This window comes from Lissotriton vulgaris, chromosome 8 (genome assembly GCF_964263255.1).
Source record: "Lissotriton vulgaris chromosome 8, aLisVul1.2, whole genome shotgun sequence".
NCBI lineage: Eukaryota > Metazoa > Chordata > Amphibia > Caudata > Salamandridae > Lissotriton > Lissotriton vulgaris.
This window is the reverse complement of record NC_141696.1, coordinates 18,916,121-18,988,209: the sequence shown is the minus strand read 5'-3', so window position 1 is coordinate 18,988,209 and position 72,089 is coordinate 18,916,121. Positions and strand designations below refer to the sequence as shown.

At 47.2% G+C, this 72,089-nt stretch overlaps 1 long non-coding RNA gene across 2 annotated transcripts; it reads left to right on the top strand.

Annotated features, from left to right (window-relative positions):
* The first annotated feature begins 23,589 nt into the window (after window positions 1-23,589).
* LOC147693251 (uncharacterized) lies at window positions 23,590-41,687 on the top strand. 2 transcript variants are annotated; one of them, XR_015299099.1, is made up of 3 exons: window positions 23,590-23,743; window positions 33,382-33,501; window positions 41,476-41,687. It is a non-coding gene; the product is annotated as an uncharacterized LOC147693251 (long non-coding RNA). The 2 variants fall into 2 exon arrangements; XR_015299098.1 differs by lacking the exon at window positions 41,476-41,687 and adding an exon at window positions 37,686-37,784.
* The last annotated feature ends 30,402 nt before the right edge of the window (window positions 41,688-72,089 follow it).

Below are 72,089 nucleotides of genomic sequence, written 5' to 3'. Positions count from 1 at the left end.
CTCCTCTTATACACAACAAATTATATAGGGTTATTACCACAAAAAACGTGTTTGTATCACAAAAACATATGACTTTACACAAAACATATATACATTCACAGTACGGTCAAATAAGTTAAACTGTACATTTCATTTGGTTAGTTCATTCAAATTATTTCTAATCATCCTACTGTATACTTTAACAAATGCTACATCTGGGGTAGAGATATATGTCCCTCGGATTTTGGATTGAATCAGTAGTCCTAAATAGTGTAGGAGAAAAATACTATCCACAATTATGCTCTTCCGGAAGTAAGTCTTTTTTTCTTATATATATATAAGTAGTTCTAGAGCATAAAGGTCTCCAATCCACTAAGTAATGCCAACGCGTTTCGACCGTCTTATCGTTAGGACAAGATCAACTTTTGTTGTGCGGTCTTCATCAGGGCTGTAATTTGGTTGTAGGGTATCACCTGTAAGAGGTAATGGTACTAATTCAGTATCAGTGTACAGATAGCTTGTGATTAAACATGTGTGTTTTAAGGTGAAGAGTTATGTTCACGTACCATTGTTTTTTTTTCAATCCATTTTGTGGAGTACTGTTGTCTCTTTTCTGGGTTCTTGGTGTATCTTGGGTCGATATCTTGGCTTTATCTGTGGGGGGGAACATTGCGCCATGAGTAATATTGCGTGTGCTCTGCTCTGTGTTCATTGAAAATTTGCATTGTTGCTATCTTTCTGTTGTGGTCCAGTTAGATTATTTTTAGTTTTTGTTTTCTTTAATTAATTATACTGCGTGGTTAAGGGCGGGACGCTCCTTTATCTGTTCCTAGTTGTCTGTTGGCTGGTCGTTTTACCTCGAGTTTTTGCTCTGCGAGGCTTACCGCTTTTGGAGCTTAATTTCTCGCGCTTCGAATTCGGCAGGTATTGGCGTTTGGGACACGCTTATCTTATTTTGTTCGCTTATTCGTAGCGGAGCTTAAAGCTTAAAGCGTTCACTTATCTAGAAGCGCGGGTTGGCAGGTTTTGTCTCCCTTTTATTATTGTGCTCGCTGTTTATTTTGACAAAGCATCGGGTTACAGGCGTTCACTTTTCTAAAAGCGCGGGTTGGCACATGTTGTCTCACTTTGAGCGTTCACTTATCTGAAAGCGCAGGTCAGCGCAGGTTATCTCCTTCCGTACCTTGTTTTCTTTTTCTCGGTTCCGTGGATTATTTCTGTCTTCCCGGCTTTCGCATACAGGGTTTGGATCTGCAGTGACTGTTCCAAACGTAGGCCGCCGGTGATTGGTTTAACTTAGCTTTATTGTTATTGGGTGAAGTCCGCCAGTGTTGTCACGTGGGGTTTGCTTGCAAGGGGTTGCTAGGCAACTTTTGTGCGCTTCGTTTTTTTGGGTTGGAAACCTTGCCGGGGGAAAATGTTCAATGTGGATTGATTCGAGCAGGTTGCTTAATATCCTCATTTTATTTATGAAGCGTCCAGGACTTTTACCAGTAGTTGGTCACTTCCGACATCTCATTTAGTCCATTGTTCGTGGTTCCCAGGTACAAGATTGTTTTTGCTTCCAATTTTGACAGGATATTTTCCCTGTTTTTGCCTTTTACATGTCTTAGGACTGTCCAGTGCATGTCTTCCGGTCTGTGTCCGTTTTCTTCACAGTGTGTTACCATGGGTGCATTAGGGGTTTTGCACCGGATCCTTGAGCGATGTTGCGAGATTCTGGTTTTAACTAGTTGGCTCGTTTTGCCTATGTATGCCATATCACATGGGCATATTATACAGTAGATGACGTAGTTTGTGTTACAATTGGTAAATTCATCATGCTGTATGTATTTGTTTCCGCATGAGACACAGTTTCCACATTTTCTATGGCCTTTAATTGGTGGTAAATTCAGCATGGATCTTAGGGACGTCTCTCCTCTTGGAATGTGAGTGTCAGCTCTAACCAGCATGTTTTTTATGTTGCCATTCCTTTTGAGGGCGAAGGTTGGTAGATGTTCCAGTAGTTTTAGGCCTTTAACTGTGGTCCAGTTCTTGCGGACAATTTTCTGAATGTCGTTTGTGGCCCCTGAGAAGGTCGTGACGCAAACCAGTGGTGTATCTGTATCTCTTTCTTTTGGGGTGAGGAGAGCCTCACGGGGGTAAAACCAGGCTCTTTTCATTGCTCTTTTCAGTAATTTTCTTGGGTACATCCTTTCTTCCAATTTTCTAGAGAGTTCTTTTGCATTGGTGAAATAGTCTTCCTTTTTTGAACAGTTTCTTCTAAGTCTGAAAAACTGGCTTAAAGGCAGATTTTCTCTCAGGTTTCGTTGGTGGAAGCTATTGAAGTGCAGGAAGGTGTTCCTGTCTGTTTCCTTGGTGTACAGAGATGTATGGATTTTTCCTTCTTCATGTTTTATCGTCAGATCTAGGAAATTAATTTCTTTTTTATTGTGGGACAGTGTGAACTTGATGTTCGGGTTCCTGTTGTTGAGCCATATTGTAAATTCCTGCAGTTGTTCCTCACTTCCTCTCCATAACATAAAAACATCGTCTATATACCGACGCCATATTTTAATATGGCCGTCGTAAGGGTTATTGTTGTAGATCCATTTATCTTCATAGAGCGCCATGTACATAATGGCCATCTCCGGCGCGAAAGGACACCCCATCGCAGTCCCCATTATTTGCAGGTACTGTACATCATTGAAATAGAAGAAATTGTACTTTAGGCAAATTTCAGCTAGTTGGAGCAGAAAGTTGGATGGGACGTTGTGTGGTCTTTCTCTGGTCTCTAGAAAAAATTCTAAAGCCTCCAGGCCTTCTTCTTGAGGGATATTTGAGTAGAGGCTGACTATGTCCATGGTTACCAATATTTCATGGTCTTCATCAAATGTTTGCTGTTCTAGGAAGTTTATGGCTTGCATGGTGTCTTTGATGTAGCTTAGAGTGGAGCTGACCAAGGGTTTTAGAAAAGTGTCTACATATTTTGCCGGTCTCTCTAATATTGAGTTTACTCCCGAAATGATGGGGCGTCCTGGCGGGTTTCTTGGGTCTTTGTGGACTTTGGGGAGGATATATAAAAGCGGTGTTCTTGGTGCTTGGTTAATTAGGTATTCCCCTTCTTTTTTGGATAGCCATCCTTCTTTTTGTCCATGGTTTTTAAGTGTAGTCAATTTGAGTTGTATATTTTTGTTCCAATCTTCTTCTGTTTTTCGGTAGTATCTTTCATCAGCTAGTTGTCTTAGGACCTCGGTTTCATACATCTCTCGTGGTAATATCACGATTCCTCCGCCCTTATCCGCTGGTTTGATTATAAGGTTTTTATTTTCCTTTAGATTGTCCAGGGCTTGCTTTTCTTCCTTGTATAGGTTCCATTTCGTGAAATACTTCTTTTTGTTGTCTAGGTTATCCATATCCCGTAGTACATTTTTTTCAAAGGTAAGAAGTTCTATGGGCATCAAACTTGTTTGTGGGAAAAATGTCGAGGTGTTTTTTAGCCCAGAGTAGTTCCGTGGACTCGTCGTCTCCTGATTTTGAAAGAATATTTTGAGACGGACGAATATGGCGTCGGTATATAGACGATGTTTTTATGTTATGGAGAGGAAGTGAGGAACAACTGCAGGAATTTACAATATGGCTCAACAACAGGAACCCGAACATCAAGTTCACACTGTCCCACAATAAAAAAGAAATTAATTTCCTAGATCTGACGATAAAACATGAAGAAGGAAAAATCCATACATCTCTGTACACCAAGGAAACAGACAGGAACACCTTCCTGCACTTCAATAGCTTCCACCAACGAAACCTGAGAGAAAATCTGCCTTTAAGCCAGTTTTTCAGACTTAGAAGAAACTGTTCAAAAAAGGAAGACTATTTCACCAATGCAAAAGAACTCTCTAGAAAATTGGAAGAAAGGATGTACCCAAGAAAATTACTGAAAAGAGCAATGAAAAGAGCCTGGTTTTACCCCCGTGAGGCTCTCCTCACCCCAAAAGAAAGAGACACAGATACACCACTGGTTTGCGTCACGACCTTCTCAGGGGCCACAAACGACATTCAGAAAATTGTCCGCAAGAACTGGACCACAGTTAAAGGCCTAAAACCACTGGAACATCTACCAACCTTCGCCCTCAAAAGGAATGGCAACATAAAAAACATGCTGGTTAGAGCTGACACTCACATTCCAAGAGGAGAGACGTCCCTAAGATCCATGCTGAATTTACCACCAATTAAAGGCCATAGAAAATGTGGAAACTGTGTCTCATGCGAAAGTACCCTAGAAGGCACCAAGTTTACTTACGGAAACAAATACATACAGCATGATGAATTTACCAATTGTAACACAAACTACGTCATCTACTGTATAATATGCCCATGTGATATGGCATACATAGGCAAAACGAGCCCACCAGTTAAAACCAGAATCTCGCAACATCGCTCAAGGATCCGGTGCAAAACCCCTAATGCACCCATGGTAACACACTGTGAAGAAAACGGACACAGACCGGAAGACATGCACTGGACAGTCCTAAGACATGTAAAAGGCAAAAACAGGGAAAATATCCTGTCAAAATTGGAAGCAAAAACAATCTTGTACCTGGGAACCACGAACAATGGACTAAATGAGATGTCGGAAGTGACCAACTACTGATAAAAGTCCTGGACGCTTCATAAATAAAATGAGGATATTAAGCAACCTGCTCGAATCAATCCACATTGAACATTTTCCCCCAGCAAGGTTTCCAACCCAAAAAAACGAAGCGCACAAAAGTTGCCTAGCAACCCCTTGCAAGCAAACCCCACGTGACAACACTGGCGGACTTCACCCAATAACAATAAAGCTAAGGTAAACCAATCACCGGCGGCCTACGTTTGGAACAGTCACTGCAGATCCAAACCCTGTATGCGAAAGCCGGGAAGACAGAAATAATCCACGGAACCGAGAAAAAGAAAAGAAGGTACGGAAGGAGATAACCTGCGCTGACCTGCGCTTTCAGATAAGTGAACGCTCAAAGTGAGACAACATGTGCCAACCCGCGCTTTTAGAAAAGTGAACGCCTGTAACCCGATGCTTTGTCAAAATAAACAGCGAGCACAATAATAAAAGGGAGACAAAACCTGCCAACCCGCGCTTCTAGATAAGTGAACGCTTTAAGCTTTAAGCTCCGCTACGAATAAGCGAACAAAATAAGATAAGCGTGTCCCAAACGCCAATACCTGCCGAATTCGAAGCGCGAGAAATTAAGCTCCAAAAGCGGTAAGCCTCGCAGAGCAAAAACTTGAGGTAAAACGACCAGCCAACAGACAACTAGGAACAGATAAAGGAGCGTCCCGCCCTTAACCACGCAGTATAATTAATTAAAGAAAACAAAAACTAAAAATAATCTAACTGGACCACAACAGAAAGATAGCAACAATGCAAATTTTCAATGAAAACAGAGCAGAGCACACGCAATATAACTCATGGCGCAATGTTCCCCCCCACAGATAAAGCCAAGATATCGACCCAAGATACACCAAGAACCCAGAAAAGAGACAACAGTACTCCACAAAATGGATTGAAAAAAAACCAATGGTACGTGAACATAACTCTTCACCTTAAAACACACATGTTTAATCACAAGCTATCTGTACACTGATACTGAATTAGTACCATTACCTCTTACAGGTGATGCCCTACAACCAAATTACAGCCCTGATGAAGACCGCACAACAAAAGTTGATCTTGTCCTAACGATAAGACGGTCGAAACGCGTTGGCATTACTTAGTGGATTGGAGACCTTTATGCTCTAGAACTACTTATATATATATAAGAAAAAAAGACTTACTTCCGGAAGAGCATAATTGTGGATAGTATTTTTCTCCTACACTATTTAGGACTACTGATTCAATCCAAAATCCGAGGGACATATATCTCTACCCCAGATGTAGCATTTGTTAAAGTATACAGTAGGATGATTAGAAATAATTTGAATGAACTAACCAAATGAAATGTACAGTTTAACTTATTTGACCGTACTGTGAATGTATATATGTTTTGTGTAAAGTCATATGTTTTTGTGATACAAACACGTTTTTTGTGGTAATAACCCTATATAATTTGTTGTGTATAAGAGGAGAGCCTTTGAAAAAAATGTGGATACCAATATATATAAAAAATATAAAGCAAAACTAAATGAGTGACAACGCAGAGTCAATAAAAGGGACTTCTGTGACACGATTGACTTTTCATTCATGGTGTCAGAGGTACTATTGTTGTTAAATATCTTCCAGCCGTGCAGCACAGTGCAGCAAGGTGACTTTCTGCGCTGCAATGGGAAACCATTTTTATAAAATGAACCATAATGAATTTGTGATGTAGGATTCTTTGAACAGATGAGTCTTCAACTCTTTCCTAGATTAGGAGCCAGCGTTGAGGCACTCCTGGTGTATATGGGGATGTTGTTCCAGATCCTGGGTGCATAAATAGAAGAGGCCTGCTGCCTCTTTTTAATATTTCTTTTTACAATTCCTACTCTGCAGTCTGATGGTGCCTTGGCTGCAGGTTTGCCAAGAACCACCAGAGATGGGGAGCTTTTCTGCAGGATAATCAGGGGGTGCTGGTCATGATAGGTTTCTAAATGATGAGGCTGGATGCTGAGTCAACCGTGTTCCATTTGGTAACGGTAATAGGATTGTATTTCTTCAGGCCCTGGATAAGACGTCTTGTGGTGTTTAAGATGTCCATAAGGGGTGCCAAGTGAGGGATGTGGGAGAGCTTTGAGTAGGGCATTACCAACATCCAGATGCAAGAGCACAAGGGCTTCAAGAGAAGTTCTGAAGTCTGTTTCTCAAAGAAACTGTTTGACTTTCCTTAGCAGAGAGTTGGTACTGTGCCATCTTTATGATTTTGACAATGTGTTCCTTAAGAATTGGGAGCCAGATTTATTGTTGTTTTGTGTTGCCCCGCGTCACACCTGGTATCACAAGAGCAATGCGATACTTGTACCAGGTTCACCAAGTAAGTCAAGTTGCTTGGTGCATCTGGGGTAAAGCAAGGCAGCCCAAGTTGCTCCCCTGATTTACTCTGCCCCGGGAAGGTGGTCGATGTGTGCCGCATCGGTGTTCCCACACATCCACCCTTGGATTCTGGTCTATTTCCAGATTTAACAACACTGGTGCACCTGGGACTGCATCAGAATTATCGTCATTCCCAGGGAAGGCACAAAAAGGAGAAATATCTTCATGTTTCCTCGTTGTTTCCTCTTTCCAAGGGGCATATTCACAATATTTTGGCGTAGGGCAGTGCTGCCAGCCTTTTAGCTGTGCAGCCCTATGTCAAAAGAAAAGGGCAGGAATGCGCTGTGTCTACAAAATACGGTGCAATCCTGACCGTTCTGCTAGCGCCGAGACACAAACTGGCCGAGCTCCAATGCAGGCAGCCTTGCACCTTGGTGCAAAGGTGTCTGTGTTGTTCGCATGATTGTTTTTGTGCTGGAACGGACACCTTTCTGCACAAAAACAATCAAAGGACCCATTTTGCTTGTTCAGAATGCAGCACATGTGGAAAGAGAAAGAAAGAGGAGACGTTTAAACACTTACGCCTGATTTGGGGAGGCGTTAGTTTTACTGCTGCCCCAGACTCGTGCTCTGTTGTAATTCTGGGGCAGTGTCAAAAAGCAAGGGTGTTGCACGTGAACACACAGAGCAGCACCCATGGAATGCCCTTTCCATGCAGAATAAGGCATTGCCTTGATGCATATTTACTATGGCATGAAAGCCACGCAGGGTGGCTTTGCGTGGCCTTGTAAATATGGGCCGGCAAACTGCGTCTCCGGAGCGTCACAAAAGTGACAGTCCGGCAGCGTACAAGTGCTGCAGGGCCATCGTTAATATGCCCCCCAGTAGGCTGTATTCTGTGGCACACCTAAAAAGAGGGAAAAGCCTCTTTGGGTTGGCATTGAACATCCAGGTTTGGATGGTTTGCTGGCAGTGTTTGAGGGCTGGATGCCAGAAGAAGAGGCGACTTCGGGCAGCGTTGTCTATCACTGGCATGTTGGTGAATATTAATGATATTATCTGTGAGAAGAGCAGCACGCAGCTTCATGTGGAGGTTGAAGATGACAGGAAACAGTATGGAACCCTGTGGGACTTTGTGAGAGAAACATATCTTTTGGGACCTCCAGCTGCCCTAAAGCGTCAACTGGTGCTGGTTGGAAAGATAAGAGCAGTTCATGTGCTGTCTCCAGTGGGATAGTAGACTTTTGATTTCTTTTAGAAAGCTTTACTTGCCGTAGCACTGCTCTTCTCAAATCCACAACTGGTTTCCTGTTACCCCTATTTCACACCAGACCAAATTTTGGGCAAACCATATTCCCAATACAGAGTAGCTAGATTAACACTGTCAAGGAATATTGCGGGATTCATTTTCTGTGTGGGGTTTGAAATGTTGGATTCCCATCTAGTTGATTTTGCTAATGCCTGTTCTTGCATAAGATAATGTACAAAGGACAGGGTATATATACATTTTTTTTTTGCAGAGTTTTATATAGCGCGAACTTGACCCGCAACCGAATCGGGTATCAGAGCGCTTTGCATAGCACCAGTTACGTTACATGAGGACACACATTCATTTTTGTTAGGCAAGGGGAGATTGAGTCGTTTGCCCAGAATCACAGGATGTTTTTAGCATCATTACTGAGACTCTAACCCAGTTCCCCAGGTCCGAGGTCGAACGCCCTAGCAGTTAGGCCAACTCCTCTCCCAGGATGCGTGTGAGTATTGCTCAATTGGGTCTAAGAGTCATGATGGAAATTTCCACCAGCTGGGATTTCCTAATGTCCTTCTTTCCCAACTTAAAGTGATTCAGGATGTTGCTGCTATTCTGATCCTGGGTGTGCACACCTTTCTTACCAGCCCTGGAGTGATCTACTGATTGCATCACTATTATGCAATGAGAGTCCTGTGGGAAAACCCATGTGGTTTCTTAAGCGCTTTCCACATCGTGAAGTGTTAACTCGCTCCACTCACAGAACAGGGAGTGCTGTGAGCATCAGGTGAAAACGGGAGTGGGGTTCCAGCTTTACTGTCCAGCCTCATCCGGGTATAGATGACGAGGAGATTGTAACTTTAGAAGGTGTACAGACAAGGGTCAAGTAGATGCGATTCTGTGGTTTCAGAAATATGTATTTGTGGAATACCAGTACTAATGTTCACGAAGCAAGAAGTTCCATAGGTGCTCCTGCAGCAATCACAGACTGTTATAGGTTCTGCACGTGTTTCACAGGATTCTCCGCTATCAATTCTCTTCGTGTTTTTATGCTTGGTTCTTCAGTTTTTAGAATATTTTATCGCATTTTCATCACATCTTGGGGCATGTTCTCAAGACTTATTGAGAGTTAAGGGAACTTTATCACAGCCAAAGTTGCAATAAATGTATCTCCGCATTCACAAGCTAGTGCTAACAGCCCATATCACCAGTTTACCTGCGACAGCAGCCGCAAAAAACATTGCCACAGATGACCCCCGCAACTATCGCTAATGAGATGCAGAGTAGGCGTTCCTGGGCAAAAAGCTGCAACATCACAACTCCGCAACATTCTCAATGACTAGCCAGATTGGCGATAACATCCCCAAAAATCTGATAAGGCACATTAGCAGTAGGAAATGAAAACCTGCTGTGACCTGGTGTAAAGTTGGATGACAGCCTGCACCACAAAAGGGGGCCCTGCCCAGAGCCACACCTGAAGGGCAACAAATGTCATGAAGCCAACGATCATGCAGTGCGGAGCCCCAACAGGGCCACAACACCCACCGCCACCACACCCAGGACCTCCCCCAGGACTAACACTGAGGCAGCGCAGACAAAGGCAGCAACCCTCAGAAAATGCACCAACCTCACAGACCCAACACCAGAGAATGTCATTGCCCACTACATGATCAAAGGGACAACCCTCCCTCGCATCCTGACAACTATTGTCCACAGGCTGACAGTACCAACACAGTGGACAACCAACATTTCACCTCAGACAAAGCTGCTGGCCGTACTGCACGTGTTGGCCTCTGGTACCTTCCAACCAACAACAACCGCCTGAGTTGGAGGAGTCACACAGCCAGCCCAGTCCAAGTCCCTCACAACAGTCATGGATGACACCATTGGATTGGTACCCCATCACCTTAACTTCCCCCACACTGCGCAGGAACAGCTGGAGACCAAGCAAGGCGTCCATGCCATAGCTGGCTTCCCGCACATGTCAGGGGTCAATTGACTGCACACATGTACTACTTGTGCCCCCTGGCAACACTTCACACAATAACCACAACAGAAAGTGCACGTATTCCACCAATGTCCAGGCAATATCGGACCACTGGGGAATCTCCACCAACATCGTCGCCAATCACCTAGGCAGTGTCAATGATCCCTACATCTTCCGACAGTCCACCATCAACCAGCGCTACCAGGATGGCACCCACGGAAATGCACTGCTCGTTGGCAAATACCAAAAGAACACACCACACACCTCAACTCCACAACCATGCAACTTACAACACTGGAAATGCACACGTCACAAGCTCACATACAATATGCCAAACAACATGCACACCCACCAGACACAACAGCACAACTTACTGTGGGAACCTGGGCAAGCCATGTACATTAGCAACCAACGGCATGGTACCTCAGCCACACAATAGCAGAATGTGGGTAGCGGTGGGGATCAGGCATGTGTGAAGGAGGCAAATGGCCCATGAATGAGAATGTACACAATGCCAAGTGTGGCGTGGATGTGTTGGACAGACTGCAATATGCAGACCACACACATATCCACGTTGACACAGACCAATGATGTTTGGAGTGTAGGGGACAGTGGACGTAAGCATGTCACCCCAGCCAATGGGGAAGATTGCAGAAATGTAGCTTGTTACATCCCCCCCTGTAAGCGTGAGCAGAGTGGGCTGGCCCGGCGTATGCCAAGCTAGCGCAGGGCTGTGAATAAAAGACAAGTAACTCTGGGAGTGGGTCTCTTCCGGAATGCCCAACATCTCTACCAAGGCATCGCCTCTCACCCTGCCACGAGGCTGACACCGTCGCCGTGAGCGGTGCTGCCTGCGATCCTGTGCACCTGCTGCACCCTGGGACCTTGGTCCACGAACCAGTCTTGCCCGCCCCTGCACACCCAGGCCTCAATGCCCACCTGCTCACACCGGCATGTGTCAAAGAGAGCCCATCTCCAAGCCTGAGCCCCCCGACCTTGGCAGCCTCCTCAGACTATTGCGGCCTCCGTGACACAGGCCCGCAGTACTCCTTTCTCGTTGACGTACTCCACCGGCATGCACAGCGGACAAGTAGGTCACACATTTGGAACTGAGTCTTGATTACTCTATGGCAGAGAACATGATTTATGGCAGAGTTTATGTCACTATACTACCTTCGATGTGGTGACACTAAGTCTGTGCATAGCATCACAACCACAGGTGTCTGTGGGCCCACGCGGACTACTGCCCTTGGCCTACGCTGTGCTCAAGTAGTTCACACAATTGGCATCAATTTTCAAAGGCAGAGTACATATCATTGCACGCAGAGAGAGGTGTAAGAGGATGACGCGTCGCAGTCGGGAGGAAAAAAAGGATCATTGTTACGGGGCTGAACAAACACTACCCACAACTGCCCTGGTGTTACTAACTCTGTGCATCGCGAGCCAACAACACATGGCTGGGGGCCACTGCTGTCCATTGCCTCCGGCCTACACTGCAGTCCAGTAGGTCACAGAGCCTTGATTTTAGCAATGGTGGAGTTCATATCAGTGTACCTGCATCATTACAGACTACATCCCCTCTCGCACCGTTGCCACTAAGTCAGTTCCCCGACATTCATGGACGCTCTCTGTCAAACTTTGGTGGAGTCTGAGTCTATGGACTAGCATGTAATTTCATCCTCATGTAGCTGATACCGAATTGGTGGTGGAAACGAGACTGTAACATTCCACTCCTCCAGCTACTGCCCTCTGCATCATGCCCTGGAGGACACCTTCCACTATCCCCCGTGACCCTCCACCACAGTCCCCTTGGACACCGTCGAGGACACACTCAGTCTGTGTGGCCCTACCTCAGTGGACCGCAAGTCACCATCCTGTGGTGTGGGCCTGTGCCGGCTGCTGTGTATTTGGGGCCACTAACTCTGTGCAGTTTAAGTCAGGGACCCTGTTTGATTGAATATTTGATGGCCTCTGAGACGATGGCCTTGGTGTTGTCAACACCAGGTGTCTGTGGCCCTGCGCTGTCGGCTGCCTCCAGCCTCAACTGCAGTCTTCCAGGGCTCACAAATCCAATCGAGTCCTGTCCGGCCCGGATGTCGCATCACCGCAGGAGGCACACACCAGCATTGCCAGGACCCCTCCAACAGCCTTCTGCCAGAGTCAAAATGGTGGTACTGGCAGACTAATGGAGTTGCTCACAAATGTCGTGGATGCCGCCATCTGCCTGATACCCTGCTCAGCACTCCAGGTGTCACTGACTCAGTGCACCGCAACCCATGAACCATTACTGATTGAGTTTTGTGCTGTGGAGAGGTTGCGCAGCAATGTCACCTCAGGCAGTGTGGGAGACCTGGGACGATAATGGGGAAGATGATGCAAGTGTAACACACCCCACTGCATCTTCATCAGGGATATCCCAAAGGGACACAATCCTAGAAGTTTTCTTCACATGAGTGTACTCAGCACTAGTGCCCCAACCTCAGTGCACTGCAAATCACGGACACTCCTGTTTGCATGTTGGGTGACCTCTGTACTTGTTGCGGCTCCCTCCATGTTGCTCAGCAGTTGACTCAGTTATGCTGGTGTTTTAAGTTTCCATTTCAATGGTGTTCACTGTTCAAGTGGTTGCCAACACAACCACTCCGTGTGGGCTGGCTTACACTCACCCCACACCTATCCAGCACAGACGTCACTGTACAGGTGGCCCTGCCAATTAAGGGGCCGGGCGCACATGCCCGTAGCCAGTTCCACATCCTATCTGCGTGTGACCCTGTGGTCATGTTGTATGCATAAGGGCCCTGGGCCCTGCGACATTACATTGTGCTTTGTGTAGGAGAGTAGGGTCTGCTTTCTATGGTCACCCCCACTTTTTGCTATGATTCTCTGGTTTTTCGACTTTGGTGTGGCTCTGGGCCTGCTAATCAGACCCACAGCCCAGCTGTTCTCTCTGTACATTGATACCATGTACTTTAGGTACATACCAGATTGGGTATTGGGTCACCTTTGTAAGCCCCTGTATATTATACCATAGGTACCCAGGGCATAGGTGCATCCAAGGCCTACCAGGGGCTGCAGCATGTATTATGCCACCCCTGGCTGGCCCTCCAAACTCACACCACAGGCTGTTCACCCAGCCTGGGTAAGGTGGTGTAATCACCCCTTACTTAGATATAGTATACCTATATCAACCCATATATATAGACACATATACACCTTTAAGTCACTCCTATGGTAGGCCTCAACAATTCTGGAGGCAGAGTGCTTAGTTTATGTGAGAGGGTGCCCTAGCATGAGCTGAGCCCCTCTGCAGCTTGCGGAACCATCTCCTTATAGCTGTTCTATGATATACCTATACCATATACTCTTAAGTGCATTATAATCCTCGCGGTTAATGCTAACTTTGGTTTGGCTTTATCGAAACATGTCGTGTAAGGTGTCAAACACTTTGGAATACTATCCCCCTGCCAGTCCTGGCAGCGGGGGTAGCATTCCACCCTTCTAGAGTGAGAAGACATGTAGTTACTGATTTACACGGTTAAAGTTAAACAGAGCCTCAGCATCACAAAATGGATGCTGCTGCCACAGACACAAGTCTGACCTCCTGTTGCTGGGGGAACTCCAGCAAGGGTGGCCTGGGCAATAGGTTTCCTGTCCAGGGAGGTGCCAGCACCTCCCCAGACAGGGGTTTTGTGTATTTGGGCAGGGAGGGCTGCATTCAGTGAATGCATCTAGACACTGCCTGGGGCACACAAGGTGCTCCATGCATAGCCCGGTTCAAACCAGTTGCTAGGGCACTCCAGCCTCAGCTCTAGTGCGAAACTGGACAAAGGGAAAGGGGTGTAACCACCCCCTTCTCAGGTCCAACCATGGGAGGAACCTAGTCAGGTAATCCAGCCCCCATCCTTAGTATAAGAATAGGAGCTGTGTCCCCAGGACTTAAGATTATCCTGGAACGCAACTTAGATACAGAACTCTTGGACCTTCGACATTCTATTCTGACTAGAATCAGAAGATATTTCCCTTGTGATCAAGGAGTGACCACCCTGTGGAAACAGGCACCATCAGCAACTTTGCCCGTCTGCTTTGTTGACGCTCCCGCCGGAACCCAAAGACTCAGTGACACAGGAACTAGACTTCCAGACTTCTCTGACTCCGACCCACATCCACAGCAAAGCTGAGACCAATGGCGGACATGAGAGACGTGGGACCGGACACCCTGGACATCCTGCAATTTGGTGAAGTGTTGGGAGCCAGCCGTGCTTGCGGGTGCTTCCTGCTGTGTGGTCTGTTGCAGGGGCTGTGTTCTCTTCTATGTAGCTTGGCTGCCCTGGTGCTGGTGTTGGGCTGCGTGGGATGTCCATGGGCTGTTGTAGGGCATCTGTGTCGAAGGTGTGGTGGTTCTCTCCGGCATCAGTGACGAGTGGTCTGCTCTGCTATGCTCAAGGTGTTGTGTGTCCCCCTGCAATTTGAAGGGGAGATGTATGTTGACATTGTGTTGACATGTATATTGGAAAAGTTGTGAGTGGGGAGCTACCCTTTCTGGCAGGAAAAGGATTGGGTCAACAATCATATAAAAAAACAGAGCCCCTTCTCCTGAGTTTTATGAATCATAGGTGGTGTTCATGTCCCAAAAGGGACGTTCACATTAATGGAAGGGATTTGCAGTATTGTACGGGTTACCAAATTTACAACTAGATATATATAGGACCCAAGAGTACCATGAAGAACTTCATATACACAAAAAAACTTTCTTTAAAATGAATTTTAAACTTTATAAAATAAATGAATGACATTTTAAAGAAAGTTTTTTTGTGTATATGAAGTTCTTCATGGTACTCTTGGGTCCTATATATATCTAGTTGTAAATTTGGTAACCTGTACAATATTGCAAATCCCTTCCATTAATGTGAACGTCCCTTTTGGGACATGAACACCACCTACGAGTCATAAAACTCAGAAGAAGGGGCTCTGTTTTTTTTATATGACATGTATATTGGTGCATTGTTCTTGTTTACATGCAAACTGTATGATAATGTACATTGTGATTGTTTTGGAAGTGGTGGATTTAGATGCGGGCCAGTGGACATCTGGACTACATGACGGATGGGAGGTTGTATGCGTACATTTTCATCTGACAGTTTCCAGCTCTGTCAGATGTAGTTGGCTTGTTTCTGCGCATGTGCGGAGCCAGTTGTGTCCTCTGTTGTGCAGTGTTGTGCTTGCACATTGTACCACCTTGTAGTCAATGTGGATGTGCTGTTATTGCTATGTGTGTGTGCTGCAGTGTGCCACGGGGATCAGGGACATGATCCAGGGTCATTGTGGGTGTGCAGTAGGCTACGCATCATTGTGCATTCGTGCTATGGTGCCCATCTCCCCATCCCTCCGGCCCCTGCTCGTTACTCTCCCTGTTGTTGTTGTGTCCGGTCTTCTCGAGCTGTGCCCATACTCCCACCTCCTTGCACCGTCACCACACTGATGACTGGCTTCCCTTTCCTCCTGCTACTCCTCTTGGCAGTTGCTTTGTGCCTGGTTTAGATTTTACATTATGTCAACGCCTTTTGGCCAACTCCATTGCCCTCCTCAACACTCCGACTGCATTCAGGGTAGTCTAATTGTGGGTCAGTTGATGGTAGTGTTCTGTAACCTCTGTGGTGCTTATCTGGTTTTGCTGCTCACCCCGTCTTCCTCTCCCTCTTCTCCTTGGCCTTCCCCGACCCCGTTGTTCCTTGCTGGGGGGCTGTGGGGCTTGTGGGGTTCATGTTTGCCCTGCACTCAGTCAGGGTGCATCCATGTTGCTACGCACTTTGGATTGTGTTTGGTGTGTTGTTTTTGTTGCTTTTATAGTGCATTTTCCCGCCAGATGCGTGGGATTTGCAGGCCTGCTGCTGGTTTTCGCTGCTTTTTGTATTGCGATTGGCCTCATCGCAGGTTTTCTTGCATTCGTGTTTTGCATTTTTGCAGCATCACGTTGACTTTATTGGAGACATTTGACGTATTGTCAGGGGCCTATCGCATAGTGCCTCCGTGTTGTGAATACTTAGTTAATATGGCGTAATTTTCCTGCGGTAGACTGCTATGTTGAAAGTTGCATTAAGTTACTTTTGCGATGGTTATCACACGTTCTTGAGAATATGCCCCAGTGATTGCAATTTGTTAAAGCCCTTGTGGAGAGGGTTTATGAATTTAAAAAAGCATTGCCATTTGAAAGCCCCATGTATGATGATTCTCTGATTACAGGAAGGAGTAAATGGGGGGAAAAGAGGGAGTAAGATGAAGCTGCCTGAGTGGCACGTCTGATACACTGCAGCCAGGGGTGCTGCGTCCAGAATGAGCAGACATCCAGGAGTAAACAGTACTACAACAGAAATAAAGGATGGCATAGATTCCACAGAAGAAAAGGTTGAATAAAAACAATAAAACACATCTGACCCATCACAGCAAGGTGGCAGAAAACACTGCAATCCAAAAAGAAGATAAAGCGATGCATGCATGGAAATAAAGGTAAGGACCTCAGACCCAACCCCGAGGTTGTGGTGAGAGAAACACAATGAGTCACAACAGCGGGTATCCCAAACCTCGCTTAGGGACGACAGTTCTAAGGATACAGTGATTGTGTTAGGAGCCATTGATAGGGTCAGCCGTGTAAGGGGGTTCAGAGACATCAGAAGGGTGAGGCACCAGAATATCAACAACATAAAATTCTGTTCCCCAAATATTGGCTACAAAAATATCAAACAGGTAAGTGTGCAGAGATGAGCATAGGTTTAGTTTGACTGTATTTATCGTGAACAAACACAGATGTGGAGTTACGGTAAGGTTATGCATTTATGCATCATATTTCTTCAGGCCCTGGACGAGACGTGCTGTGGTGTCCACGATGCCCCTGAGGGGCGCCAAGTGTGGAGTCTGGGAGACTGCGGCATTACCACCCTCCAGATGCGAGAGCACAAGGGCTTCAACAGCAGTTTTGAAGTCTCTTTCTAGAAGAAATGGTTTGACTTTCTTTAGACAACCTTATCTTAAGTGTGAATGACACTTAACCTTAGCGCACTGTTGCTCAAGCGCTGAACGCGCTACAAATTAAATATACACTCTTAAATACGTTTTCAGATTTAGTTTTAGTACTTTTTTCAAGAAATGGTTTCAAAACATTACAAATAAACACAACGTATTTTCGTTTTGTATCAAACACAACATATGGTTATAACGCAATATTCAAAAAACTTCAATATCAGTTTCTTTGTCAATTATAACATTTCATCTGTATATGCCCAATGCATTTCGAGCTGTGGGCAGCTCTTCGTCGGGGGCCTGTAAAGATATAATGTGGAAAACAATACTATCACTCTAGAGTCTTAAGGCACAAAAATTGTAGAAAATAGCAAAGTGGAGCTCATCACTCCAGTAAAAAGAAAAACCTTCACCACCACCTAAGTGCACGTGTAGAAATGACCATTAAAACACAACTTACTACAATCGCGCTCCTCAAGCGCTATATCCTTCTGTGAAAACATAACCAGAACATATACTCTAACTCATGTATCCACCAAGATAGCTGAAGCGTGGTCTAAGCTCCAAAACATTTATCACTATATTCTCTTCTTTCACAACCTTCCTTGTCATCCTATGGTCATGTCTTTAATTTTTAGCCATTACAAGATGGCGCGGGTTAGCATTTGGAGTCTTTGAGCCATTAGTCCGTTTTCTATGTTCTTGGACGCAGCTCGTGTTTAGAACCGGTGAGGTTTGTTCCCTCGCATTCACTGTTTCTAGAGAGAACGACCGAGTGATTCAACAGAGAAGAGTTTCGTTATACGCGCAGAGGAAGTTTGACGAGGTGAGCGTGCTGCGCTACAGCAGCGGTGTCATTGACATCGGTCAGGGTTAGTTTGTCGCCCGATTGATAGATATGGGTTTCTCTGTCATTTTATAGGTTGAACACAGGAGTACTGGAAGTAAAGTATTTTGAAACATTGGATTTTCAAGACAAGGTAACGTGTTGCTCAAACAGTTTGGGCTGATGTTTTGGAGCTTAGACCACGCTTCAGCTATCTTGGTGGATACATGAGTTAGAGTATATGTTCTGGTTATGTTTTCACAGAAGGATATAGCGCTTGAGGAGCGCGATTGTAGTAAGTTGTGTTTTAATGGTCATTTCTACACGTGCACTTAGGTGGTGGTGAAGGTTTTTCTTTTACTGGAGTGATGAGCTCCACTTTGCTATTTTCTACAATTTTTGTGCCTTAAGACTCTAGAGTGATAGTATTGTTTTCCACATTATATCTTTACAGGCCCCGGACGAAGAGCTGCCCACAGCTCGAAATGCATTGGGCATATACAGATGAAATGTTATAATTGACAAAGAAACTGATATTGAAGTTTTTTTAATATTGCGTTATAACCATATGTTGTGTTTGATACAAAACGAAAATACGTTGTGTTTATTTGTAATGTTTTGAAACCATTTCTTGAAAAAAGTACTAAAACTAAATCTGAAAACGTATTTAAGAGTGTATATTTAATTTGTAGCGCGTTCAGCGCTTGAGCAACAGTGCGCTAAGGTTAAGTGTCATTCACACTTAAGATAAGGTTGTCAAAGTTTTTGGCACGTGATAGGGCAGACGTGCTACCTTAGCTGCACGCTTTGAGGTTAAAAAAATAAACAGTAATCACAGTACAATTAAGAAAAATAAAAAAAGTGAGTGCTCCTCTAAACACACGCAACATTTTGACTTTCTTTAGAGCCCTCTCTGTGTTTTTGACAACGTGTGAATAGGGGGCCAGATTTAGCCCTGTATCATCTTGCCCTTGAGTCACACACGGTATCGCAAGGGCAACGCAATACTTAAGCAGGATTTGCCAAGCAAAGCAAGCTGGCTGGTAAACCTGGAGTGATGCAGGCTGGTCAAGTCGCTGCCTTGCGCTCCTCTGCCCTGGGAAGGCGTTCCATGGGTGAGCATCGCCCTGACCTGGTCAGACACGGTCGCTCCACCCGCTCCTGGCCATCCTTGTAGCGCTTCCACACTCTGTGCCTGACTGTGCCCCCGATCTCGCCTGTGGTATCGTATTTGCTGCTGATCGTATTTGCTGCTAAAATTAATTTGTGTGCCAGCCTGTGCATCGCGTATTTGCTGCTGATCGCATTTGCTGCTAAAATTAATTTGTGTGCCAGCCTGTGCATCGCGTATTTGCTGCTGATCGTATTTGCTGCTAAAATTAATCTGTGTGCCAGACTGTGCTTCACGTTTCTGCTGCTGATCGTATTTGCTGCTAAAATTAATCTGTGTGCCAGACTGTGCTTCACGTTTCTGCTGCTGATCGTATTTGCTGCCTGAATTAGTTTCTGTGCTCCGATCTCGCCCTGCATCACCTTGTTGTTGTTTGGTGCCATTTTGTTGTCCCAGCCCGTCTCTCCTCCCCGCTCCCAGCCGCTGCTCCCCCGCGGCCCCACCCCCGCTCCCTACAGCACCTACAATCGATCCCCTCCCCACTCGCCACCCCACTCCTGCCTCCCAGCTGCTCCTCCCTCGCTCCCCCCTTCCACTCTCCACTTATGACAGATGCACTTGCACGCAGCGTTCACGTGCAGCGTGTGCGCCCTTTGCGCGACGAAGGCACGCCAAGGTAAGCCCGTCTACGCCCGTCCGCGCCTGGCCCGTGCCCAGCGCCAGACCCCCTGGCCCTCGCAAAACCCACTCCAGCCGGCTAACATACGATGCCGCATCCCTCATTGCACTCAACACCGGCCGAATCCCCGACTGCCACCAAGACACCCCTGGACGGACCCTTCACCTGCCAATCCTGCAAGTTCTGCTGCTTCAGAACCCACACTACATCCACAAACGCCAAACAAAACTCTAACAACAACCACCTGAAGTGCATCCTTCTCAACACCCGCTCGGTCCACAGACACGCCATTGAACTATGGAACCTACTCGACACCACAACACCGGACGTTGCCTTTCTCACGGAAACATGGATGAACACCTCATCAGCGCCAGACATCGCCATAGCCATCTCGGACGGATACAAGATCATCTGAAAAGACCGCATCAACAGAACAGGAGGAGGTATCGCCATCGTTCACAAGAACACCATCCGCATCACGACCACCACCGATGACACCTTCTTAGCCACTGAACACCTCCACTTCCAGATACACACCAACCCCAAGACCACACTTAGAGGCACCCTCATCTACAGACCCCCAGGACCCGCACACAATTCAGCAAAGACATTGCTGACTTCATCAGCCCGCACGCCCTCCCCTCCGATGACTATATCCTCCTAGGAGACCTCAACTTCCATCTGGAGAATAACAACGACAGCAACCCCACCACCCTGCTGGACAACCTCACCAATCTCGGACTCAAATAACTGGTGAACACCCCCACCCACTACGCCGGACACACACTCGACCCAATCTTCACCTCCAGCAGGCACATATCCTTCAATCATGCCACGGGACTCCACTGGACAGACCACAGCTGCGTCCACTTCAGCTTCAGAAAGACCACGACCCACCACCATCCGCAACAAGTTCCCCGAAGAAACTGGAACAAAATTACCACCGACCAGCTCACCACATCTCTAAACCAAAACCCTCCCGCTAGACCAACGGACCCAAACCAAGCAGCCATCAAGATCGCACAATGGATCACCCACTGCGCTGACGAACTAGCACCCTTGAAAAACCCTCCCAACAAGCCAGGAAGCAAAAAAGCTTCTTGGTTCAACAACGACCTCAAGAACTCCAAAAAGAACTGCCGCACCCTCGAGAAAGCATGGCGAAGAAACCCAACCACAAACAACATGACCGCCCTCAAGAACGCCACCCACAAACACCACCAGCTGATCCTCACCACCAAAAAATCAGCATTCAAGGAGCGTCTAAACAACAAGGCCCACAACAGCAAAGAACTCTTCAGCATTGTCAAAGAGCTCACCAACCCCAACCCCGGCAACAAAGACATCACTCCCTCTCAAGACCTCTGCGATTCTCTTGCCTCATTCTTCCACAGCAAGATCGCTGACATACATAACAGGCTCGGCGACCTGACCACTCCCCCAACCACAGAACAGAAGCCCCCCACCACCACCCTCCGCGCCTGGACCCCGATCAGCACCGAAGACACCATCCGCACGATGAACTCCATCCACTCCGGATCGCCAACCGACCCATGCCCCCATCACATCTTCAACAAGGCCGACTCCATCATCGCCCCCCAACTCCGGGACATCATCAATTGCTCCTTCAACACCGCCACCTTCCCAGAAAGCTGAAAACATGCCGAACTTACTGCCCTCCTGAAGAAACCTACACCGAACCCCACCGAGCTTAAGAACTACCGTCCCATCTCGCTCCTCCCATTCCCCGCCAAAGTCATAGAGAAGACCGTCAACAGTCAGCTCGCCGCCTACCTTGAAGCTAACAATGCCCTAGACCCCTCACAATCCGGTTTCCGAGCCAACCACAGTACCGAGACCGCCCTCATTGCAGCCACAGACGACATCCGGACACTGCTCGACAACAGGTAAACAGTGGCCCTCATCCTCCTGGACCTCTCCGCAGCGTTCGACACAGTCTGCCACCGCACCCTTGTACAACGCCTCAGGGATGCCGGGATACAAGACAAGGCCTTGGATTGGATCATCTCATTCCTAGCCGGAAGAACCCAAAGAGTCCGCCTCCCCCCTTTTAGATCAGACGCCACCAAAGTCATATGCGGAGCACCACAAGGATCCTCACTCAGCCCCACCCTCTTTAACGTCTACATGAGCCCCCTCGCATCCATCGCATGCCAACACAACCTCAACATCATCTCCTATGCAGACGACACCCAGCTGATCCTCTCCCTCACCAACGACCCAACCACCGCCAAAACCAACCTACAAGAAGGGATGAAAGACGTAGCCGAGTGGATGAAAAACAGCTGTCTAAAACTGAATTCAGACAAGACGGAAGTGCTTATCCTAGGTTCATCCCCCTCTGCCTGGAACGACTCTTGGTGGCCCTCGGCCCTAGGCAGCGCACCCAAACCAACGGACCATGCTCGCAACTTGGGATTCATCCTAGACTCCTCCCTCTCGATGACCAAACAAGTCAATGCTGTCTCTTCATCATGTTTTAACATCCTACGCATGCTCCGAAAGATCTTCCGCTGGATCCCAACCGAAACAAGGAAAACGGTCACCCAAGCACTTGTCACAAGCCATCTGGACTATGGAAACACCCTCTACGCTGGAACCACAGCCAAACTACAGAATAGACTTCAACGCATTCAGAACGCTTCCGCTAGACTCCTCCTAGACATACCTCGCCACAACCACATATCTGGTCACCTGAGAGACCTGCATTGGCTCCCTGTCAACAAGAGAATCACGTTCCGTCTCCTCACCCACGCACACAAGGCCCTCCACGACCTAGGACCCAGATACCTCAACACTCGACTGACCTTTTACACACTCACCCGCCAACTACTGTCGTCCAACCAAGCCCTCGCCACGATTCCACGCATACGAAGAGCCACCATGGGAGGAAGATGCTTCTCCTACTTAGCGGCCAAGACCTGGAACTCCCTCCCCACCCACCTCCGCCTTACACAACCATCTCTCCTTCAGAAAACAACTCAAGACCTGGCTGTTCGATCAGTAGCGAACCCCTCTCCCTTAAGTGCCTTGAGACCCTCTGGGTGAGTAGCGCGCTATACAAATTTATGACTTGACTTGACTTGACTTCCATGGGTGTGCATCGGCGTTCCATGTGTGAGCATCGGCGTTCCATGGGTGAGCATCGGCGTTCTCATGACTTGCTTTGTTGATATCTTGGTCATCAATATGTCGGCTACAAATTTTGAGTGTGGCCTTGCAGTATCGAATATGATGTGATGTGAGGTGATCTGTGATAGAAGGAAGAGAAGCGTCAAGTGATTGAGAAGAGGGGACCCAGGCTGAGAGGGAGGAGGAGAGATGGAGTCAAGAGAAGTTTTAGCAATGATCCAAGTGCCCAGGCAGCCTAGACCAGTTTGGAAGAAAGGAATTGGGACAAACGTTGCAAGAGAGGTGTCAGTGCTGGGCCTCTCTCCAAATGGTGGAGGAATCTAGTTTGTTCCTACAGAGGACGGAATGTTCCAGGTTGCAAAGGAGGTGTAGTGAGACAGTGGCCGGGATCACACTTGGCTCTACACAACAGGATACTGTTCCTTTAATGTAACAGGAACACCTGTATAAATTAAGAAACCATGAATTAATATAAAGAAACATTGCTCAAGGGGAACAGGTAATGCTGCTGGGAGCTATTAATGTTGCAACACCTGGCACTGGAGTGGCGTCACTCACGCAACACTTGTGATCAGCCTTGAGGGTGTCACCAACAACGCAAGCTGTGAGAGACCCACCCAGGGGTCTATAAAACCCATGCAAGCTGAGCTCCAGAGATCATACACCATCGTCTCCGGCACTACCATGAAGACTGCAGGCTGCCTCCTCCTCCTCACTGTGCTCGCCCTCTGGGCTGGGGAAGTGTTCTCAGCACCACAAGGTAAGAGCCAGAACCATCAAAAAGGTCCACTTCAGCAGCACATCATCTGGGTTACCTGAAAGAAATGAAATGAAAAGGAGATTCATAGAGCGCGAGGCATTAACCCGAGGGCGTCAAGGCGCTTGCTCATCAGACAGATTAAAACTAAATGGTTCAAAAGCACCTTAGAGACTGAACAACCATGTCTTCAAGGCCTTCCTGAAGGCCAACAGATGGGTTTCTTGTGAAAGGGGAGGGGGTTGGGTGGGGAGGGTCATGAGAGCGAGAGTCAGAGAGGAAGTTTAGACAGAAGAAGTCGGAATCAGAGGGAGGCAATCCTTGCTTGCTGTTGTGCTTTCTCCATTTAATGCTTTAACAAGAAGAAATCCCGAGTTATCTCGTCCGTATGAATTTGAGACACCCCAGATGCAGAATAAGAGGTGCTCAGCTCTGCACTGCGCATGCGCAGCTGTTCATGATAGGATGCTGGACCCTTTATGCTTCACTGTGCCTGGATCCAAAGCCGCCATGTGTTCTGCACCTGGAGCGGGTAGAGTGAAAGAGTGTTCCATGGTGTGAATGTACCATGTCAGGGCCAGGTCAGAAAGCATGAGGGGGTTTTGAGAAGGTGCTGAGGGTGGAAGGGAGGAAGCAAAGCTCATGAAAGAGACTTGTTATAAGAGATATTATTTACACTTTATTTTCATTCAGCTCAGCTCAGAAACAAAAAGAAACACACCTTGCCCACTATTTTAGAGCTGCGCTGTCCGTAAATAAAACACTTGGGCCAAGATTTACAAAGGTTTCGCGTTGGGGTTTCAACACAGATCCTACTCAAAACCTTTTTGGGGATTTACAAACCGACGCAAACTTGCATTTGAGTTTGTTTGTAGGGAAAAGTAATGCAAACCAGTGCAAAGAGCTTCTTTGTGTTACTTAGCGTCAAGGCGGCGTTGCATGGCTGACACATGCACGTTCCCATGCGATCACCCATGGATTTTGATGCGAAACACGATCTAGTAACATTAGTGGACAGGGATTTGAACCCAAAAGTAGCGCTGCTGGGAAGCAGGCATTAAAGGAAAACAGTTTTCATTTCTCCTTTTTTCCCGGCGTTGCAAGTGTGATGCAGTGTACAGCGCACACACAAAGTAGGAAAGGTTTTGACGTTATATGGTACACTAGGTGCAAAGGTGTGTGCGTTGTGTTTGGCAGCAACATTTTGCACTGGCACTAGAGAGCGAGGAGGAGAGTGCCATATCTCTCTGACCGACGTAAGCTGACTGCCATATCCCGACCCGGCATTATGCCCGTGACTTAAGAATCCCTAGGACCTTTAATTCCCTACGACGTTGATTGACTTCCAAAAATATTACCTGCCCTGAGGAAGGCCCAGGCCGGATGGCCATGTAAGGGGGCAAAACGCGTGTTGGCTGTTTTTCTTTCACTCACTCTTAGAACAGAGTGCCAATAATACTATAAACACTTCATAACAACCCAGTGCGTGACTGGATTTTTTTTCCAGAAAACACAGATGGAACGAATCTTGCCCAGACAAACCTGTTGAACCTTGCTCACATTAGAGGGTTAGGGGTTTTCCCGCTGTCAAGGGCAAGAACCAGAAACAGAAGACTCTATGCTCATTTCCCGGCCAGTATGGGATTGGGACCTTTTTACCCCTTATATCTATAAAATATATCTCTCTGGGTATGCTGCTGTCCTTCTCTATCCATGTCACACAGGAAAGCGCAGTACCTTTGAGTGTCGTGATGCGTTGCATGACACCTTTGTAAATCGGGGCTTAACTGAGAAACACATCAGGGAAAATGAATGGATGTTAAGCACTGCAGGCTCATAAAAATATACAAACCTTCGTATTCACGCACAATTATTCACATTCACATATATCCATTGAAATTCAACCACACCTGTTAACACTCACACACATATTAGTCCATATTCTCACATCATACACACACCTCTCTCCACAATCACATACGCCATTTCACACACACAATCACCTCCTCTCATTTACACAGTTCTCTACATAACCCTTCACATTCATGTAAGGCCATCAAATTTTCATTTATGCCTTCACACTCACTCACATCCTTTCATATCGACACACACCCCCTTTCACATTCACACATATTTTTCCACATTCACCCGTGTGCCTTCACAATCACATAGGGGCCGATTCACAGAATTAACTTAAGACAAAATCCTAACTTACTACTTTTGGTATTCACGGAAGTTAGGATTTTGTCTTAAGGTTGTCTTAAGACAGACTTAAGACAGACTTAAGACAAACTTAAGACAAAATCCTAACTTCTGTGAATACCAAAAGTAGTACGTTTAGGATTTTGTCTTAAGTTAGTTCTGTGAATCGGGCCCATATACCTTTTCACATACACACCTACTCCTTTGGATTTTCGCACTCTCATTCACACTTACCCCTTCGCACACACCTATCCACATTCACGCCCACCCATTCTCATTCACACTTACCCCTTCGCACACACCTATCCACATTCATGCCCACCCATTCTCATTCACACTTACCCCTTCGCACACACCTATCCACATTCACGCCCACCCATTCGCATTCACACGTACCCCTTCACATTCACACATATTTTTCCACATTCACCCATGTGCTTTCACATTCACATATACCTTTCCACATACACACCTACTGCTTATTATTCATGCATAACCTTTCCTACAAGCCCTTGACATTCACATATATATTGTCACATTCTCACACACCTCTTTGCCCTCACAGCACACACCATTTTACATACCCCCTTCACGCTTTAGCGTAGCAAGAATGCCGTGGACCCTATGCAAGCGACATAAGTCCCTGTTGCCCAGAAAAAGGCAGCCCTGATTGGGCGACCGCAGGCGCCTCCTATCCCTGGGCGATGGAGCCAGTGCGCCCGCTGACCAGTGATACCAACGCCCTCACGCCTCGCTGGCACTATGCAGATGCGGATACTCCAGGCTGCCCGCGTCATGCGGATGAATCTCACCTGGCTCCCTCTTCAGGTCTGCCAGTAGCCAAAACCCATCACTTTTAATAAAACTCTATATAGTGTGCACACTTATGGGGTCTTTCAGTCAGCCCTTTTCAAGATTGGTAGACTGTAGTGTCATGCACATGTTGGTTCTGCCCAGCACAGCATCCAGCATGGGGCACAGGGTCAGCCCACGACAGCCATTGGTGCACCTGGCTGTGAGTGACAGCTTCCTGCTGTTCCACTAAGTGCACAAGGAGACACCTTCCGGGTCAGGGAGATCAGGTGCAATGTGTGCTTTCACATCAAACATATAAACAATGGCTGCCTTCATACAAACACCTGTCACAAACAGCATAAACCTTAGCAAAGCCGAAAGGCCAAAGGTCAATGCCAGACCTATGTCTTTGCTTAGGTCTAAAGATAGTCAAGGCAGATTTATTTTAGTAAAATTATGCTAACAATGTAGTTATTCAGAGGGGTTTTTAGCCCTCATACTCTAGACATTGTTCTGTTTTTCTGTCACTCACATTTTTGTTCTGCCCACCTCAGCCAGGGCAACAGAGTCAGCCCGCTCCAGCTATTGGCTTCCTTGGCTGTGAGTGACAGCCTTCAGCCCTTGCGCAGTGTGCTCTTCTGCAGGAAACGAGTTCCCTTTCATGCAATGCACCGATAGTCCAATGTGAGCTTTTAAAAAAATAACTCTGAAATGTACCTTTTTCCATTTTATTTTAACGAGGGCCTTGTAAGGCCTTCAACACTCTTACAGATGCATGCACAATTCATCGTTTTAGCTGTAAACAAAATGCCTTTGCCTTTTTTGGCAGATGGTGAGAGGATGTGGCATTACTCCAAGAGCTGGTGACTTTGGAACTGGTGAGACAGGTTTGAGTCTCGGCATCAGCTCGCATCCTGGGATTCTAACCTTTCCTGCAGCACTGCAAGACAACTCTTTGCGCTGCGTTGCATGAAAGAGAAACATCAGACATGCGCCATGTGTTCAAATATATGGCACATTTCTGCTGCCTCCTAGCCTGGAGCGCTGTGTGCTGCCTAGCGTCAACAGAGACACCCTTGAACCCTGAAGGGGTACACTAGGTGCAAAGGTGTGTGCGTTGTGCTTGGCAGCAACATTTTGCACTGGCACTAGAGAGCGAGGAGGAGAGTGCCATATCTCTCTGACCGACGTAAGCTGACTGCCATATCCCGACCCGGCATTATGCCCGTGACTTAAGAATCCCTAGGACCTTTAATTCCCTACGACGTTGATTGACTTCTAAAAATATTACCTGCCCTGAGGAAGGCCCAGGCCGGATGGCCATGTAAGGGGGCGAAACGCGTGTTGGCTGTTTTTCTTTCACTCACTCTTAGGACAGAGTGCCGATAATACTATAAACACTTCATAACAACCCAGTGCGTGACTGGATTTTTTTTCCAGAAAACACAGATGGAACGAATCTTGCCCAGACAAACCTGTTGAACCTTGCTCACATTAGAGGGTTAGCGGTTTTCCCGCTGTCAAGGGCAAGAACCAGAAACAGAAGACTCTATGCTCATTTCCCGGCCAGTATGGGATTGGGACCTTTTTACCCCTTATATCTATAAAATATATCTCTCTGGGTATGCTGCTCTCCTTCTCTATCCATGTCACACAGGGAAGCGCAGTATCTTTGAGTGTCGTGATGCGTTGCATGACACCTTTGTAAATCGGGGCTTAACTGTGAAACACATCAGGGAAAATGAATTGATGTTAAGCACTACAGGCTCATAAAAATATACAAACCTTCGTATTCACACACAATTATTCACATTCACATATATCCATTGAAATTCAACCACACCTATTCCTATTCACACTCACACACATATTAGTCCATATTCTCACATCATACACACACCTCTCTCCACAATCTCATACGCCATTTCACACACACAATCACGTCCTCTCATTTACACAGTTCTCTACATAACCCTTAACATTCATGTAAGGCCATCAAATTCTCATTTATGCCTTCACACTCACTCACATCCTTTCATATCGACACACACCCACACACCCCCTTTCACATTCACACATATTTTTCCACATTCACCCGTGTGCCTTCACAATCACAGGGAGATCAGGTGCAATGTGTGCTTTCACATCAAACATATAAACAATGGCTGCCTTCATACAAGCACCTGTCACAAACAGCATCAACCTTAGCAAAGCCGAAAGGCCAAAGGTCAATGCCAGACCTATGTTTTTGTTTAGGTCTAAAGATAGTCAAGGCAGATTTTTTTTAGTAAAATTATGCCCACAATTTAGTTATTCAGAGGGGTTTTCAGCCCTCATACTCTAGACATTGTTCTGTTTTTCTGTCACTCACATTTTTGTTCTGCCCACTCAGCCAGGGGTACAGAGTCAGCCCGCTCCAGCTATTGGCTTCCTTGGCTGTGAGTGACAGCATTCCGCTCTTGCACAGTGTGCTCTTCTGCAGGAAACGAGTTCCCTTTCATGCGATGCACCAAGAGTCCAATGTGAGCTTTTTTTCAAAATAACTCTGAAATGTTCCATTTTATTTTACCGAGGGCCTTGTAAGGCCTTCGACACTCTTACTTGTCAGGTTGCATAACTTCAGATGCATGTATAATTCATCGTTTCAGCTGTAAACAAAATGCCTTTGCCTTTTTTTGGCAGACGGTGAGAGGATGTGACATTACTCCAAGAGCTGGGGACGTTGGAACTGGTGAGACAGGTGTGAGTCTCGGCATCCGCTCACAACCTTTCCTGCAAGACAGCTCTTTGCACTGCGTTGCATGAAAGAGAAACATCAGACATGCACCATGTGTTCAGAGATATGGCACATGTCTGCTGCCTCCTCGCCTGGAGCGCTGTGTGCTGCCTAGCGTCAACAGAGACCCCCTGGAACCCTGAAGGGATCCCTTCTTGCACAAAAACAAAACTTAAAGGCATTTTCCTTTTTCCATGTGTCAAAAGCGAGACCTACTGGCTATGCCAATGCTTGTTCTAAGTGTGATGCAAAATGCATCACACAAAGAAAAGGGAAGTAACGAGGAGAGAAATATATATTTCTTCTTGTAATGCCAGGGTCTCGGAGGCACAACATTTTGGTGCAAGTTTATTTTCCCTTAGTAAACCGGAAATTGCGTCAAAATCCATTGGTGGATGCGTGGAAACAGCCAGGCCACCCGTGGAACGCGTCACTGAGGCAAAGCAAAGGGCGGCTTCTGTATGTGCTGCAGTGTGTTAACATTTCACTAAAGCGCACAAAGCCACATAGAGTTGCTATGTGTGGCTTAGTATATACCAGTTAAGGACTTGCAACGACTTGCAGAACGTAAGTCCTCCCTGAATCTGGGCCTCGATCGCCCCGCACCTAAAAAATAACCAAAATGAATGTGTCTTTGAGTGATGTGCCTGGTGCTCACGTGAACTGCCTCAATCCCTTCGGCTCCAGCCTGAGGTATATGAAACTGCCAAATACAATGGCTCAGCGGCTCCTGAATCAGCCTCTGTGCGGCTCACACTTCTAACTATACCTCACATACACCCAATGCTGGCATAGTTATTAAGTTTTGATAAAACACATCATTGTCAGCCTTTTTAAGAGTCTGGTGTTAGCCAAGACTGTCTGATTTACTCAAAGTGATGGGTAAAGCCCCTCTCTGCATTTATACATGCATGGATTCATAATATGATTTATTTTTATTACTGCAGATTGTTGCACTCAAGCTGTTTCTAGGCCAGAACTAAATAGTGAGGTGCTTTCAATTTAAGTGGATTTAGTCATTCCCTCCTTCCTCAAAGATATTCTGCTTCATCTGGTTGCTGTGATCTTGTGTTTTTCGCAGGGTGTGTTTTTTATAGCATTGCATTCGAGTTTTGCAAGAATAGTTCCCTGTGTGGCAGCTGCAGCGCGCGGAGATTTCAAGCACATCAATAACTCTATTTCAGGTGATTTCACAAACCGGGATTCAGAAGTCAATTTACAGTCTGACAAGGACAAGAATAAGTCCATGCTAACCAGGCAGTCAGCGGCTGACTGTCCCCCCACTGCCCTCTGGGTGGCGCTGTGGGATTGGGGATCAGCTCCACTCTCCTTGAGCCTCATTTAAAGTGTGTCCGGCCTGTCTGTGCCTCCAGGGGATTTCGAGTCATGTCTGCACCCCTGAAGACAGTGAAAGGTTGGTGAGGGGCAGCCATGTTTCACAGCTGTTTGGCCGCTCAGCAAACGCTTTTGTTTTCAGAAAAACAAACTCGCAAAGTTGGAGTTTAGTTTCCAAAGATGAAAAACTAAAAACCCTGACTCCCTGGTGGTTTTTCCATCAGCGTTGTGCCGCCCTTTTTTTTCTGTTCAGGACCTCCAGAGTTTCCCTCCTGTTGCAAAATTAATGTATGGATTATAAAGCTAGCTTCCATATTTATTAATGACGAGACAGCCTCCCACACCACACTACGTCATGGCATCAGATGAGGCTGTCTGATCTCTTGCCCTGAAGGATCCTGCGTTATGTCTTCAGAAACACCAAAACACCAGCTTTAAGATCCTATAGAAGTGGGACTGAGAGAGGGGCATTGGCTCCGCCCACGTGTTGATCTTCCTTCCCAAACTATTTGATTGGACAGAAGTTGTGTTCTTTTAGAAAAGAGTGCTTGCTGCAATCCTATTGGTTCCTGGGAGGTTTTCCCTCACCTAACCCGGCCACGTCATTCAAATGCAACCTGCAGTAGGGTGCATGGAAAACACAGCATGTCGCTCAATGGGCTTCATTTATGAGGCTGAGCATCACTTTTACGCCGCCGGTGCGTCACTTTTTGTGATGCATCAGTGGCGTAAAAAATGCGCCTTGGTGCGCCATATTTACAAAGTGACGCATCTAGGTAGATGCTTCCCTTTGTAAACCCCTGCGCCACATTATACCTGCACCAGGTATATTGTATGCAAGGGGGGGCGTATTGGCGCAAGGAAGGGTCGTAGAAGTGACGCAGTGAAATGTATGAGATTTCACGGCGTCACTTTTAGGACGCCGTTGCGTCGAAATCTTGCGCCTGCCTCATAGCAGGGGTAAGACTGACGCAGACCCTTTCACATGGGGCTTGCCCCATTTGAAGTGATGCATTGCTGGAGTTGCGTCACTTTTGTGGCACACTCCAGCAATGCGTCACTTTTGCTCTTATAGATACGTCAGAAATACTGGCCTATCTGTAACTCCTTGCGACATGATGCGTCATATTGTAAATATGACGCATCAGGAATGTCGCAAGGATTGCGCACTGAGAAGGGACGCATCGTTGCTTTCACGCATCGATGCGTCATTTCTCATAAATGAGGCCCTATATTTCTTTCCTTTGACAAGAGAATGAGTCTCAATTCCCTCAGTCCAGCAGGACCTCAGCTTTCAATGCCCTCAGTCCCTTGCATTGAAAGCAGAGGTTCCGCTGGACTGAGGGCATTGAAAGCTGAGGTCCTGCTGGACTGAGGGCATTGAAAGCTGAGGTCCTGCTGGACTGAGGGCATTGAAAGCAGTGGTCCTGCTGGACTGAGGGCTTTGAAAGCAGAGGTCCTGCTGGACTGAGGGCATTGAAAGCTGAGGTCCTGCTGGACTGAGGGCATTGAAAGCAGAGCTCCTGCTGGACTGAGGGCATTGAATGCAGAGGTCCTGCTGGACTGAGGGCATTGAAAGCTGAGATCCTGCTGGAGTGAGTGCATTGAAAGCAGAGGTCCTGCTGGACTGAGGGCTTTGAAAGCTGAGGTCCTGCTGGGCTGAGGGCATTGAAAGCAGAGGTCCTGCTGGGCTGAGGGCATTGAAAGCAGAGGTCCTGCTGGGCTGAGGGCTTTGAAAGCTGAGGTCCTGCTGGACTGAGGGCATTGAAAGCTGAGGTCCTGCTGGACTGAGGGCATTGAAAGCAGAGGTCCTGCTGGACTGAGGGCATTGAAAACAGAGGTCCTGCTGGGCTGAGGGCTTTGAAAGCTGAGGTCCTGCTGGACTGAGGGCATTGAAAGCAGAGCTCCTGCTGGACTGAGGGCATTGAATGCAGAGGTCCTGCTGGACTGAGGGCATTGAAAGCAGAGGTCCTGCTGGACTGAGGGCATTGAAAGCAGAGCTCCTGCTGGACTGAGGGCATTGAATGCAGAGGTCCTGCTGGACTGAGTGCATTGAAAGCTGAGGTCCTGCTGGACTGAGGGCATTGAAAGCAGAGGTCCTGCTGGACTGAGGGCATTGAAAGCAGAGCTCCTGCTGGACTCAGGGCATTGAATGCAGAGGTCCTGCTGGACTGAGGGCATTGAAAGCAGAGCTCCTGCTGGACTCAGGGCATTGAATGCAGAGGTCCTGCTGGGCTGAGGGCATTGAAAGCTGAGGTCCTGCTGTACTGAGGGCATTGAAAGCTGAGATCCTGCTGGAGTGAGTGCATTGAAAGCAGAGGTCCTGCTGGACAGAGGGCATTGAAAGCAGATGTCCTGCTGAACTGCAGTTGTCGAGGACTGAGGTCCTGGTAGACTGAGGGTGTTAAAGACTGAAGTCCTGCTGGGCGGTGCATGTTGAAGACAGAGGTGTTGCTAGGAGTTACATAACACAGATATCACAAACATGTTTAAAATATGCATTGTTTAAAAATGTTTCCTGTTTTTTTGTCAGATATTGGAATATGTGCACAGCTATGTGAGCCCACGAAACCATGTCCTCAGAAGGACCAAACGTGCAAAAGAAACGCTTGTGGTGGCTGGAGCTGCGTACGTCGAGTCAGTCGTGATGTCGGTGAGTGTTCATGGAATTAGGTGGAAGGAGACTGAGGGCTGATGAGAGATTGACTGATTACTTATTTCTTATTAATTGGTTTTAAGACATTTGAGGAGAGAGGGATTAAGAATGTACACAGGTACCTTCACAGCTCTAACATGGATATGGGGCATCAGTCAAATCTGGAAAAGCCAAAGCAAAAAAAATAAGGAAGCAGAGTGTTTGAGCTTCTTAAACAGTAAAATTAACTATAAACAACATTTTGGTCTGAATTTTTAGCTAGTCTCTGACATCAAACACAGATCATTAGCATTCTGTTTCATGATTTGTAGCACATGTATGTGATCACACTGCAGAGATGTGTTGCCACCGATGCAAATTACTGGGTCTCAGAAGGGACACATCTGTGTTTTGACCTTTCTAAGGATCGCCAACATGGTACAACCTGATCCCTGAAACACAGTGAGACTCTAAAACACAAGCAGGTGCACCACTCCCTCTTGGACATATGGACAAACACCAGACACATTGACATGTTTAAGCCCAAACTTCTTAACTGTGCAAGGTGTGTTTGTAGCGAACATCTGGAAGAGGCATTGCACATCTGTAGAACTACTGTCCACCTTCCATCCTGGATGTGGAGAGCCTTCTTGAAGCTGAACTTGCCGAAGACAAGCTTCAGGCGGAGCACCTACAAAAAGACGCTTAAGGAAAATAATGTTTCACAGAAATGCATCTTTCCGTACTTCCACACCAGGCACATCAACTGGGTCCTCTGCTCCAAGACTCTTAACACTAAGGGGCAGATGTAGGTAAATAGCATTTACCGATTCGAAAATACAGAATTTTTCCGATTCAGTATTTTCGAATCAGCAAATGCTATGTAGCAAAGTATTCGGTAAAAATTACCGAATCGTTAAGATTCCGTATTTACCAATTCGGTAATTGTGCACATGTTGTATGTCTGCAACATGGCACTGAAGTGAATTGCTTTTTGTTTTTTTTCCATTATTTACCACCAACTTGTAGTTGGTGGTAAATAACGAATCCTAACATGGGATAAGCACTCATTTAAGTGCTCCCTACATTAGGAATTCGGTAATTTACCGATTCCTTAAATAGCCGATTCGGTAAATTACTGAATCCTTAATTTCGACCCCTACATCAGAAAAGCCTATTACCGGTGGGTAATGGCCGAAATTCGTTAATTTCATCTGTTACCAACTGGTAATGGCCTTCCTACATCTGGCCCTAAGAAGAGAAGGGCAGCCTGGCACCAGCTTCCACTCACCCACAATGCTGATACATCTGTGCTAAGAGGCTTAACAGAGGCTCTGGAGAAGCCAAAAAGGGAACGGCATCGACGGGGCTTACAACCCGCCCGTCTTGCGTCACCGTATTCAGCCTGTCAGTCAGAACTTTGCAGATATACACAATATTACTTGAGTCCTGAAAAAGGGAAATGTAAAGAAAGAATTTTGTTAGGACAATCCCATTGAAAAAGCCTTTAATATGCTCATAAGTATTTTTACACAAGTACCTATCTGGTATCATCTTGATTCGTCGAGACAGTGATTTGTGAATGTTAATTGTAGAATCAAAGGTCTCTGAAAAGGAGAGTCAGAATGATGGGCGCCTGGAATATTTGATTTCTTTCATTCCTCCCATGTTGGTCTGAACCTGAACAAAATGATTTGATACTTGAAAGAGAACATTCGGTCATGAGACTGGCTTATACTGAAAGGAAACACACGCTATTGGAGGCTGAAGAGCCATTTGAAATTCAAATAGGTGCTCAGAATCTAGGCACTTTCATGAGACACAAACGTAAAGGCAATGGTCTTCACATACAGGTGCCCAGAGGCTCACTGAACACAGCATCTCCAGATGTGCCGCTTGTCAACTCGGCCCATGCTCCTCTCCATGTGGTCGTACGGAGCCTCCAATATGCCTTAAACTTTTATCTTCACGCACTTCAATAAAAAAAAATAGCTTTATTAAAAAGCAAACACGGACATGGTGATCTGCTGTCCCCAGTAGGCCACTATCCCTGTGTTATTTCCCATTCCCAATGAGTCGCAAATTGCAAACGGGCTCATGAATATTGATGAGGCAGGTCCATTGCGACTCCATTTGGGAATCGCTAATGTGTCTGAGACGCATTAGTACATTTCATTTTGCGAGTCTCGAATTGGGACTCATGAAATGAAAAGTTCATACATCGGGCCCTAGATCTTATCCCAGGCTGCCATTGTATGGACAGAGCACGTTCAAAATCATCATTGTAATCTACAAATGCACAAAGAACAAGGCCTCTTCTAGCTCCAGTGTTCAAACCAGGACCCGCGGCCCAGTCTGAGCGCTTAGATCCCCGGTTTCAATGTTCTTTGAGGTGCTGGAAGGGATGTCACTGTTTTGGTGTCAAAGGCCCTAAAGAGCGGTCATCCTGCATCCAGACCTTTAAAAAAGACCGACCTTCATGAGCTGCAATGGGGTGGGGCTGAACCCCTCTATTGGGTGGATGGGTTCCGCCCTCTGTCCAAGTATCTCCTTGGTCCATGGTTTTTCCTGTGGCCCTTGGGTGCCTGGCGTGAATTGACTCTGTGGTGCACTCCACCCAATGTCATTAAACCGAATAAATAAATATATCCAGCTCATGCTACGCACCCCACTTCAGAAGAACCTGAGGCCCATCTTTAAGGAACCCCTCAACCTGTAGAAACATGAGTTCATGGGGTACCCCCTGCAGAAGCAAAGGAAGCGACCCCTCTTTCCTGAGTCTTTCTTGCCGTCACTCTTACGTTTTCCATTGAACAGCGCAACGGGCCAGCTGTACGAAGCTCTTTTCAGCTCACAAATGGCCTGATTCGCAGAATCAGTCCGTTTGGGACATGAAAAAAAGCACTTTTAAAATCAATAAGGCCCTATTTCCGATTCGGTAAGCTATTACTGAATTGCAACTTGGGTTTGCAAGTCACTATCAGGAAGCGGCATTCTAAGGGCGTCCAGTCCTAATAATGAGCCCGGTCGCAAAACATTCATACTTTACAGACACTGTGAAGCAGGGGTAACCCAAATGCAAAGGTGAAGGGGTCCCTAAGGGTGCCTTCCCCTATGTGAATTTGGCGGCAAACATTTTCTAAGAGCAGGCTCTGCGCAGCCACGGACCACCGCCTACTCTTAAAAAATGAAAATGGTAACTTTTCTGTTTATAAAAAAAAAAAATGCATCCTGTTTTCCTTTAATGGGGTATGTTTCATAATAAAAAGCTGCTTTTTGAAAAAGGCAGTCACAGACATGCTGGTCCGGTGTGCCCAGCAGGCAGCCACCCCTGTCAGTGTTGGCCATTCCCAATGGGGCGCAAATTGCAACCTGCCTCATGAGTATTAATGAGGCAGGTCCCTTGCGACCCAGTGGGAATCGCACTGTTGTACGTAGCTGTTTGCGATAGCCTCATCGCTATTAGGAAATCTCAAACGTAAGTCTATGTACATTTGGCCCCATGTGCCTCGATAGCAAGGTTTGCTCTATGAAAGGACCCAGACATATTTACATTTCTTTGGGTGTCATTCGATTTGATTGTGTATTCCCTCATCACACTCTTTCCATGTGCTGGTGGGCTGCAGACGCACTGCAATGGACAACGAACCCATCCTGAGTTGCCAGGGGGTCTATGGTAATGCAAGCAACCTTGGGCTTATTCCAGCCCTACTGGGGCTCCTGGGTGAGGGAAGTCTGGAGTACCAATGCCAGGTGCTCACCGGCCCTGTGTCAGGGCGCATCCTTCTCCGTTAGGGGACAACCGCCATCTCCCGATGAGGAGCTGTGAGACACTTTGTGGCACTATATTGTGGTAACCGCGCCCTGCTGTCTGGACAGACTCACGGTCTCCATTGCCAAGAGAGAATCGGCCCTAGCTATCTGGACAGACTCACTGGCCCCTTCTGTAAGGACAGACACAAGCTAAAAAAGATGACACTGAATGCATGCCGAGTAAACCCCTGTGCATTGGCGGCACCATCTCAATTGCTTCCTTCCGCCATCTTGTTTGTCGCGATAGTTTGGGATATGATGCATTAGTTCTTATAAGTACCAGGGCACATCGGAGCTGGTTGCAAGGTGGGATACGCTCCACTTGTCACAACTGTTCTAATATTCTCACACCCAGTTTTTAATGTTCTCTTCTTTACTTTTTTTTCCAGGAATATGTGCAATTTTGTGTGTGCTCGACCAACCATGTGCCGGTGGCAAAAAATGCAAGAAAACACCTTGTGGCGGGACAGCATGCGCATGATCTGGAGGTGAGTGTGGATGGACGGTCCAACCTTGACAAAAGCACAACAGAAGAAGGGTGGTGGCTGGCCCAGGATGGGGCCCTCCCCTCATGTGTTTGTGTTAGTGGTGAGGGTCCCACTGTGAACACTGCTGCTTGAGAATGTTAATTTAGCAACTCCGCCTTGTTCACAATACAATGGAAGAATGTGACCCACTGAAATACCATAAAACTCTTCAGTGAAAGTGTAGGAAAAATCTCGATCTTTAGTGGTCAAATGTAATGTTTGCTGTCCTCTATTTCCAAAAGTCCTTTTTAGCTTGAAGAAATAAAATATATGGCCCTCTGGGGCCCCTAGTCTCAGACCATCTACCTCACTTTGAGCCAGATGTAGGTGGCCAAATACCGATCGTTAATGCTAAGATTTGCAGAATTTCTGCGTTTGTGATCGGTATTTGGCTGAGAGCAATGTAGGTGAGCAAAATAAGGAATCGGAAATTGCGATTCCTTAAATGCAATGTAAGTAGCGCTAAACAAAGTACACTTCAGCCTTAAGGAATTGCCAATTACCACCAACTTCAAGTTGGTGGTAATTAGCGATTTCCTTTAAAAAAGCACTTTTTTGCTTTTTTAAAAGTGCCATGTGGCACACATTCATGCCCTTAGCGCATATATTTGCGCCACATGTGCACACATGCACATTTCAGGGGTGCAACGGGGTGTCCTTTTGACACCCTGGCACCCTTGAAATAGCTCCCGCTATTTGCGATTCTTCAATACCGAGTCGCAAATAGTGAATATCTTCCCATTCATTCCTATGGGCCTCCTAGCCCATTGGAATGAATGGGTAGGTATTCCTTATTAACGAATCTCAATTTGCAATTCATTATTAAGGAGGGATTATTATGGAATCGCTAATATTTTAGCGGTTCCTACCTGCATTCAATTTTGCGAATCCTTAATAGCGAATCGGTAAAATTCGCTATTAAGGACTCGCAAATTTGATTTTACCTACATCTGGCCCTTTGTCACATGATATCTGCTTGCTTCAAAAGGAAAATCAGCTAAGACGCGTGGAGCCTGATTTAGAGTTTGGCGGGCAGGATACTCCTGTGCAAGTATGACACAGAGCCCCGTCCGCACAGCCCTCGCTTGCACACCTCATTTAGAGACAGCGGACCCTAAAGTTTCTGACGTCCAGCCCCATAGGCTCCATTGATGGACAGCTTACTTCAGCACATAGATCATGTCGCTGAGCTCACAGCTCAGTAACAACACCATCATTTGTAGGTAATACAAACCACAATCAGTATTTGTGTTGTCTTTTATTTTCTGTCCTCTTTAGCCAGCCAGCACGTGTTTCGTCATGTGGGATTAACCCACGACTTTTTCAGGGCAAAAAGATATAAAGAACAGCAGAGATCCGGTTGCAGTGTGCTTACATATAACAGCCCCACTGCATCTGTGACATTGTGCTATATTGATTTACAGCTCCTAGTGCAAAACATACGCTGAAACTCATGCTATCATGTTTGTACATTTCATATTGCCGTTGTTAAAAAGATCACCCCATTTGGACCCTACCAGCCATTTTAAACTATCAATGCGACATAGTGAATCAAACGAGATGTGGCATAAACCTACAAAACAAAGGGCCTTATTTATGAGGCCTTGCGACAGTTTTGCGCTTCTGATGCGTCACTTTTTGTGACGCATCGGCGACGTAAAACATGCCTCCTGTTGCGGCCTATTTACAAAGTGGCACATCTAAGTAGATGCGTCACTTTGAAAACCCCTGCGCTACATTATACCTGTGTCAGGTATAATGTATGCAGGGTGGGCGTGCCCACGTAAGTAAGCCTTATAGAAGTGACGCAGATTTCACTGCACCACTTCTAGGACACAAATGCATCAATTTCTGACGCCTGCCTCACAGCAGGCGTAAGACTGACGCGGGCCCTTTCACATGGGGCTTGCCCCATGTGAAAGGACACATTGCTGGAATTGCGTCACTTTTGTGACACACTCCAGCAAAGCGTCACTTTCGCGTCTACAGATACATCAGAAATACTGACGTATCTGTAACTCCTTGTGACATAATGCGTCATACAGTACATATGACGCATCATTAGTGTCGCAAGAAGGGCGCATTGAGAAGTGACGCATCACTGCTTTCATGCCACGATGCATCACGTCTCATAAATGAGGCCCACAGTGTCTGTTGTTCTGTCTATAAATTATATCCCCGTGTTAGAAATCCTATCTTCTCTAAGTTAACACAACAATATTCTTATTGATCATCAAACTTATGAGTATGTCCCACCCGTATCATGAACGAAAGACAATTTGCAGGTGCCAGTGCTCCTCTGATCCAAATCTCGTGTGTCTACGCCTCGGCAACAATCCGAAGTGTGCCCGGTGATTTTACCTTCTCGCCTCACCTGAAGAGGCGAACGCAACGCCCATGGAAGCGCCTCCCCAACACAGAGTAATGCAACACAGCGATTCACACAGCATTGCATTACGCGAGAATTAAGAAGCTACTCAGGGCCACACAAAGTGGCGTTGCGTGGCTTCAGAAATCTCTCTTTTAATTCGCATCGCTAATGCACCATGTTGTTTGGGGCAATAGCGGCGCAAAGGGGCTCGGTAATATGTCCCCAAGTCCTTATGAGGTCTTTACCACACAAAGACCCTTCTTACACAGAGCAGATGGAGATTGTGATGAATGTAAGAAGTACAATTATTCTGACCTTTAAAATATTTCACAGATACAATCCCAACAAAAATTCAAATTTATTAAAGATTTATAAAATGTATAAAATATTTATCTACCCAAAAAAAGGAAGAAAAGAAAAAAACATGCTGAATAACAATGTTACATATGTAAATAACCAGGAGCCCAAAAAACTCATAGGGGTTCAATCAAAACTTTATAATGCTGACCTCTTCCCAGGCCTAGCCATGTCTCTGCATTGGTCTTTGAGCCGAAGGCGACCGGCATGGACAGATCCAGTGTGAAAGACTTGCCTTCAAACTGGGTCCAGACAGTGACTATCTGTTCCTTGGGTGTGAATTTGTTGGACACTGAGAACCGGTGCCCCACACGTCACAAGTGCAGAGTAACACAGGACAGGAGCTACACACAGACAGCAGAGCTCACCAAGAAACAGGCAGGTGAGCACAAGAAACCTACTGATTCCAACAGGCCATCAGCAGCATCCTCAACGTCTCTGTCAGATGAGATCAGACAAGGGGACACTCAAGACCTCAGTCCATTTCAGATGGAGATCCACTTGCTAGAGAAAGTATTGTAGATCACCAGGGATGTCCCCAAACCACACTGGAGTAAAACCAACCTTCATTCAGTCATGACTTTCAATGAGGGTACAAGAGTGTCTCAGACACACACTCAAGTCCACAGGACAAATATTTCAGCCCAGTAAAAACTGTGGCAGGCAAGTCATGAAAGGGTAGAAACATGCCTGTAATGAGCACCTCCTGTTTTGCCATGAAATGGGGATTTCCGTATCTGACACACAGAGGTACACCACTTTTCCTAATGACAATGAAACCTATGTGGATCTGCTGGCTTGGGATACACCTTGGAATTCACCTGTATGAGATGCTGTGGGATTCAAGTGAATGACTGAATGTTTGCTTATTGAATCTCATGCTGCCACTCATGGTCTTTTGTTAATTCTGTCCTTCCCTTTCAGGCTGATGGGGCCACCTGGCATGTCTCTTTCCCTCCAAGGACTCCACCTTCTACCAGTCACTGGTTCATCCCTCAGTGGCTGATCTCTAGGACGACGTCTTCGTGACAACAGAGGATTTACCAGTGGTTGCACTATTACTGTATACTGCTTCATTATGATGTTACCTGGTACCCTAATGTGGAGTATGTATAATAAAGAGACAGTCAATAATATATGCCTCTTTCTATTTAATAAACTAGCGATTTCTATACGTCGTGTTTCTACATATATACATATTCACTAAGAAAAGCAAAGGTTCCAGGGACGTTATAGTTAGGCTCAGATTTCACTCATACAAAATGTGAGATCACTCATGATATGGTCAATGACATCACACATGACATTCCAAATGACATCACTGATGACATCATCCTGTGATTGTTGGTGTTTTCTTAAAGTATTAAACATATATACTAAGGTACCACAAAAGTTACATTAGTATAGTTTGTGTACTACCAATGAAAGATTCTATTTTAATTAGATTATGCAAGTGTCTGTGTAACTGTGTGCATATTTGTGTGAGTGGGTGTGTGTGGCTCTATGGGCAGACAGTAGGATGTGAGTGGCTATATGGATGAGTAGGTAGCTGTTTGAGTGCCTGTATGGATGTGTGAGTGGGTGTGTAAGTGGTGTGTGGATGAGTGAGTGGGTATGTGAGAGACTGTATAGATTAGTGAGTGCGTATTAAGTTTTTGTATGAGTGAGCGAGTGGGTGTGCCTGTGGCTGTCTGAGTAAGTGAGCGGATATGTGCGTGGCTGTGTGGGTGAGCGAGTGGGTGTGCCTGTGGCTGTGTGAGTAAGTGAGAGGCTATGTGCGTGGCTGTGTGGGTGAGTGAGTGGGTGTGCCTGTGGCTGTGTGAGTAAGTGAGCGGCTATGTGCGTGGCTGTGTGGGTGAGCGAGTGGGTGTGCCTGTGGCTGTGTGAGTAAGTGAGCGGCTATGTGCGTGGCTGTGTGGGTGAGTGAGTGGGTGTGTAAATGGCTGTAAATGGAAAATAAAATGGTTAATTTGTGGCTCTATGGGTCAGTAAACAGGTGGGTGAATGGCTGCAAATGGTGAAAAACAGGGTGCATGAGTCACTGCATGGAGTGAACAGGTCCATGAGTGTTTGCATGGGTAAAAAAGAGGGTACATATCAGGCTGTATGGGTCAATGATGGGTGTTTAAGGGGGTGTATGGGTGAGTGTGTAGGTATGTGAGTGGCTGTATGGGTATGCGAGTGGCTGTGTGAGTGGCTGTATGGGTGAGTAAGTGAGTATGAGAGAGGCTCAATGGGAGACTATGTGGTTGTTTTAGTGTCTGTTTAGGTGACTAAGTGCATGTGCTAGTATCTGTATGAGTAAATGTGTGTGTGTGAGAGACTATCTGTATGGGTGAGCAACTGGTTGCGTTGAGTGCCTGTATGAGTGAGTTAGTGGGTGTGTGAGAACTCCTTGTTCTGTATATTTACAGTGAATGGATGTAGGAGCACCAGGTGGCTAGATGCTATCTTCAAGCTAGGTCACCCCCTCCCTGACTAAAGTAATGGTACCGATTAAATCAACCCTGAAACTGGGCTAAAGGGAAAAACTGTCTCTTGGCATATCTCTCCAGCCAGCCCCAAACCCTCATCGGAGGTTCAACCAACCCAGACTCAGTATCATAGGGGGTGCCTTGAAGTTTGCTATACTTGATTTACTGTCAATTTGTATACACAACATGAGCTAATTCAACCTAAGAAAATGGTGATACTGGGAGGGTGGGTAAATTGCTGTATTTTCGGACCGGGAATGTACAGCGGCAGGTGAGTAACAAAAGCAAGCAGATATATAAACATGGGGCAGATTTACAACTTCTGGCGCATCTCTGCAAATCAGCAGGGATGCGCCAGAACAGATGTGTCATGCAACCCCCCCCCCTTGCGCCACCACGGATGCGTCACATTTACAATGCGGAGCACCATGGTGCAAGGAGGGGCAGATGCGTGATGCATCTTGTGGCGTATGGACGGCGCATTGCTGGAGTTGCGTTGCAAGTGCGACGCAACTCCTGCAAGGCACAGGGGCCACCCATACTTAACGTTGTGCGTCACTCCTTGCGCCTGCTTCAAGCAGGCGTAAGGATTTGACGCAGCAGCGTTGTAAAACTGACTCCGTGAAATCTTGTAGATTTCACTGCGTTAGTTTTACGGGGCCTTCTTGCGAGGGAACTCCCACCCTGCGACAGAACGCACACATGAAACCTGATGCAAGTTTCATGTGGCGCAAGGCTTTATAACGTGACACATCTGCCTAGATGCGTCATGTTGTAAATATGTCTCAACATGGGGCATGGTTTACGCCTCCGCTGCATCACAAAAGTCACAAAACAGCGGCGTAAAAGTGTCGCAAAGGGGCTTGTAAATATGCCTCATGGTGTTCCCAGGGCAGAAGCTCTGAGGAAGTAAATGGGAGGGTAGGGCAAAACAAGGGAACCAGAGGGCAGAAGTAACATGGGGAGTGGGTGGGATGAAGCAAAACCGAGGGTGCAAGTAGTAGAGCCAACATGGAGGGAACAATTTGGGAAAAGGAAACAATACACGGAGAGAGTAAAGTGGAGCACTCAGTGAGAATAGATTGCAGGGTGAGTGTGGGGGGCTCACAGGCAAGAGAGGAACATGGAACATGGTGGATGGGAAAGAGAAGTACATGAAGCAGACAGTTGGAAAACAAATGCACTCTCACTGCTTAGACAAAAAGAAAAAGTAGAGTCTGAAAAGCAAACAGTGAAAAGACCAAAAGAAGAAAGAAAGTCCACATGCTAACAAATAAGAAGCAAGCAAATAAGAGTGATTATAAAGGAAACCAATGGTAAGCTATAGGTGGGCTCTAAGGGCCAGATGTACGACCCTTATAGCGAACCCTTTGCACTTACAAAAACGAATAGTGCCATGTACAATTCCTAGTAAAATTGTGTCTTGCTAATTAGGAATTGCGACTCGCTATTTGGAAGGGACATTTCAATGGTGTCCCTTCCTAATAGCGACTCTCTATCCCATGTATGAATGTTTTGCGACCTCAATTGCGGTTGCAAAACACTAGCAATTTACCACCCTCTTCAAGAGGGTGGTAATGCACTCTCAAATGGTAAGGGGTCCCCAGGGGACCCAATCCCTGTGCAATTGAAGGGGAAAATATTTTCTAGGGGCAGGCAGTTGTCCATGGGACCACTACCTGCCCTTAAAAACATGAAACGGAAACAGTTAATGTTTTCTTCTTTTTAAAATGCATCCCATTTTCCTTTAGGGAACATGGGCTGCAATTAAAAAAACAAAACTGCTTTATTTAAAAAGCAGTGCCGGACATGGAGGTGTGCTGAGCCCAGCAGGCCACCATCCCTGGAAGAGCCAGCCATTCCCAATTGAGTCCCAAATTGCGATTGCCTCATGAATATTGATGAGGCATGCATTTTGCGACCCCATTGAGAATCGCAAACAGTGTCTGAGATACTGTTGTACACGGCAATTTCCAACTCACAAATTGCGACTTGTAATCGAAAGTAATTTGGAAGTTGCAAATTGTCAGGGTCGTACATTTGGCCCGAAGCTAACAATATGTCTCACAAAGACACCTCAAGCCATGAGTACTAAGCATGACCTGAAAACTTACCTATGGAAACTACAACTCACACAAGAAGTTGTTTTTCCATCAGTGGCAGAGTAAATTTCCATTGTAATAAGCATCCATACAGTAATCTATGATTTTCAACTGCATTCAAAATGTAGGTAGTAATAATTGTAAAGTTGGAATTAAGATTCAAAGTAGTCTTTCTGCCACATATCTTGCTTGTGTTTATCATTGTCCCCTGCAGCTTGAAAGGTGGCTGGTCAGAGCTTCATGTGCTCTTGTTTAATGCAGATTGCAAGAGCTACCTTTCTTACTGCTTCTCAGAAGGATACACTTTTTTACCACATGTTCTCCAGATTGGATGGTGTCTCTTAGGGGTGTACTTGGAGTCTGATCCTTTATGGCAGCTCCAGTAAGATACAGAAGTGATTGGCGTATCATCCGATGCGGCTTGGTCACAGGCACCCTCCTCTCTTCCTGTAATCCTTGCTTACCTTGGGCTCCTGGCCGCCAGGCCCTCACTCGGCTTTCAGCTACTTGTTACAGCAGTTCTTTAGCCATTGAGGATGTGTATGGATTAATTGTAGTCCCCTCACAGAAGGCTGTTTTTTATCTGGATCATACACTGACTAGGGAGACTGTGAGACAGTACTCTGCAGTGTGAAATTGGGTGGCACAATCTTTCCCTCTTGGGCATCACATCGGGCCCCATACTACTTCCCTGATCACTGGGTATGTGGACTGTTGGACAGGCCACATGAAGGGCTTGCTCCCTCCCCGCATGACAGGGCCCGAGCCCCGGCCCTCCAGGTGTTACCCACAGAAGCAACCCGCACCCCGTCTCATACGGGACTCCTGCCCCCGGACATCTCTGTATCATAGGGCCGAACCACTGCCGGCTCCCTCGCCCGGCCCGGCCGCCATCTTGGACACTGCACCACGAGGCCTCGGCTCGACCCTAACCCTGGGCCTGGCCAGGCCCCGACATTCCGGCACCACCATCCACCCAGGAGGTGAACGGACCACTTGGCAGGTCAATGGGAGAAAGAAGTGTCGATGGCTCTCCCCCGCCAGGTGCCGATCGCCCCCCAGCTCCCCCGGGCGCTGGCTCCACCCCCCTGCTGGGTGTCTGGACTCCCTCATCCCGGACCTTCCGACCTCCAAGTGCGAGGGTCCGGACATCAAAGGGCGCCAGACCTATAACTGGGGCAGCTCCAGAGCAGGAAGGCAGTTGTATCCTGGAGTCGAGAGACACCGTGAAGAACTCATCCTTGACGGACTACTGGCGCTGCCGTAGTCCTGCCTTGCGAACTATCGTCCTGCCTGCTGGCGCTGCCGCAACCTTCTGAATCCTTCATCCTCGTCGGGACCTGCTGGCGCTGCCGCGGACCGTTGTAACTACCACCTTCACCGGGACCTGCTGGCGCCGCCGCGGACCGTCACTACCTACGATCACCTCGGGACCTGCCGGCGCCGCCGCGGCCCGTCCATCTAGAACGCCGAGCTCGAGGATTGTGAGCTATCCATCATATCATCACATCTGCCAGATTGGTAACAAGACTGTCCCGCTACCCCCTTCCCATCCAAGAGACTAGAATCGAGGGGACCCCTGAGTCCAGACCTCCTTGTACCATTCTGCCGTACTTAAAGATTGCTTATAAAGAACGTTAAACCTTATCTTTGTGTGGTGTACATCTGTGGGGGGGAAGTTACTCGTCTGTACGATCGCTGGAGACGGCTCTCCCCGGAGACCTCTCCCCTTGTCCTCGGCCGACCCTCCCGGTCCGTCTAACATTGGTGGCCAGCGGCGCGATCTGAATCAATGCGTAATTGTACAGAGAGTAGCTCACCCCACGACAAAACCACAATGACAACCAAAGAGAGCGGATCCACCAAGAAATTCCAGATGGAGAAATTGGAAGAGTACAGCCATCGTGAATTGAAACAATTCTGCATTGAACTAGGCATTGCTACCACCGGTCTGAGTACTAAAGACGATTTCAAGCTCGCCATTGAGTCGTGGGCAGAAACCGGGGCCGTCAGACCCCCGGACCAAAACATTGCAGCATCAGAGAGGAACACCACGGCTCCCGAGGAGCGAAAAACGGGTCTCTCGCAGGAAGAGATCCAAGAGAGAGAAAAAAACAGACTACATGAGTTAGAAATGGCCCGGCTCAAAATGGACGGTGAACTCAAATTAGCCGAACAAAAACTGAACCTAGAACATCTGCGGCTCCGAGAAGAACGGGAAGAAAAACAGAGGCAGAGAGAGCTCGAAGAAAAGAGATTAGCGTACGAACACGAGCGCAAACTAGCAGAAATAGACCTACGGAAGCAGAACAAAGAACTGGGGGTGCCCAAGCAACTGCGCACCCCAGGAGCGACAGAAAAGAAAGTACACTTCCCCAAGGATGTCGTTCGAGAGTATTTCCGAGATGACGACATACAACAGTAGTTCAAGGCCTACGAGATCGCCATGACCTCCCACCGGATCAATCGAAGTGACTGGGGAGCCGGTCTATGGGGGAGGTTCGTCAATGAAGGCCGCGATGCCCTATTACAACTCCCAGACCATCTGATGACCTCCTATGACCACATGAAGGCTGCCCTCCTCACCCGATATGGGCTCACACCCGAAATGTACCGCCAGAGGTTCCGAGACTGCACCCGGATCCCGGGTACAACTTGGGTGGAATATGTAAACTATTTCAGCCGAGCCTTCGAGGGTTGGATCAAGGGAAGCCATGTAACGACCTACGAGCAACTTTTTAATCTCATGGTGTGGGAGCACCTCTCTAACAACTGCTTCGTCAAGCTCAGGCAGCACCTCCTCGACAGTAAATTGACTGACCCACGGCAGCTCGCCGCCGAGGCTGACCGGTGGGAAAGCACTCGATTAGGCCGGAGTGGGCCGCACGAACCGAACCGGAACAACCAAGGTCAGCACCGTCCCCGAGGAGGAGGAGGAGGCCAGGGACGAGGAAGAGACACCGTCCCGGCCGCTCCCGCTGCCAGCACCCCGCCCCCGGCCAACCGGGGCAACCCCCCGGTGCGCCCGGGGTTCCGAGCCAATGTCACGTGTCACCGATGCCAGCGAGTAGGCCACTACGCCAATGACCCGAACTGTCCACAGAACCTAACTCCGAGACCCCGCCAGGTAGCTGCCGCCGCCCTGGGGGGAGAGCAAATCTCCGAAGAACAGGAAGAATGCGAACAAGAACCACAAGAATGGGAACCAGCCGCCATGGTTCTAGCCTGTCTAGGGGGAAGAGACATGGTCCCGCGGGCTCCCCTACCCGCCAACACCAGAAAATATAGTCAGTGGGTGAACATTAATGGGCGCAGGGCCGAAGCACTACGTGACACAGGGGCCAGTGTGACGGCCGTCCGCTGTCACCTGGTGACCCCAGAACAGATCCTGCCGAACATTCTCTGCCCCGTCCGTTCGGCCGACAATTCGGAGAGCCTATGTCGGATGGCCTGCGTCCCCTTCGAATGGGGAGGAGTCTCCGGCATGTTGAAGGTGACGGTCCGAGATGACGCCCCCGTGGACTGTCTCCTGGGGAATGATCTTGAGAGTTCCCCGTGGGCCGCCGTAGAAAGAAGAGAGCACCTGGGGATGTTGGGCCTCCCGGACTGGGCATGCGTAACCACCCGGTCCATGGCCGCCCGTACCATCCCCCGACCAGAAGAACTCGAATGGCCAGCACCTCCTCCCCCGATCGCTCCAGTAGAGGACACCGACCAGACCGACCCCCCAGAGCAAACTCCCGAAGGGCTCGCTCAGCCCCAGGACCTTCCCGGCCTGGCTCAGTGGCGTCAAGAAGGGGGGCCCACCCAGGAACAGTTCCGTCAAGAGCAGAAGACCTGTCCCTCCCTCGAAGGACTCCGCCAGCAAGCCCTCGCTCAGAGCGCAGGGGACACCACCGGAGCCCATTGGATCTATTGGGACAACGACCTGTTGTACAGTGAACAAAGAATCGCAGAGTTAGGGGCCAGTCGAGTACTGGTGGTGCCCCTCCGTTTTAGAGACTTCTTGTTAAATTTGGCCCACGATGTCCCCCTGGCTGGACGCCTGGGTCAGGACAAAACCTACAGTCGCCTGGTGACCCACTTTTTCTGGCCCAAGATGAAAAACGACGTCCTCAACCACTGCCGGTCCTGCCCCACGTGCCAGGCCAGCGGGAAGAGCGGCCGCAAACTTAAAGCACCTCTGCAACCCTTCCCAGTTGTCACCACCCCGTTCGAGCGGGTGGGAATAGACATTGTGGGGCCCCTGGACCCCCGTACAGCACAAGGACATCGGTTCATCCTGGTACTGGTGGACCACGCCACCCGCTACCCCGAGGCTGTTCCCCTGCGAACTGTAACAGCCCCGGTGGTCGGCCGGGCCTTAATGGGGATCTTCTCCCGGGTGGGCTTTCCCCGAGAAGTCGTCAGCGACAGAGGCACAAACTTTATTTCAAAATATATGAAGTCCCTCTGGCAACAGTGCGGGGTCACCTACCGATTCACGACCCCCTATCACCCTCAAGGAAACAGACTAGTCGAGCGGTTCAACCGCACGCTCAAAGGGATGATTGGGGGGTTGGAAGAGCCCCTCCGTCGCCAGTGGGTTGTGCTACAGCCGTGCCTCCTCTTCGCATATCGAGAAGTCCCCCAGAAGTCCCTCGGCTTCAGCCCGTTCGAACTCTTGTACGGACACCCTGTGCGAGGGCCCCTCAGCCTAGTCAAAGAAGGTTGGGAGATGGCCCCCCTAAAGACCCCTCCAGATGTCTTCAAGTACCTTCTGACCCTACGCAATCAGACCAGGCGATTCAGAGAAATGGCGAAAGCGAACCTTGAGGCCAGTCAGGAGGACATGAAAAAATGGTACGATCAAAATGCCTCCTCCATCGAATTCGAACCTGGCCAACAAGTGTGGGTGATGTCCCCCACCGAACCATGTGCCTTGCAGGACAAGTGGACGGGGCCCTTCAAGGTGGTCGAGCGCAAGAGCCCCGTCACCTATCTCATCGATATGGAATCTCCACGTAACCCCCTCCGGGTCCTCCACGCCAATAGACTCAAACCCCACTTTGTGCGCTCGGAGCTCAGCCTCCTGATGGCTACAGACGGCGGAGCGGAAGAAGACTCCGAGCCTCTCCCTGATCTCCTAAAGACCCGTGAGAAAGATGGTTCCGTGGACGGGGTCCGACTCTCAGATGCCCTCACCCCGGAACAGCGCCAAGGCTGCCGGGACCTCCTGCTGCAGTTTGCGACCCTGTTTTCCCTCACCCCAGGGGTCACCCCCTGGTGCTTGCACGACGTGGACACTGGGGACAGTCCCCCTATCAGACATCGGGCGTACCGCGTACCAGATCGGGTACGAGCCTGCATCCAAGAGGAGGTGTCAAAGATGCTCACGCTCGGGGTCATCGAACCCTCAGACAGCCCCTGGGCCAGCCCGGTCGTGCTGGTCCCCAAAGCTGCTGCCCCCGGCACCACCCCTGAGCTCCGATTCTGCATCGACTATCGGGGCCTGAACGCTGTCACCAGAACCGACGCTCATCCCATCCCCCGAGCAGATGAACTGATTGACCGCATGGGGGCTGCCCGCTACCTCAGCATCTTCGACCTGACAGCGGGCTACTGGCAGATCGGTCTCACACCCCGGGCTCAAGAACAATCCGCCTTTTCCACCCCCGATGGCCACTACCACTTCAAGGTCATGCCATTCGGCATGAAGAATGCTCCAGCTACTTATCAGCGACTGGTAAACCAGGTCTTGGCGGGACTCGAGGAGTTCAGCGCCGCCTACCTGGACGATATCGCTGTGTACAGCCGCCACTGGTCCGACCACCTCCACCACCTCCGAGAGGTTCTGCAGGCCCTCCAACGGGCCGGCCTCACCATCAAGGCCAGCAAGTGCCAAATTGGTCAGGGGTCCGTAACCTATCTCGGACACCAGGTGGGAAGCGGTCTGGTGGCCCCTCTTCAACTCAAGATCGCTGCCATCCAGTCCTGGCAGCCTCCCGTCACGCAGACCGAGGTCCGAGCCTTCTTGGGGCTCACCGGCTACTACCGGCGGTTCGTGAGGGACTATGGCAGCATTGTGGGGCCCCTCACGGAACTCACATCCAAAAATCACCCGAAGAAGGTCAACTGGACCCCCGACTGTCAAGCGGCCTTTGAGAAACTGAAGGCCGCCATGTGCACTGCCCCTGTGCTCCAAGCCCCTGACTACAGCCCGGAATTCATCGTACAAACGGATGCCTCCTACCATGGCATTGGGGCCATCCTCTCCCAACTGAACCCCGAGGGAGTCGACCAACCAGTGGCCTTCATCAGCAGACGTCTGTTGGCCCGAGAACAGCGCTGGAGCACCATCGAGAGGGAGGCCTTCGCCGTAGTGTGGGCCCTCAAGAAGCTCCGGCCCTATCTCTTCGGTACCCACTTCCGGGTGCAGACAGATCATCGGCCCCTGCAGTGGCTAATGCAGATGCGGGGGGAAAACCCCAAACTATTGCGTTGGTCCATCTCCCTGCAGGGGATGGACTTCACTGTGGAACATCGACCTGGCCAAGACCACGCCAACGCAGATGGCCTGTCACGCTTTTTCCGCCTCGACGAGGAGAGTCCCCAAGAGGATGGGTGACTCTCCCCGCCTTCAGCTGGGGGGGACGCATGTTGGACAGGCCACATGAAGGGCTTGCTCCCTCCCCGCATGACAGGGCCCGAGCCCCGGACCTCCAGGTGTTACCCACAGAAGCAACCCGCACCCCGTCTCATACGGGACTCCTGCCCCCGGACATCTCTGTATCATGGGGCCGAACCACTACCGGCTCCCTCGCCTGGCCCGGCCGCCATCTTGGACACTGCACCACGAGGCCGCGTGGCCTCGGCTCGACCCTAACCCTGGGCCTGGCCAGGTCCCGACATCCCGGCACCACCATCCACCCAGGAGGTGAACAGACCACTTGGCAGGTCAATGGGAGAAAGAAGTGTCGATGGCTCTCCCCCGCCAGGTGCCGATCGCCCCCCAGCTCCCCCGGGCGCTGGCTCCACCCCCCTGCTGGGTGTCTGGACTCCCTCATCCCGGACCTTCCGACCTCCAAGTGCGAGGGTCCGGACATCAAAGGGCGCCAGACCTATAACTGGGGCAGCTCCAGAGCAGGAAGGCAGTTGTATCCTGGAGTCGAGAGACACCGTGAAGAACTCATCCTTGACGGACTACTGGCGCTGCCATAGTCCTGCCTTGCGAACTATCGTCCTGCCTGCTGGCGCTGCCGCAACCTTCTGAATCCTTCATCCTCGTCGGGACCTGCTGGCGCTGCCGCGGACCGTTGTAACTACCACCTTCACCGGGACCTGCTGGCGCCGCCGCGGACCGTCACTACCTACGATCACCTCGGGACCTGCCGGCGCCGCCGCGGCCCGTCCATCTAGAACGCCGAGCTCGAGGATTGTGAGCTATCCATCATATCATCACATCTGCCAGATTGGTAACAAGACTGTCCCGCTACCCCCTTCCCATCCAAGAGACTAGAATCGAGGGGACCCCTGAGTCCAGACCTCCTTGTACCATTCTACCGTACTTAAAGATTGCTTATAAAGAACGTTAAACCTTATCTTTGTGTGGTGTACATCTGTGGGGAGGAAGTTACTCGTCTGTACGATCGCTGGAGACGGCTCTCCCCGGAGACCTCTCCCCTTGTCCTCGGCCGACCCTCCCGGTCCGTCTAACATGGACCAAGGTGGAGAGTAAATGTAAGGTAGACAGGTAGGCTAGAGAGGTAGCTGAAACAATTAAGTGCCTTTATGTGTCCTAGGGTGTCCATTCCTGTGGGCACATTGTGCTATACTGTGCCATGCCATGATGTTTGCATGGTGCTGTTGTATGTTTGTATCAATGTGCCTTGAGTACCAGCTGAGCACTAGCCCAGTAGTGATGTTTGCAAATTGCTCATAGATAGTGCTTAAAGCTTCAGCTAGATACCCTAGTGTTGTGTTGTGTTTTGTTAGGGATAGTTGCCAGAGCCTCACACAACATCAGTGTGGTTATGCCCTGGAATCAAGAGAGTGTAAGAGACACAAAAAATATGCACACCAGAAGTGTGACTTTAAAGCCTGTGTTTGAATTACTTGCACTACATAATTTTATTCTTTCCACAGATTTTTGTCTATCCCTTCTCAGTGGACCTTTGGCAGGCTGGCAGTTAGTCTTGGTATTGCAGTTGCTGCTAGTTAACCCTGGGCGTAGTTCGTGTAGTAGCACCACGCATGGCTACGCGACGTGCACTTTGCGAGCTACGCGTAACTACGTGAACTACGTAGTGCACTGTGCAAAATGCTGTTCGCACTCATTGCACAGTGCCTGATGCTTTTCCGCACTGTGCAATCAGTGCAAACTGCATCTTGCACAGTACAAGCAGTCGTTTTCCTGCCGCTTGAGTAGTTTTCTACCCGAGTGACAGCTTTCTCAATGCAGACTGCGTAGTTTCTCATCGCGAGCGGTCGCGAGCATATGCGACCACTCGGAATGAGAAACCTGAAGCTCCCGCGTTGAGAATCTCACCGGGAGCTTTATTTTCCACGCTCGCGATCGGCAACTTAATGTTGCCGATCGCGAAGGAGGAAAAAGTCTCACGGGATGTCATTTTGCTTGCTCGCAGTCACCAACTTGACATTGAGGACCGCGAGCAAGCAAACAATGACCGCTATGCTACGCATGTTTGCACTGTGCTATATGCAATTCGCGTAGTGCGAAGTAGCTCAAACTTCGCAAACTACGCAAGCGTAGCAGAGTACTTCGCCCAGGGTTAGCTACTATGCTGAGGTGTCAAATGTGGAATGGATTTAGTTTTGAAAAATAAATAATGAATAACAGATGAATGTACGAAAATCGGTATCCTCATTAAATTTTCAAGATTCAGGATTTCCCTGATGAAGTCCCATGGCTGGGCCGAAACTCATTGGCTGGGCCATTGCTGTGTTTGCTGAATGCTGTAATAAATTATGGATGATGGAAAACTAGAAAAAGAAGCATGAATAGGAGAGAATGAAAATTGTTCTGATCCGGACAATCTGTTACTTTCAGTGAACTGACTGCAGAGTTTCCCCTGACTATCACTCAAGGAACTTTGTTGTTGGACTTTTGTGCAAAATATAAACAAGGTTATTTTGATATTTGAGGTGCCTTCCCAATAAAACAAGACCAGACCATTCCAGTCCAATAAGGACCACCAGGAGCCCAAATTGCCCCAAAAATAAATTGAGACGACCAACTAGTGATCACACCGATCCATAAGAATCAGCTTGGTACTTCTGAAGGATGAACTTGGCCACACACACTGGCCTGACATCAATAAGAGAAGCATGGTTTAAAAGATACAAGCAGTGCAGCTCAACAGCCTGAAATCATGACGTGGGTTAAAGACAATAGAAGGTTTTTGATTTGCAATTTGCCACCAACCTCAGAAGAGCATGGAAGAATCTCTCAGAGAAAAACAGTAAACAAATGGCTAACTGATAATCAAGGGGCTTCTGCTGTTGAAATGGACAACCTCCAAATCATAACTCACTATTCCAGCAGTACTTTGGACAAGAGCTGTGGCATAATAGTGGGCACCGAATCCTCAAACTTAATAGAATATAAGTGCAAAAATAAACCTCTGCAAACCCATTATCAATAACTGGAATTGTGCTCAATCTGTACCAGCACAGTCAAGACCATGATCTTCTTCCCCTGAGTAGTGACGACAAATGCCAGCGGCTCAGCCAGACCACATCTATCCAAAGGTCCCCTCAAATAAGACCACAGAATGGAAACACAGGTCTTTGATCCTGGCAACAGGCAGATTGCAGGACCCAAAAGTGACCAGCAAAAGAAAGTAAACACACAAGCACCAGGAAGTATTAGTAGTGGAGAAGGAAAAACTAGCCCACACAAGAAGGAATTATCCTTGTTGGGGCAGCTGAAGAAAAACAACAAGCAACAGCTGGAAGACAGGCTGACTAGTAAACATCCAGGGAAGGCTGGGAAACAGATGCACTACCTGGAAAGTAAACAGCTGGTTCGTCTCTTGGCATATGGACGGTATCCCTCAAAAAGGTGGTGATATAAACTTTGTGACGATGGACTTCATCACCTTGGATACTTCCTGGATACATCAACCACTAGAAATGCACAATAGAATTAACAACAATTGTGGTGACCTGAAGATATCATGTAGGACCGACACATCTATTGCAACCTAAGAATGGAATAAATGCCATAAAAAGCCTGCAATTTTTGTGATGTTAAACCACTGGATAACTTCACAGTAAGAATAATAAACAAAGAAAAAGGGCTTCCTCAAATGTCGAAACTGTATCAAGGAAGTGGCATCAAATGTGAGCAAGCCTAATGTACATATCCTAATATGTGGCAACTTTATCGGCAGGATGGGTGAATGGGGGATCAACGATGAACCAATAATTGAACTTAAATAGTCTAATGGATCTTGATTTTAAGTCACGCTTTTCCGTAGGTAGACCCAAAAGGGAAGCACATGGACAAACTCTGCTAAAATTAGGGTTTCATATCAGCAATAAGGGCCAGATCTAGGAGACCAAATACCGGTCGGTAACGGACGATTTCAGCCGTTACCGACCGGTATTTGGTAATTGAGATGTAGGGGCCTAAAGTTTACAGAATCAGTAAATTTACCAAATTGGTAAATTTACCAATTCTGGAAAATACCGATTTGGTAACTTTACCGAATCGGTAAATCTATATGTAGGTGGCCCTGCAAACAGTGCCACAGGCCCCTAAGAATTCTTTATTTACCATCTAATACTATTGCATGGTAAATAACGAATTCCTGTGTACATGCACATCTGTGCATGTACACCTATGCCATGTGGCACACAGATATTCCCTAAGGGCATGTCTGTGTGTCACATAGCACACAAGCCTGAATCAGGGGTGCAACAGGGTGTCAAAGTGACACCCTGTCCCCCTTGTCAATTCGGTAATTTTACTGTCATTTCCATAGGTTCCTATGGACCTCAAGGCCCATAGGAATCAATGGCAATTACCGAATCGGTAAATACCGATTCGGTAATTACCGAATCATTCCAATTCGGTAAAAATTACAGAATAATTACCTACATCTTATTTACCGAATCTAAAATACCGAATCGGTAAAATTCAGTATTTGAGAGTCGGTAAATAAGATTTACCTACATCTGGCCCAAAATTCCTAGGATAATAACAATCCCGGTGCACTTATGTGCAATGCTCAACGGGTCCGTTGTGTGATCGGCTACACCTGATTAAAGGCAAGAGATTGAGATAGATTTGAAAACGTACAAATTCAGCGGAGGTTGGAAAACCCACAAATGAAACACATCAGACAGATCGAATTATGAGAAGTTCAACATTTGAAGATCTTCTTGGATTCTGGTTGTAAATAAGGATGAGATGAAATCCCAATCTTGAGCCACACATAATAGTTTGGAAAGTTGAAAAATTTATGGTTGCCCCTCAAATATCCATCCTGCAAGATCTGACAGAGAAATGGGCCTGAGGATTGTCAACATACATTTGTTCTGAGTGCCTTTATATACAGTTTGGAGCATCATAATACAATTTATATCTTATTTTAGAGAAAGTAATGTGGCCTAGACATGGAGTTATAAATCAGGCCAACTTACAGAGAATGCAGTTAGTTCTCAACCTTGTGCAGACACAATGAGGGCAAGTAGGCGAAGTGTGCAGATGTCTGGTGTGGTGATTGAGTGATCACTGTGTGTACTTTGTGTGCTGTGCTCTGATTGGCTGAATGTTCCGAACTTTATGTGGCATCTAACTTAATGGTGTTTTGGGACACACGCGCCCCTCTGACCGTATGTGCTTTATTGGGGTCAATCTCCTGTGACCATTTTCTGTTGCTGCTTATCTATTGGACTAATCTGGGTATTTCCTGTTTGCGTGTCTGTCCGGGATGTTTCAAGCCACCCCACCTGTGATCTGTCAATCTGTAACCTCAGGCCTAGGTCGCAGGGCCTTCATGATCATGTATTTCTTACTCTGGGTTGATGGATAGGCCATCTTGGGAGATTTCAACAATAATAATAATAATAATAGGGGGTCTTGTAAAGCGCTTGGTGATGCACAACGGCGTGTCCCCGCGCTAGGATGCGAGCGCTAGCAGGAGAAGGTACTAAGGTGGGAACCCACTACCGGGCATATAGAAATGTTTTTAGCTTGGCTCTGAAAATGGGCTCTGAGGGTTCCAGGCGCAACGCCACAGGAAGTTTGTTCCAGCTAGATGCAGCCAGATACCTGAAGGATCTGCCGCCCATCCGTGCTTTGGACACCTTAGGGATGGACAGGCGCCCGAGCCAGAAGATCTGAGAGAACGAGAGGGCTCGTATTGTGTTAGCAGACCCTGCAGGGGAAGAGGTGCCCTGCCGTTGACGATCCGATGACCGGTGCATAATGCTTTAAATTCCACCCTGCTTCTCACCGGAAGCCAGTGCTGGGCCTGGAGCGCGGCTTTAGAAGCTGATCTTCTGGGCAGTCTGAGAACCAACCGGGCTGCGGCATTTTGTAGAACCCGCAGGCGGCTCAGATTCTTCTCAAGAGTCCCCAGGTAGAGCAGGTTGCCACAGTGACTTGATCTCGTTTTTGAATGCACATGTATCTCTGCATAGAGTGACATCAATAATAACACCCCATCCACTGTGGGTTCAGAGATTAACTCTCAAGTGTCGACCTGATCGTCATATTCGTACACCGTATCCACAATTCGAGCACAGCGAAGGAACTGGCCCTTTATGAGGCATTTTTTTACTTCACTTCAGCTTTTGACCTGGTGCCAAGACAACACCTGTGGAAAAAAGTTATGAGCCATGGGCTTCAGCAAAGCCCTCCTGTCTGTCATAAAGCTACACCCAAACTAGATCACTAGTAAGCTTATCAGAAAGGACACATTAACAAAAGATTTCATATCGGTCATGGTATAAAGCAAGAGTGCCTACTGGACCCCCCCTTTGTTCACCCCCTAAATGAATGATTTATATGAAGAAGTAAGAATGGCCACCTACAATATATCTGGAATAAATGGTTTTAAAATACTCTTTTATGTGCCTCCGGGTTAAATTTTTAGCTAAAAATGAACACAGGAAAAAACAAAAACACAAAAACAAGTCTTTCTCGTCAAGTATCTTTATTCAGCTTTAGCCAGGACACCGTAAAAGAGCAAGTAAACAGTACATCTAAAATCATCAGAGATGGAAAATGCATATATTGACAGCAGCAACAACTTTTCTAGAGAAGCCACATCATGTAATGGATAAAACCCTTTGCAAACGAATAGCACCGGGTAACAAACGAGCCAGATGGAAGCAAGTAAACACATCTGGTAATACCATTAGATGAAACAAAGCTGGAGATACTTGTGCAAAATGCTTATCAGCAAACCGAAGTGCAATAAAAGACAATGCAATCTTTTGTAAAAAGTGCAAAACATGATAAAGTGCAAAGTGTCCTGGGCTGAGCGGTTGTCGCAGCGACAGACGATGAGGGCTTGCGCCATATGACCTGCCATAGGGGACTGCGAACAAACTGTGAATTAAATTTAGTCTAAAACGTATCAAAAGGAATGGATGGTAATTAAACATAATATATGTCAGATAGGATTCAATTAAAGTAGTGTGCAATGGTACATAGGTTATTACAGCTGGTTTATAATTAGCCCAAGATTAATCATCTACAGCTGAAGAATCTCATGTTGGCCCAATTTAGAACAAGCATTGGAAATGCAATAGGTCTCGCATTAGAAAAGTTGGATCTATTGGTTTTGTAAATGACAATTTTTTTTATGTGTTGGTCTTGAAAATAGCAAAATTAATAGCTTTGTCATTTACAATGCCAATACTTTTAACTTTTGTAAATGTGACACCTATAGCATTTGTAATGCAACATGTTTTGTATGTACGTGACTTAGATGTATTCATATTACAAATACAAATGGCTTTTAATTTTTTTAAAGAAGTAATACTTAAATAACATTTCTTGGAATTTATAATAGCAATAGCTTAAAGTATTGTAAATAACTTTTGTGAAGAATATGTTCAGTGTATTTTATTGTGACGAAAATCCAAGAACAGAAGTGAAATATTAATATATTTTTGTGACAATTGTAATAAAGCTTGAAACATTGAGAGAACATATTTGAACCAGTTGTTGTTGAATGGTTGCACAGATTGATGCTGTGAGGGTGATAGATAGATAGAGTGAGTGGCGATAGATAGATAGATAGATAGATAGATAGATAGATAGATAGATAGATAGATAGATAGATAGATAGATAGATAGATAGATAGATAGATAGATAGAGTGAGTGGCGATAGATAGATAGATAGATAGATAGATAGATAGATAGATAGATAGATAGATAGATAGATAGATAGATAGATAGATAGATAGAGTGAGTGGCGATAGATAGATAGATAGATAGATAGATAGATAGATAGATAGATAGATAGATAGATAGATAGATAGATAGATAGATAGATAGATAGATAGATAGAGTGAGTTAATGCTAGGAAGCTACCCAAATCATTCCTTGATTTGAAAAAATATTGTTTTTAAAACGGCACAATGGAGGCTAGTCAAATGCATGAAATAATCAGTGTTTGAACATAGGTGATTTATATTTCAGAAATTGCCTCCATTCCTGCTAGCTGGATGTAATCTTGATCCAGTAAAAACTATACATGCGCTTGCGCATTGACCTAAAAGCGCACGGGCACAGCACCAAATCGCCAGTTGGGATACTAGTTGGGTAAAGTCTGTTTAAGTCGCTTTAGTCTCGCTCTGCTCAATGAGACCTACAAACGGCCCTTGATATATCCAATCCAAGGGAGGGTGGTTCCCCGTCAAGAGCCTGATAGTCTTTGATAACTGATCGATTAAAGTGTCTAGCAGGATGTGTCCATATTGAAATCAATCTCTCTTCTTCTTCTTACTCTGTTTCTAATTTTCAGACTATTATGATTTTTATCAGGGACTGGATGAACCACAACCATCTGAAGCTGAACCCGGACAAAACTGAGCTGGTTCTCACGGGTGGTTCTTCCAGTCCCTGGAACTCTCTATTCTGGCCCTCTTCCCACTCCTTCTTCCACAGTTAAGACCTTAGGTATCAAAATTAACAATCATCTCACTCTACACTCACAAATTAGTTCTGTTGTTTCTTCATGTTTTCTCACTCTTCGTACTATTCGCACTGTTTCCCGTTTCTTCTCCCCCCTGGCTCTTAAACTAATTATGTCCGCTTTGGTGATTTCCCGGCTGGATTACGCCAATGCCCTGTACAACAGCATCCCGGCGTACAGCCTACGGAAGCTCCAGATGGTTCAGAACCTGGCGGCCCGATTAGTGTACGGCCTTTCCCGCTCCCACCATTCAACCCCCTTACTAAAGGCGCTCCACTGGCTTCCTGTCAGGGAACGTTCCCTTTTTAAAATTGGCTGCATGGTCTTTCAGGCCCGCCAGGGTACTGCTCCCGCCTTCATTACCTCCTTGATTAGGGAGTATGTCCCTGCCAGAGAGCTTCGCTCATCATCCCAATCACATCTGCAAATTCCACGTTACAAACGCAAAAAGTGGGGAGGGGCCAATTTTTCAACCTTGGCTCCCACTTTTTGGAATTCCCTCCCCGACCACTTACGGTCTGCTAAACATTACTCCTCTTTCCGTAAAGATCTTAAAACCTTCTTGTTCAATCAGGCGTTCTCTATGTAAATTATCTTTTGCCCACTTCATCGCATCAGTATCTACTGCTTCTTCCTGTTAAATTTGTCTCCATAGCGCCAAGAAACCGCACGGTGAACGCAGCGCTTTATAAGTATTTTAAATTCAAATTCAAATTCATAGAAGGGGCTGTAGCAACAAAATGTCCCCTATATAATCAATACCAAGGGGCAAATTTACAAGCCCCTTGCACCCCTTTTACGCCGCTGTTGCGTCACTTTTGTGATGCAGCGGCGGCGCAAAAGATGCGCCATGGTGAGGAGTATTTACAACGTGACGCATCTGGGAGATGCGTCATGTTGTAAAGCCCTGCGCCAAAAGAGGCGTACCATTGCAGGGGGAGGCGTCCGGTGCAGGAACGCCTCCTAAAAGAGACTGAGTGAAATCTACAAGATTTCACTCATTCACTTTGGGGCCCATGCTGCATCAGAACCCTGCGCCTTCTTGAAGCAGGCGTAAGGATCGACGCAGCATTTTGCACATAGGGCACCCCTGATCATTGCTGGAGCTGCGTCGCGCTTGCGACGCAACTCCAGCAATGCGCCGCCTTTACGCCACAGATTCGTCACACATCTGTGCCATTTTTGCCCCATGGTGCGCCGCATTGTAACTGTGGCGCATCAATGGTGGCGGAGGCATGGCGCACAATAAGTGGCGCATCCCTGGAAATATGCAGGGATACGCCACTTATTGTAAATCTGCCCCTATGTTCCTCGTGTGTGACTATGGAGGATGAACTCTGGTGAGACAGAGGAGTCTTCTCAGAAACTTATCCTCAAGAACTTGAAAGGGAGACCCATCAGCATGCCCCCAAATATCGCTGCCCTGGAAACACCTTTCGGGCTGTAAATCTCTAGCAAGACCTTGATGGATTCATGCCGAAATCTGTATCATAAGTTGAACACATAAGCGATGCTCCTGGAGAACATATGTCCCCAGGCTGTCAGCAGGGGAGACCAATACAGGGAGGAGTCGAACAGGACTCCCAGGGAAGGAAATACAGGAACACAACTAGGAAGATCGTCTTTTGTGAGATATGATGTGGTCTTAGTAGACCGACACCCAATCACCACAACATGGGAGTAAGTGAAATTGGTGCTTAAATCAGGTTTATCCATAAATTCCACAAATTGATTAAGCAAAAAAATCTAAGCACGTGGTGATTTGTGATATAAGAACAGCGTCGTCTGTGTAAAGCAATAAGGGGGGTCAGAGATAAACCAATTGTAGGCATGTCCCTGCCAATTGCAATCATTGCCTTCTCTAGGCTGTTAATGTCTAGTGTAAACAAATGCAAGGCCAAAATACAGCCTGAGCAAACCCCTCCCCCCAGTTCAGCTGAAAGTGCTCAGTGCATTTCCACCATCAGCAAATCTAACTGAATCATAAACATTAAAATGAAGGTTGTGCAAGAAAAAAAACTGGGGATCTACCCCTAACTCCAACATGATGGCCCAAAGTTTGGCCCTTTTGACCCTCTCAACAGCTGTGCTTAGGTCCATGAATGCAATTTGTAATACCCCTTTTTGTTTAATTATGTATTTTCCTATAGTCAGATACAAATTAAGACCCTGAACAATACTGCCTAGGGCTAGGCAAAAACAGTACTGAATTTTAGATAAGACATTCTGATCCATTGCCGAGTCGACTAATCCATTAAATAAGAAGAGGCCAACAAACAAGGCAGTGGAGCTGATCAAAGGAACAGAGCGGTAGCATTTGGGATCTGAGCGGTTACCTTTTAAAAAAAACAGATGTTAGACCTGTCAGCCTTAGTGTGTGGTCTTCCACAGAACTTCTTTGCCTGCTTACCTCCTCTTTTTAGGGATTCTTTTTTGTTGGCCTTAGAAGTCTGGGCACTTTACCACTGCTGACCAGTGCTGAAGTGCATGTGCTTCTCCTCTAAAAATATTAACACTGGTTTAGCCACAATAGGTATATTTTAGTTATCTGAAAGCCCCTAGTAGTAGAGAGCACTAACTGTGCCCATGGCCTGTACCTTAAATGCTACTAGTGGGCCTGCAACACTGGTTGTGCCCCCTACAGAAGTAGCACCTTAAAAATGTCTCAGACCTGCCACCGCAGAGTCTGTGTGTGCAGGTTTACTGCCATTTCAACTTGGCATTTAAACCCCCTTGCCAAGCTTTAAACTTCCCTTTTTATTACACATAAGTCACCCCTAAGGTAGTCCATAGGTAGCCCTTAGGGCAGGGCGCTGTGCAACTAAAAGGTAGGATATGTACTACTGTGAGGCCTACAAAATGTAGCGGTATCAAACAGTAAATCCAGCTATTGAAATATAATGATCTGGAAAGAAATGATCAATGCAAACCACACAATCAACTTTCTACTACAAAAGGATACCTCTTACTTGCCACAGATATCTTGACTGAAGATCAACCACAGCTACTCTGCAGAGACCCAGCAAGCACCAAAGATATCCCACCAGAAAGGAAAAACAAACAAATCTTGCACAAATCCAGACGTGAATTTGAAAGACATAAAAGATAGGCAAACTACACTAAAAATATTGTAACAGTAAAAACAACAGTCAAACATGCCAATGCACACATTTGAAGTAATCACTAAAAAATGGTTCCTTACAAAACACTTACAACTCTACAAACTGCATATCAAGTTCAAGTTCAAGTTCATGAATTTGTATAGCGCACTACTCACCCAGAGGGTCTCAAGGCGCTTGTGGGATGGGGTGCATTATTTATCGAATAGCCAGGTTTTAAGTTCCTTTCTGAAGGAAATGTGGTTCTGTGTAAGGCGGAGGTGAGTGGGGAGAGAATTCCAGGTCTTGGCCGCCAGGTAGGAGAAGGATCTTTCTCCCATGGTGGATCTGTAAATGCGCGGAACTGCGGCGAGGGCTTGATAGGAGGATCTAAGTTGGCGGGTGGGTGTGTAGAAGGACAGTCGTGTGTTGAGGCATTTGGGTCCTAGTTTGTAGAGGGCTTTGTGTGCGTGGGTGAGGAGACGGAACGTTATTCTCTTGTTGACGGGAAGCCAGTGGAGGTCTTTCAGGTGGCCGGTAATGTGAGCTTGGCGAGGGATGTCCAATATGAGTCTGGCTGATGCATTTTGGATGCGTTGGAGTTTTTTCTGTAATTTGGCTGTGGTTCCGGCGTAGAGGGTGTTTCCATAGTCCAGTCGGCTAGTGACCAGTGCGTGGGTGACAGTTTTTCTTGTTTCTGTGGGGATCCAACGGAAGATTTTTTTGAGCATACGAAGTACGTTGAAGCAAGAGGATGAGACGGCGTTGACCTGTCTGGTCATCGAGAGGGAGGAGTCTAGGATGAAGCCTAGGTTACGTGCGTGGTCTGTGGGTATGGGTGCTGTGCCCAGGGCCGATGGCCACCATGAGTCGTCTCAGGCAGAGGGGGATGACCCTAGGATGAGGACTTCCGTTTTGTCTGAGTTAAGTTTTAGGCGGCTGTTTTTCATCCATTCGGCTACTTCTTTCATGCCTTCATGAAGATTGGTTTTGGCGGTGTTATCAACCAATGCCAAAAAACTGCAAGCAGTATATGATGTAAAGAAAAGCAAAAGTTTTGTAGTATAATAAAAAGAAGGTTATCATTATAAAACACAATGAAGTCTGCTCGGTGGGACAGGTCAGATTTTAAAAAAAAAATGACCTAAACCCAAGAGGGCAAAAAGCAAAGGCAAATAATTGGCAGCCTAGAATGGTACCAACATTTACCCCTGGGGCAGCTCCCCAAGCATGTTTTCACCCTGCCCCCTTGCAATGGGGGACAGACCAGCAGAAAATATATCTGATGGGGAAACAAGATATATTCAGCCGCCTTCGCGGGCAACGGACCATTGCTCAAGGTGCTGGACCCCACAAAAACACACTGGCACAAATTCACATGTGTCAAGTGGGTTTCCACTGCCCTTAGGGCAAATCGAACTCCAGGGGTAGAAACAATGCCCCTTTGAGGTAAGCAAAGTTTGCCCAAGGGGTCACTCCCTATAAAAATAATCCTTATTTATATCGCTGGTGTCTGGTGGCTTTCCACCCTACGGTAGAAGATTGACCTAACAAATTGTCAATATGCCCCAGGGGGATGGACACAAAAGAAAATTGGGTCTGGAAGGGAAGTAACCTATGTCTAAGTGGACCCTCTATATAAACATGATTTCTTTACATATTCCTTATAATTAGTGTCTTTCAACGCTCTGGGGTGGATTGTCCAAAAAATTGACACACAGAAACAATCCCTGGTGTCTAGTGAGTGCATTCCTGATGCACAATTGTGCTCCCACCCACAATCCTGCAGGAGGAATGCACAGCAGAGAGACACCAGGAAAAAAAAACACTTTTCGCTTTCTCTCAGTGTCTCTTCCCTCCTGACCCCATACCCACAAAAGAGGACTCGCCGAGAAGGTGTCCTCTAATCGACTTTGCTGGAATCAAGTGACTTCCAGGGTATCTCACCACCTCTTGGTGACATTGGCACTCCTTGCCTGCTCTGATGTCATCAGATAATGGAGGAAGAGTCATGGGTGGCAGCAGCTCTTCCGCTGCCAACCTGAGGGTGCTAGATTGAGTCAGCACGCATGGCTTGACACGTCCGTCAGGGCTCGCGCATGACAAATAGACAGCAACCGCAGGCGGCAGCTGTCAGTTTCTGGATGAACGGAGAGTGGGTAAGACGTCCCGTCCCACCAGAACAAAGTAATCGCCAAGGCCGTACTCAACCCTACAGAACTTCACACCGGCTGGTGTGAAAGACCGAATAAACGAAATTAGAAAGAGGACACCACGCCTCATAGGAGTGTGTCGGACGACATCCCCCTCCACAAAAACAACCTTGTTGATAAATGCATTTTTAGCAAGGCTGTCCAATCCTCCTGCAGTCCTGAGGAAGACCCGCCTTTAGATGCACCAAGCCAGCGCATACGGTTAAGGGTCGAAACGTCGACGTTCTGTCTATGTATTGGTCCACACAGAGTTTCAACCAAATTTGAGAAATAATATATATGTTTAAAACAATTGTAATCTAACGTGGACACTTGTGTTTGAAATAGAGTTTTTTTATTTCTGATGTATAATTATGAGTATGTCTTCTATTTGATTTTCTGTTGAGCACCCAGTCACCAGTCACGACCCACCTCCCTATATGTACACTGTGTTGATGTAGTGTTTGTTTTGGACAACTTCCTTAATAACCTAAGTATCAAATCATTTGAAAGGCAAAATACTAAAGATTTATCTACAGACGTCAATTGTGGTCAGTTGTGTTTTCTTTTTCCTTGTTTTTCCTTTGAAATTTATTTTACAGACATTTCATTCAGAGGATATGTCCTTACGAGTATTTATTCGTATGTTTTCAATGTAAATGTGATTTCCCAACAGAACCATAGTTTTTGTCCAAGCCAACGTGAGGGCATGCTGCTGGGGCGAGTGCCAGCGCTTTTCCATTGGTGGGTGGTAATGCATGCCGGACACACATGCAGCACCCAAGTGGCAAATAAATGAAAATAAAATAATAATAAAAATAGACAGAAAAACTGAAATAGGTGGCAGCATTTTTATCTGGAATTTTGTTCTGATAGCTGATTTACAGACATATATATATTAAGTCCATCGCACCTTTCTTATCACAGCGGTATAATTTGTTTGCTGGTGCCATAACATGCAATGCCTAGAGCTGAAGTTGGTAACAATATTTCATTGTGGATTGACCATCCAGCAACTCACACAATAACATAACATAAGGTGACATAACATAACATAACGTGTGTTTGTAAAGCAACATGTGTATTTGTATAGCGCAGGGTCACCCAAGGGTATTTTGATGCTGAATAACAGATGTTTATAACAATAATTGAATGAAATATAGAGATGCAGGTTCCCTATGTATTCCTGAAATGTGCCCATTATTCTGAATTTAGTAATGGTGGTTAATCATGTATCAATTATCTTGGGGTTATCTATACTATGAGGTGATTCAAAGGCATTCTGGAGAAGTGTGGCTCAGTGGTTAGAGGCGGCAGACCCGGATGCTGGGATCGACCGTGGACCAGGGTTCAATTCCCCGCCTCAGCAGGTCTCGGGCTCAAAATTCCACGGCCTCGACAATTCTCGCTCCGGTGCCTACTCAACTCACGGGGTCTCACTCTTCGACTCTGGGCAATAGCTTGCTTAATCCCCACAACGGCCCCTCGCGGCGGGATGCCTGGCTTTCACCTTGTGGACACCCTGCCGGGGCTTCTCACAGGGGAATACCAGGACGGGTTCCCTAAGCAAACGCCAGGATGCCCTTTGGGTGACAGGTTGCGCTATATAAGTACACCTACGTTTACATTTACATTTACAAAACACGTTGTTTCTACCATGCAGGAACAATGGAGAGAAATTCAATTGATAATAACAAAAGGTCTACTTATCTGGCATGCCCTGAAAACCTCAAACTTTAGCGAAACTCACAGTTTCCTGACATTTCTGTGAGGAAAGTATGGGATTCGAGGGTATTCACATATTTCCTACCACCTAGCGTTTCCACATTCCTTCTGATAGAAATGCTTAATTTGTGCCGGTGCTTGCAGGTGCTTAGTCTGCAGTCTGCACGTCATGGTCAAAGTAAATTAAATATAATTGCCTTACTGCCATGTTGTTCACTTCACAGACAGTCTCCAGAGTCTTCTCCTCGGTGAAGAAGAGTGTTTCTCTGTAGTGCTGCTGGGAGAGCGAGCAAGATAACTTCATTTCCATGATGCAAATTAATTTGCTTTCAGTGTTGCTGGGGGTGGGCTGTCTTTAGTTCTATCGGGTAGGGGGCTGCAGCAGCGTGCCGTGCGGGCGTAACCTTTTTTCATTCCAGGGATGGTGGACCACGCGGCCACACCCCAGCACACACGTACTGGACGAGTTACTAGCACCCGTTAGCACAACAGCGAGGGGAGAACTTTGAAGCAGCAGCAGGCCTCTTAGTAAGTCAGTGCCACCGGCAGTAACCTCAGTAAGTAAAAAAAAAAAACAATGCTGCTCCTTTTACTGGCGCGTGGGGCCGGTCACATGAACCGAGCCAGAGGCGCCAGCAATTGCCACTGAAATATTATTTGCCCTGTGTTTGAAGAGCCGCCAGCAGTAACCGTGGCGCAGACAGTCAGTAAATAATAAAACAAGCATTTGCAATGTAATAGGTCTCGCCTATATGCAAATTTGAGCTATTGGCATTGTAAATGTCATTGCCTTTTATTTACATAGATAAAAAGCATTGTCATTTACAATGCTAATAGCTGAAACTCATACAAATGGGGAAATATCCTCAATAAATACAGTTTTATGGATTTCTTGAGCAGTGTGCTCGTTGAATGAAACATCTTCGAACCTCTTCGAATCCCCCTTACTCCACCCCTTGTCCTTAATGCATGCACTGGTCCTAGTGCCACAGCACGTACTTCATTACATCTCCCCCCTTCCTAAACAACAGAGATATCTATGATCATAAGTTAGCAATCACAAACGATATAGTTACAGTTCCTCAATCAGACGAGCCGGTCTTCGAATGGGTCCTCGCGGCCGCAGATGACCATCTAGATCAGCTGGTTTACTCTCATCAGTAGTTAGGACAAGTCTTGTGTCACTTTCTGCTGCCGCAGCATTTCCTGGTGTCCCACTGGTGGGGGATTAGTCAACATTTCCTGTACTGTGGGGGTGCATTTCTTGAAGTATGTCACGTTTCTCGTGATTCTCTTGTTATCAGACTCAGCTGTAATCATGGTCCCTTTTTGTTTTTAGTTACTATCAGTGGTTCCGCATGATAGCGACAGTCAGTCTTTTTCCGTTGTTCTTGCCGAACCAGCACCCAGTCTCCTTCTTGAATAGATGGAGGTGCGGCGTTCCTCTGGTCATCAGCATATGTTTTCATTTTCTCTTTGTTTAGTTTATCAGTGACGGCTACTTCTTCATGTTCTGAATCTTGAGACAGCGCGTCATCGGCTTCCTCCCACGTTGGTATTCTGGTGCGCACTGAGCGACCCAACATCAAAGTCGCTGGGCACTTGCCTGTGGTACCATGTGGTGTTGTTCGATACGCTCTCAGAACCTCATTGAGCGCCACTTGAATAGCACGTTTGCACAGATCGGCTTATTGTACGGTTTTCTTTAGAGTGGCCATAAACCGCTCCACCATGCCATTGGCTTGTGGCCAAAGTGGGGTGATCTTGCGATGTCTGAAATTAAGGTGCTTGGCAAAGTCTGTGAATTATTGTCCATTAAATGGAGGTCCGTTGTCAGTCTTCACAATTCGAAACTCTTGCAAATGGGGAAATATCCTCAATAAATACAGTTTTATGGATTTCTTGAGCAGTGTGCTCGTTGAATGAAACATCTTCGAACCACTTAACCACAAAACCCAGCAACTCAGGACAGCGCCATGTCATGTGCAGATGTCTGCACCCTGTGAATTGCACCTATTGCAAAAAGGCTGTCTGCAAGGATATATTAATGCAAGTTTCTTCGGAGTAAGCTACGTGTAAAACAGATTAAAACTGTATTAATTTGAAACATGGGTTAGGGGAGATTCGTTTAACCATCTTGCACACTTTAAACCGGGCAGATTCAGTCAGAGGCTCCAGGCGGTCCTCAGTCCATTTCTCATATGCCTGATCTATGCCTTCCCACTATCCTGCCATAAAGCTGCATAGTTTCAAGATTAATTGCCTAATGCGGGCTAAACTGCTGCCTACTTGCAGGCATAATTAACATCACGCGTACATGCCAGCAGGGGGTGTCAGGCCGATCACTCTCCCATGCCTGGAGGGGGTGGGGAGGGTGTCTGCTGGGGGTACACACCTTCATGAGCAGCCGCAGCTAGCCGGAAAGGATCACCAGCAGGAACATCTTGAGGAGCAGGGCTGTGTGTTTTCCATCTTTGTGGCTGTGCGAGGACTGCTCTCTGCCGAGGGTCACTGAGCAGTGCGGGGCTATGTGGGGAAGAAGCACAAGGCAGTGAAAACGGGGAGGAAGGTGACTTAAAGGGCAGTCAGGAAGACAAGAGGCGGTCAAAGAGGAGGCAGGGAGAGGAGAGGCGAGAGCTGGGAGGGAGGAAGAGAGGAGGCCACAGAGGGTGGGAGAACCTGAGCGTTGGCTCAAACGCCTGAGGAAGGGAAAGCAAAAGCACACCAGCACGCGTTGACGGGTGCGAGTAGGCGTGCACTGGCTCGGTGCGGCTGGTGCGTGTGTTTTTGTTGGCGGAGGATGCGTAGAACTCTGCTGGAGTTCAGCAGGTGAGAGCGTGCATGTCACCGATCGTTTATCCTGTCCGGGGGGGGGGGGGGGGTGAGTGATAGCTCGAATGCTTCTAAGAGCTGCCTGGTTTGAAATGTAGGCCCTGAAGTGTTTTATCCTGTCCTGGGCGGGGTGATAGCACGACGGCCTTTAACTATTGAGTGGCTGCTATTGTGGTAAAAGCAGCGGAGGACGCGTAGAACTCTGCTGGAGTTCAGCAGGTGAGAGCGGGCAGAATTACAGATTGTTTATCCTGTCCCTGGGGGGGGGAGGTGAGTGAAAATGCGATGGCCTCTAAGAGCTGCCTGGTTTGAACTGTAGGCCCTGAAGTGTTTTATCCTGTCCCGGGTTTGATAGCGCGACGGCCTTTAACACTTTCATAGACCTTAAGTTGGGAGAGGCTGCCATCCTTTTTGAAGTGCTTATAAATGGACTCTTGAGTGGCTGCTATTGTAGTAAAAGCTAAAGCATGCCATGCGCGTTTAGGGAGACGAGTACGTGTGCACTGCCTGGGGGCGGCTGAAGCGCATGTGTGTGTGTTTTTGTTGTTAGCGCAGTTACTGCATGCAGCTGGCTTGCTTCAACGGAAGGGGGACAGGAGATGTGCACATCGCGCATGTTCACAGGAGCGTTCACGACCACCGTTCGCCCTGCGCGTGCCTATCTCCTGTCTCCCTTCCACGGCAAGTCGATGACAATAGATCTTCCTAGTGACAGCGCTTTCGCGCTGTGTCACCAGGCGAGACCTAAAACAATGCTGCTTTTACTGGCTCGTGGTGACGGTCACTTGAACTGAGTCAGAGAGGCTCCAGCAATCATGCCAACGGCGTCGGGCAGGGGCACCGTGTGTATTGATATGACAGCGCAAAGATTCTATCTGGTGACATTGCACATGTGACAAAAACAGTGTGCAGCCAAATCACGTCTCACTCATCCCTAAATTCCGATTTCCTATGTCCCCTATGCACTCTTCTATGTACAACACTCCCTGGTCGAGACGACCTTTCTAAAAAAAAAATAATCCCTGCACAGCCCCCTTCACCTGGCTGTAAATCCATTTGTAAAGAACACTGTTTAGCACCAGGGGACATTTGCTAGCCGACATATTATGAGAACGGTGCTGCGCATATAAGATACAACTCAGCATTGCCTTCTTCTAATGGCCACTTCACTGCTGTCCAGCAACATTGTCCCTGACTCCATTACATCATCTTCGTTTCTTTAGCGCCGTCTTGCTACAAATTCAGTTTAAGGAACTGAATGACCATTAGCGCTATAATTAAGGTAGACTGACTAGCACACTGACATTCTGCACGCACAAGTGTTCTCTTCTTTCAGCGGCACCCTTTTCAAGGTATCTTTTCCTACTTTATTTTATTTGTGTGGAGAGTCGTTTCACTGTCTTTGTGTACCATCTTCCAATTCATCTCCCCTGAAGGTGTAGGATTATCTCATGGACAAATTCCTAAATCTTTCTTATTGATCTGCACCCTTTTGGTTGCACAAGCAGCTTATTCATATTTATTTTCTAACAATATTGTTTGCACAAAATACCGAAATGTACAGCCTAACTGTACAATTTCAAACCTAAGTGGCGACAATCAGCTTGCAAGGAAGGCAAAGGAAGTAAACCTAAATATCCCACCAACTGAACTTTTCACAAGCATACATCCTACATCCATAGTGTGCACAGGGTCAGGACGGATAGCCAAGCAAGAATGTTCCTGGCACAATATTTAAGCTGAAGAACAGTGCATGAATCACGAGGCCTCAGTCCACGGACCTGGCTGCAGCCTTCCAGGGGAGTTTGAGAGTCGGTAGGGGTGAAAGGTATGTTGGCCGGCATGGCCTGGTACATGATGTCCTTGCTTGTGAGAGGTTAGTCTGTGGAGTGAGGCAGTGACTCTGCCGGGGATATGCAGTCCGTTCCTAGATAAGGTTGAAATATGGGTGTGGGG